Below are 60139 nucleotides of genomic sequence, written 5' to 3' on the forward strand. Positions count from 1 at the left end.
AACTTTTCTATTTTGTCAGTATTACAACAAATTCTCACCCCAAGCACTCCCAACATGATTAATTACAGAAATTAAAGAATCCAAAACGGTTTACAATCATCACATTCCAGTTTCACAAATCATACAGTCCAACACATGCAACTAAATCTTCCCAAATCAAAACGCAATACCAACAACACAACAATACAAAACTCATCATACATACATCACATGCAAGTAATTTAAAATGTATCCTTGCTCCCCTTAACTTGGAGTTGAACAACACAGCTCACTAGAATGCCCTAACACTACCTCGAGTTGTGAGAACTCAACAAAACCGTACAGAACACCACATTGGTGATAGGAACAGCTCTTAGAGCTAGAATTGAGTGGAAAAAATGAAAAAGATGAAAGCACAAGACACATGCAACCAGCAAAGATTTCATGTGCTAGGTTCAAGAACAAAGAAGAGGTTGCATGCAGGGACTTACCAGCTTAAGACCCGAAATGAATCGGTCTGTTTCGAAGCCCTCTACGTTGCGGACGTTTGGACGCCACCTGATCGGAGATCCATTGGCTTAGTGAAGAGGAATGAAAGAGAGAAGGCAGAGATGTGGTAGAGAGAAAGCAGAGAAAAAGAAGAGCTGAGTTTTTAGAGAGAGAATGAGGTTTGGTTAATGAACCAATATGTCTGAAAATAGGTTTTTAAATGCAAAATTTCTGGTTTCATTAACTTAATTATCCTATTAACTTTCTAATTCATTTTCAGGTTCTTACATAACATCTAAATGTTGTAAAATGTCTAAAGTAAGACATTGATATAAGATTTAAAACCGAGTTATATTAACAAAATTTTATTTTTATATCTTAAAAATATTAATAATTAAATAAAATATTAACTAAAGTGTAAGTATTATAAGACTTTTTTCGGTTAGAGTAAAAATTACATAAATACCATTAAAGTGATGTGATGGAGTGAATTTACCATAAAATAAATTAAAACCCAATATATAATAGTTCTGCAATAGATGAAAAATGTATTTTGACTAAAATAGAAGATATATAAGATATTTTTGTTTGGAATACATGAAGAAGCTGCTTCGGATGTATTATTGTTACTAAAGAAACTAAATTACATTCATCCACAGTTTTGGTTTAATTGAAAAACAGGGATCACATTCCAATCATCAATTAAGTAATAATCATTGAATATTCCGCTGCACTATCAGTTTAAACAAGTACATAATTTAATTTCCAAATACATGTACATTATTTACTTTTATTTTTATTTTACTTTCCTATACTTATTAAGTTAAAAAATTATAAATTTTGGTACATATTAAAATTGAAGCTGGTCTATTAAATTGTGATTTTGAATTGTATTTGAATTTAGTTTAATTTATATTTCAGTTAAAAAAATTAATTAAAAAAATTATAATTAAATGAGTTAATCTATTTAACCCATTAATCTGTGTGACGAACAATATCAAGTTTGAATATTTTTGAATTTGTTAATGTCATCTTGTAATTGTTCACTAAAAATGACTTGAGTCAAATTGGATTAAATGACTTATTTTGAAAACTTTAATTATTATTTTTTATTTTATTTTGAAGAGTCATTATAATGGTTTCTTTTAATATTAATGATGTTAATTAACTTGTTATTATGTTGTCAGGTTTTGGTGATGATGTAGAATAATTAAGGGCCAACTGGAAATGGACTTGGTAGGTTTGAATGTGTGGTCCATTTCTACAATAATTTCAATGTTAATTTCTTTCATTCAAACATGTACTTTGAAGGACAAAAATTGTTTTAAATTTTCAGTATTATATTTGTTTAAAATTATAATTTAATCTGAATAGTTAGTGTGGACTTTCAATATTGACTTTTGCTGTGGGAATTAGGGAAATAAATAAGACTTTACTTTTTATTGAAAAACAACAGCAGTTATAGGAACAGGATGTGAGATGTTAATAAAAAAACCTAGGAAATATGTAAAAATAAAACAGGGACACCAAAGAAAATGTCTTTAAAGTGTGTGTTGGTTAAAGCAAGAATAAACATGCATGTTTATTTGTCGTCAAAATGAGGATAATATGAATAAAGCAAGAGGAGAAATTGAGAAAAACAAGCAATTAAAAAATGGTCAACTATGGTGTGCATTAATTCCCCAGCTTTTTCATATTTTCTTCAGTTTTTCCCTCTGATATTACTCAACCTCTTCTTACTTCTACGCTTCTAGATACAACATGTTTCATAATTTTCAAGTCACATCACATATTATATAGATAATGCCTTTTTCCTATTTTTTTTTTTTTTTGTTAAATATGTCTTTAGTCCCTAAACTATTGGTCATTTCTGATTTTCGTCACTGTTTCAAAGTAAGGTACAATTTGGTCCTCATTCTTTTCGAAACGTTCATTTTAGTCCTCGGAATTTTGGTTTTAATCCTCATTTTGTTGCTAAATGAGGACCAAATTTTTAAACGGTGTTAGTTTTCGAGGACTAAAATGAACGTTTTCAAAAAGAATGAGGACCAAATTGTACCTTACTTTGAAAGAGGGACGAAAATCAGAAACGGCCAATAGTTTAGGAACTAAAAACATATTTAACCTTTTTTTTTTAATTTCCCGTTTGAATGAATGTTAGAAAATGGGAAATACACGAAAGAAGACAACAGTTAGTAGAGTGAAAAAAAATATATAGTTTATATGGATATTCAAATATGGTAACAAATTTTTTAATATCAGTTACTTGTAAAATATTATATTACTTGTAAAATATTAAAACAAAAAGTTAATATATATTTTATTAAGTTAGATTTAATCAAAATTAAAATAAATTTATATTTTATTAGTTAAAATTAAAATTAAATTTATATTTAATTTAATATATATTATATTTATATATTTTTTTAATTTTATTTAAATTTTATTTTAAAAATTTATAAAATATATTCTTTTAAATATTTGTTGGTATTATGAGTTTTAAAATATTTGTCGATATTTTTCAAACAAAAGTGTGATTTTTCTTTTCAAGTTAAGTAATCGATAAATACTATTTATTTATTTATATTTGATTTGGCTATCTATATTTGATTCAACTCGTTTTATTGTAATTCAAAAATTGTGTTTAAGTGATAAATTATTTAAATGTTGATTCATATAGTTATTCTATAAATACATTAAAATACTAAGATTACATGTTAACATGAGTTTGTTTATAGGAAACCTACAATTATCAAGAACTAAATGAAATACCAATAGTAAGATTTTTGAAGTTAAAGTAAAATGTAATTTGAAGGCATCCATAAAAAATGTTGTTTATAGTTTGAGTTAAATATGTTTCTGTCTAAATTTTGGACTAATTATATTAAAAAGTTTAAATAAGAACAAACTTAATAGGTTTTTTTTTACATAATGAAAACTTATAAAGTTATTAAGAAATGAATTTATATATAAAAATCGACTTAATAAATAATAAACACTTTTTCTTTGTATGTAAAATTAGTAAAATAAACACTTATTCTTTTCTTTCAGAGACTGATGTACCCTTTTAAACAATAAGTTTAAAACGAAGAGCATCTTTTGAGAGTTCCAAAGCCCCAGTAACTTTGCTGTTTGGAATATCTTTAGATAATACAGGACAAGACTTTCTTTAAAATTTAACGTTAATCCAAAAATGAAATACGCGACAACAGAAAGTATATTGTTGGTTTAATTAAGCTATATATTATGGTAATTTGGGGTCGATGAAATTACAATGAAATGAGACTAAGGAAGAAGTGCATCACGTGTGGCTTTGTCCTCCCTTTGCCAAACATATGCTCGGTTGTGGAGGGACACTTCATTTAAATAATAACAATTAACATTTCAAAATAATATATTCATAGGTTATTATATATAAAATAATATCATTAGATTTAATACTCTCACATTATTTAACAATCAAGATCAAATATAATTTAAATACCTTTTTTCTTTTTATTTATGTTTAAAAATAAAATTATAATAGAGTTTTATGTTTTAAAATAAACAATATCTCATATATATTATTGATTTCGTATATATACATAGATTTATCTTAACAATATTATTTGATAGATCTAAAATTAGAACGGTAACATGCATTTTTAAAAACACATTTGTATATTTTTGAATAACCACAACAATGGTTGTCGCATAATAATAGATGATAGTTTAATTTTACATTCATTTAATACGTAATAAAATGATAATAAAAAAAATAATTTTTTGTATTTTTTTCGAAAAAAAGTAAAAAAATAAGAAATATATAATATTAAATAAATATAAAAAATTTATGTGCCAACGTATTATTTCTCGCATAATAATGTCTTGTTGAAAAGTATATTTTTCAACCTAGATCTTCACATGTCTTGTTTCTATTGTAAATATATTTTGTTAGGATAACTGAAAAAATTCAACATTAATAAAATATGACTTTTTTAATAAAGTTTAATGTATATAGGTTTTAATCACACGTCACTCAAAGTTTTCTTTTATTTAATGGTGAAATTTTCAATTCGCATTTAAATTCGTAACAACTTTTTTTACATATATAATTTAAATTCTGTAAATAAAATTAAAAAAATCAATGGGATGGTCTCGACCAATTTATTTATCTAATATACTTTTGAGATTCGTGTATACAAATAATAAAACATACGTGAAAAATAATTACGTTTGTCAAGATCTTTTGTATAATATTAAGTACGCAACAAAAAACATATAGAATCATCAGAAGATCAATGGAATACATTATTTCATCAAATATAATTAGTACCTTCTAAAATTATATGGTAGGTCTTGTTTGATAAAGTCCAAGATATTTGTTTGGATCTCTCCAACATGATCATATATAATTGTATTCAACAATTTATAAGAGAATTTGAAGTCTAAATAACTATCTATATCATATATTTTAGTTTTGTCGAGGTTCAAGTAACTTAATTCTTACTGTCAACACTTATTTGTGATGGATTAAAAACAAATGTAATAGTATAACTTAAAAGTTAAAAATAATTTTTAGAAAATAATAATAAAATGATATATATTTACATTCATTTGATACATATATAAAAATTAAATAATTATAAAAACTAATTTTTTATATTTGTAAAAAAATTACATTTAAAAAAAATCAAATAAATGTAATTTTTTTTGTCATAACATATCATTTATATATTACTAATAATAATAACCTGACTTTACGGTTTAAAATTGATATATTTATCTACATAATTTTTTTATATTTATTTGATACTATATTTTCTTACTTTTAATCTAAGAAATAATATTTTAATACATGAAATTTTACATTCATTTAATATTATCTTTTATTTTTTTTAAAAAAAAATACAAAAGTTTACTTCTTTATAACTATTTTATCTTTGTACTGTGTGTCAAATGTCAAATGAATATAAGAATGTATCATTTGATCATTATTTTTTTAATCTTTTTTTCTTGAAAAAATATAAAATTTTACTTTTTTTTTATTACAAATTTATCTTTATATTATATATAAATGAATATAAAAATGTGTAAATTGTACCATTACATTTTACTTTTTGACATAGCATACTCAAAATGCCATCAGAACATGCCGAAAGTGGAAAACCTATAATCTCCATTAACATTAGTAGATGCTGTAATCAATTGTTCCTAAAGCACGCGCTAATTGCATGAAGCATATATTAAACTCGTAAGTGAAAAATAAACACTGAACTTAATTAGTATTTAGCAATATAAATATTATTTTGTAAAATTGATGTAGCCTTGGGATTACCACCCTGAAAATAATTAAAGATTGAAACAGGGAAATATGCATGCACACTAAAGTCGAAAAATACTTTGAAAAGTTTTAGATTTTCCTAAACCCTAATTAACAACGAGACGTCCCTTTGATCAGTCATAGTGCTCCATGCTTGAGACAATGTATCTTCCATCAAATTGGCTTGTTTAAAATTCTTTGATTCTGACGTATATTTAATAATCCAGATTAGCTATTTAATTGCAGTTAGTTAAGATTCATTACCCTAGCGTATTATAAACTGCATGTTCTTTATTTAGTCTTTGAAGAACGTGGTTCCCTTCAACTTCATTCGTCCTTACATTAATTCACTGAATTTTTTTAATTAAAGTTATTTATGCATAACGATTTCCCCAATCAGGAAAAGATAACGGATTTGTCTTAAATATTATTTAAATCATGCATGTTACCAAGCATTAATAATCTGTTTCATATAACTAATACTACTTCTTTATCTGAAAAAAAATATTATTTTTAATATTCTGCACATAATTGGTCGCCTGTGTATATATTATATTCATGTCAGAAGATAAACTCTTTAATGTCTTTTGACTATGTCATTTTTTATAAAACATATTATTAAATTAATTTACTTCACTTAAATCTATATACGAAATAGTCTACATAGATAAAAATTGTTGTTGTATATATTTCTCATATATTTTAAAATATAATTATTTAATTGTCCAATAATAATAATGATTTAATTTAATAAATTTAACATGAATGATCATAACTATATAAAATTATATTATAATCATTAAATCAACAGAATTTTTTTTTATAGAACGTTATTGGTAGTATAATATTTAATAAAATTATACCAATGTAATTTGATGCATCACACACACACACACACACACACACATATATATATATATATATATATATATATATATATATATATATATATATATATATATACACACTTTATACATTAAATCTCAACAAATAGTATTAGCTCTAAAATAGAGAACCTAGATCATATAAATTAAAAAGATAATGAAAAATTGAAACAAAAGAAAAATACACGTCAATTCTCCAAAATTCTTGAGAGTTGTTTCAAGATATAATTATGTCTTTTCTTCATATCAACATCTTAAATCCATATATCCTCTCTCTATCAAACCAAAGGACATAACACCATGGATGAAAATTAAATCAAGAAGAAGTGAAAAAATTTCCCAACATCCCAAATAACTAGTCAAGTATTTCACTCGCTCTAAGTGGAGATAACTCGTAGAAAGATGAAAATGTCCTCAAATTCTCACAATAGATATAAATAAATAACTCATTTTGACATGTCAGTAATGCTACTGCTTAACATACGTATCTGCTCAACATCATTAAATAAAATGTAAAACAACATCTCTATCAAATCATCGCTAAGCACCAATTTAGTACCGCTACATAATAAAACTTAACCCTTAGGTTAAAGGATTGTGAAAAGCTGGGTTATATTTGATGGGGGAATAGTTTAGTGTTGGTAGAAGTCGATAAACACACATGATGTTAGGGTAAAGTTATTGAGAAAAATTAGAAGGTAGTGTTGCTTTTGTATACGGTGTCTCCGAAAGGTGAGAATGTTTAACCTTAAAATGGTTGATATAATTGTGACTTAGGCCCTTTTAATAAGTTTTTTGAGTACGTCCCAAGTGTTCCCTGGACCGAGGAATAGTTAAGTTTGACTCAGAATTAGCTGTGATCCTTCTCAATCCAGAGAGAATTTGGTAGGGTCCTACATATACTTTACTCTTTCATTATTATGCCCCCTACATCATCACGATCATGTTTCTCACAAATCACACGCATCACTATGCCTTTGCATTGCTCATCATCATCTGATTTTCCTCCCTATACACACAATAATTAGATCAAACATCTAATTATACATGTCCTCAACCATCCATATATATATATATATATATATATATATATATATATATATATATATATACATGCCTCATTAAATTTCATATCTACTACTGTCCATCCAATAAGAAAGAACAATTCTCTCTTAATTTAATAACAATATTAAATAATTATTTATGCCCACTTTGGCTTTTAAATAACATTGAATAACGTACACTCTTACAAAAGTATGCTATGTTAGTTAAGTATAATGAGAATTTGTCAACTCTTATAAAGTAAAATAATTTATTATTTACTTTGACTGTCAACATATATAAAATCTTTATTTTGGAAAGAAAATTATACGAGGATTATGTAACAATTATAATTTAAATTTATAATAAAATTGGATTATAAGATTTTCACTTAATCGTTATTCATGCTCTATTGTTCTTTGTTAATTTTGATAAATGAACAATACTACATCTCTTTATACGTAGAACTTTTCATAACTTTACCTATGATATATCCTATCAATTGTCTCGTTTTTCAATATATTTTTTTAATAAAGTATCCTATCAAGATGATAGACGAAATGTACAAGATAAGGAAGAACTGATACACTTGCCGTACCAACCAATTGATGAGTGAAGCAAGAAAGCCATACTTGAAGAGTGTGCTCTTGCAAACCAACCCTAGCGCAGAGAAACCGAAGGATGGAGGCAAACTGAGATGCGCACAATAAAGTAGAAGGCACAGAGAAAAGTAATTGCAAGTTCGAGAGAAGAATCTAGAATGCAAGATATTATTGATTGTATGATTATGTGTTACAGTCAGTACAAATAAGTAAAATAAAAAAGGAAAAAGTAAGATGGACTATGCCGCAAGCCTGAAGACCCAATTACTAACATTATCATAATTCTTAATTGTTTTAAAATGTTCACATCTTTAATTATAATATATTCAATAAACAATCATTTTAGTTTTTACTTCTTAAAATTATATTAGGGTTGCTTTTGTGAATAAAACACGATTTTTATCAACTGAATTCTTTTAGTTATTATGAAAAAAATATCAACATTAAAAGTTCACTTAAAAAATGGTACGCGCTTTGTTTTTTAATCATGACCATTCTAACATTTTTAGCTGTCTACATTTACAATATATATATATTTTTTCTAATATAAGATTTCTCATTTGATACGCTATCTAAATTGAATTTTATTATTACAACTCATTCCAACTATTTTAATATTTAATAATTGTAGTGGGATAATTTCATCTCAAAACTCATCGTTCGATTGAATTTTTGTTATGCAGATTTTATATATAAAAGTTTTATTAGTTTAAAATTACTTTAACTCTGTTAATGTAATTTATAATTTTAAAAGATATTATTATTATGAACCTCTCTCCATTACATAAATCAAGAAAAAAAAATACAATTTAAAGATAAAATCATTTAAATATTTTGTGGTTATTCAGTTTTTAAATAAATTTCTTGATTTTAAAGTGTCCATTGAAAATGATGTTAAAATATGAGGTTATTTTGAAAAGTATGAAAATGTTAAAAAGATAGTTATAATTGATAAAAGGTGGGGTATAAATGATTTGGAAGAGGTTATATTATAGGGTTTGAGGAAGAAATGAGATCACATGGGTTGTTCCCAGTAAGCAGATCAGACGGACAGGATGAAATGGAAGGAAATGAGAAGTGGTATAATATGTCTCCATGCCTTGTCCACCTTATGCTGCTTCTCTGTAATGGTTTTTGCGGGGAAACATTTCGTCCCCACATTTGTTTCTCATCTCACCGACCACCTCCTACTTCACCCTCTCATGCTTCAACTCCTTTTTATATATATATACACACACTTGACAACCTCTTTTCTTCATACACTACCCTTTTCTTTCGTTAATTACTTTGCCTTTTTCAATGGAGAAAGAAGATCTTGGCCTTGAAATCACCGAGCTCCGGTTGGGCCTTCCCGGCGCCGCTGCGGAGAACAACACCGACAAGGACAAGAATAAGAACAAGAAGAGGGTCTTCTCCGACATTGAAGGTGAAAACAGCTCCTCTGAAGAAGATGGCAAAAAAGAAACCAAGAATCAAGTGGTCGGGTGGCCTCCGGTTTGCTCCTACCGCAAGAAGAACACCGTCAATGAACCTAAACTCTACGTTAAAGTCAGCATGGACGGCGCTCCTTTCTTGCGTAAAATCGATTTAGCCATGCACAAGGGATACTCCGACTTGGCCTTCGCCTTGGACAAGTTCTTCGGTTGCTACGGAATCGGTAAGTCAGTCACCTTTTTCTTTCTCATACCCAGAAATATTGCTTTTCGTAAGTTGTCTAGACATGGTTAAGGTTTATGAAAGAAACATGCAATTTAAGATTCTCTTATGTGTGTATGTATAACCACCAATGTTAAAGCAATATAGGGTTAAGACAGAATGTCAGAAGAAGATTAGAAGGGTTTTGAACTCAAAGAAGTGAAGGTTTAAGAACTTCATTAGAAAATCTACAAAATAGAGATGCCAATCGATCCATGTTAATATTAATTTGAAGCCACGTGAATGGATATAGGGAAATTAATATAAGTTTTATCCTTCGATGTTATTTTCCAAAACTTCTTAGAGTTTGTTAATTTTAAAATCGAATTCTATTAAATATTTTAGAAGGGAGACAAAGAGGGACAAATTGGAAGTGATCACTATGTACAATAGTTAGACATTCTCCTAAATTAATATGTATTCTGAAAGACGCTATAGATGACAGAGAATCAAGCCTGTTAGCTCGATTTATTAATCTGTATGCTTGAAAATTCTTAATCAAATAACGTCATCATCAGTTCCAAATATTTATATATTCGCTACTGCGTTGTAATTTAAAATTTAAAAAATATATATATATTATATGTATGGAGAAGATTTTGATTATAAATATTGTTGACAGGCGAAGCGTTGAAGGATGCGGAAAATGCTGAACACGTTCCCATATACGAGGACAAAGATGGCGACTGGATGCTGGTTGGAGATGTTCCTTGGGAGTAAGTCCTTTTTGGCCCCCCTTCTATATAATTTATTATGTCCTTTTATTCCTTACACAAAATTACTTTAACATATCAATAACTTCAAATTCATGATCTGATTTTGTTCCTCAACTTTTCCCACACAAAAATGAACTTAATAAAACTGTTAGATTGATGTAAAGATTTGAAATTTCCGTTCTAAAAATATGAATCTGCGTTTGTTTTAATTTGGGTGGGAGCATGAATTCATGTTTCAAGAGACAGAACGTGTTAAAAACGAGTCAAGTAAACCACAAGTACTTGTGCGTGTCTTCCACTGTGTCCGTGTTAGCTCGGCAAAAGCCATACCAAACACTCAATGCCTGCATTGCATAGACCACCAACTTTGATTTCGTTAATTTCGCTACTTTATTAATTATCTCTATTAACGATGACTGTTACCTGCTAATTACGATTATGTAATGCATTACTTTCTAATCTAATCATGGGTCAAATAAACAATTAGTCCCACCAAATTTAAAGGGTAGTCGAATTGGTCAGTGATTTGAACGCAGAACAAGTTTGGGAGAATAATTTTGTAGTCCCCCAACACAACACTTGATTAGACATGTGCCGATTATGTTGTCGATTGACCTAATTAATTAATTAATTAGTTCTACTTAATCTGTATGCTAAGTATCATTATCCGAAACAATTACAAAAAATGATCTTGGATCATATATTGCCGACATGCGTGAATCCCTCATTATGATAATGTTGGGCACATCAACATGGGAAGGGTGGGGGATACACACTAATTAATGTTGTAGCCTCACCAAAAAAAGGCAAACCTTTAGTGGTGGATACATTTCCCCATGATCATAAAATGTTCCAGAAAAAAGTAAAAATAAAAAAATTATAATCTTTTTTTTTTTTTAATTTCTGGGTTTTAAAATTTGTGCAAGTATGCATATATATAAAGGTGTTGATATAGAAAGTGGGAGTTTTGCAGGATGTTTAGGGAGTCATGCAAGAGATTGAGGATTATGAAGAGATCAGATGCAAAGGGGTTCGATCTGCAGCCAAAAGGGTCTTTAAAGGGATTCATAGAAGGCGTGAGAAAATGAAAAGCATAGATAAAGAAGCAAAGAAGATAGGCTTCTAATTGATATGTCGTACACGTTTTGAAGACAAAACAAGTTTCATATGTTGTCGTTTTATTATATTTGAGGAAGCAACATTTTATAGTATGGTGCATGAACCAGACTCGTGTCTATGATAAGGCCTAAGAATGCTGTTTAATGAAATAGGGATTCAAAAACTCATCGTTTTAGTATATGTCTTGTCATATTTGTTAATATTTTGCAAATTACACCAAACTTATTTTCCATTCATTTTTCTTCTAATTTCCTTTTAATTTCTCATCCTTATCTTTTTTTTAATTATTTCTATATCGCATGACCAACCGGTCTATTGTTGATCGTCCGAACAATGACAATTAACGTTTTTAAGAGAATAGTGATGAATTGTTTTTAATTTCAAGCTACTACAAATTGGACGACTTTTCAATAAGTTTATCAGTCATATTTCTATTAGACACTAACATTGTAAATCAAACATATTTACAAATAAAACACATTTATAGATTTTTTCGGTCTTTTGAGATATGACTAGGTCAATTCTAATTAAATGTTCACTTCGAAACCTATAAATAGAGATAAAAATAAGATATAATAATTATATTTATTGTAAATTTAAGACAATCAATCGTATATATAACTGACTTTAATTGTCGGAGTGTTTGATAGCATCCATTCACTGAGTCTGAAGTTTAGAAAGAAAGAAACAAAGATAATTTTATAACAAAAACTTAAAACAACAATAGAAAAGTAGAAAAAAAATGTGAAAGAATATTTTAACTGTAATTCTCGACTCCACACCTTAATAATTTTAAATTTTCATATCTATAAGTTATATTAGCTGATTAATTTGGTTAAATAATCTTATATAATTAAGTGAGTGAGTTGTGAAGGTAGTGTGATTGATGAGAATACGAGAGTTTGGTAGAAGGGATTAATTCACGTGAACACAGCATGACACGAGCGCAAAAATCGAACACTACCTTAATCCTAGCATAGGTACAGAATCTTACTTGAATCTGAACATCCAAAATACACTTTTAGTTTAATCAATGTTCCTTTCTTTAATCTCCCAATACCAATCTTAATTATTTTATTCTATTTTTCACTCGGTAAAAAAATATCACTATGAATAATTTTAAATAGATGTATTTTATTTAACAATACTTCTTTTAAGATATACAAATTTTAATTAATATTTTACCACTATATATGCTACTTTTTCCAATACTTCTTAAAATAATATCAAGAGATGAACAGAGAGATACGTGACATAAATAGTTGTTTAAATCAATGGTTAATTATTATTATTATTAATTATTAATGATTAATGAGTTGTCTAGTGGAGCACAAAAATTAATATTCCCTGGCTTGTACAGTCAAATACAGTTACAAACTAAATACAGCATTTCACAAGTCAATTCAGACTGGTTGTTGGATTTTTTTCTTTTTTTTTTTCAAAACTTGTTGTCATTATTATTATTATGAATATTTTTTTAAAATTTATAAAAATAATTTTCGTTCAAATTTATTTTTTATACTAATCATTCCAAATACTTTTTCATCTATCCCTTTTTACATTTTTTTTTCAGTATATATAAACCTTAACTGTATCTAATTTGTTTTTGTTTTTTAAATTTAATATTAGGAAGACCAAAACTCGTGGTATTGTTTATCATCTTGTAAAAGCCACACTTTGATTTCACTAATGATTCGAAAATAATTTATTTATCAATTACGTCGGTAAATAATATTTGAGCCAGTATTAATTATTTTGTTTCTATTTATCACGATACTGAAATATCATTTTTCTTTATATTATAAATTTATCGTATTCATAAAAAATTCAAGAATTACTTTCATTTTAGCAATTTTTTTTTATCAATAACAATTAAAACAAGTTAGATCGTTCAATTTTATATTTATTTAGCTTTTATAAATATCACATCTTAAATTTTTAATTTGATTTAAATTTTAAGAGCATGTTGTCTATCCATACGAAAATATATCATTTTAAAAAAACCAAAAATCAATATTATTTTAATTTCAATAAATATTTTTTTATATATTTTAAATTGAGTTAGTGGAGAATATATTGACAATACATATTTTTATACTATGTTAGACTATGAATTGTCAATTTGTCATTCAATTTAAATTTATTCTCTTTAACTAATTTAGTGTTTAGGACAATTAGTAATTGATTATTATTATAAATTATTAATTACATTCTAGTCATTTTGTAATATGGGATAATTCTGGTTTAGCTCTGCAAAATTAAAAATAAAAAAATCCCTCGAAATTGAGAAGGATATGATTTTAATGTCCAACGTCTGAAATGAATATTTAAGGATTAGATTTAGATTATAGGTTTAGTATATAGATACTAAAACCATTTTTTTCAAATTTTGAGAGATTAAAAAAATTGAGATGAAACTAGTAATCCAAATTTCATGATTTGAAGACATAATTAAATATATTATAAAATATTTATTTGTTATTTGACATTAATATATAACTCATTTTAAAATTTATTTTCCTATTTAAATTCTATGTTTAACGTATTATTATTTGATATAATATAATTTAATTGTGTGTGTGTATATATATATATATATATATATATATATATATATATAAGATAAATTTATCGTCTTTAAGAAAATTATAGACTTAATTAAGTTTTAAGTTGCTCATTGCGAGGAATCTGGAAAACCCTTCACTCAAAAATTTATATTTTTTCTATTGTTTACATGTGTAATTTTTGTTATTTATCTCGTCATCTTAATTTATTCTTTTCACATATTAAGAAATATAAAATTTTGTATTTAAGATGAAATAATATTAAATATTATTTTACATCAATAAAAGTATATTACATTTCTTAATATATAAAGATAAAAAGGTAAGATAACAAATAATTACATAATTTAAATAAGAAAAAAAAACAAAGGAGAGTGACCCACTTGAAAAGTTATATAAAATGTGAGTATCAAATAAATATAAAAACTTAATTAAAATATAAAATTTTACGAGAGATTTAAAACTTAACTAAGCTATAATTACATTAAAAATTAAATTAATGATGATTTATGATGTGAACTTTTACATCGTTGTCTATTCAAAGTCATTCATACCGATTCATCGTCATTAATAATAAATTTAATATAATTTAAAAAGAACCTATGAACATAATTTGCTATTCTAGGCGATCGAACTCGGGACACCTCTCGATTAAGAGTGAAGGAGTAGTCATTTCGAAGCACTGAGATTCGTCCAAAAAAGTTAATCACTTCCCACAAATATTTTTGCATAAACACAAATTTATAATCGTGTTTCAGACAACATACTAAAAGACAAAAATTCAATGTAAATTATGTTACACTAAATGAACAGATTCCTACAAAGGGTACAACAAGAATGTAAAAGATTGCGTGCATGATATAAAGAGAGATTAATTTTATTAGGGTTAAATATGTTTTTAGTCCCTAAATTATTGACCGTTTCTGGTTTTCGTCTCTCTTCCAAACTAAGGTATGATTTGGTCCTCAATCTTTAAAAAACGTTCATTTTAGTCGAAAAAACGAACGTTTTGAGGACTAAAACGAGGACTAAAAACAAAATTTTGAGGACTAAAACGAACGTTTTTCTAAAGAATGAGGATCAAATCGTACCTTACTTTGGAAGAGGGACGAAAACCAGAAACGGCCAATAGTTTAGGAACTAAAAACATATTTAACCCATTTTATTATAATAATTTAACCTGGAAATAGTTAATTTATAGATTAATATAATTAATTATTTAGAGAAATTTATCGGAGTTAAATATTTTTATAATAGATTTGGTGAAGGTACGTGAGAGAGAGAGAGAGAAAAGGACGTGGAGCCGCATGCATCGCTATCAATGTTCCTTTGGGATCTTAATTGTCTGCCTGCAACTAATTTAGTTTACCAATATTATGCAATTAAAGGAACTGTTTCTTTCTTATTTCTATTCAATTCATTGCATCCCAAGGCTCCACTTTATCAAAGAATTTTTGGGTCCCCGAGTTTCAACTATGCATGCATCCATCACCATTCATTTCGATTGAATTCTATCGATGCATCTTCTCCCTCACTAACATACCATCTTTTATTTTTCATTAACACAAATTATCATATAAAATTAACACACTCTACTCCAATTATTATCATATACATATATATACAAGTGTAAAAAATAATATAACAAATAATAAACTTTGTTAAAATAAGGCGTAAAACTTCCAATACACTTCCTTACGTAAAATATATACATTTCGAGTGTGAATATATGTTAAGAAATGAATTTTAAATTTAATTCAACTTACAAAACTAGCTTGTAAGACGAGATTTACACTCACTTATATACTATAAATTGATCTTATCTTTAAGTGGTGGGACTTTTAACAAGATCAAACTCTATTTCGCATATACGAACGAAGTTTATATGTATTTATATACTATAAAATTGTTTTATCTCTAATTGAAGTGAAGTTTACACCCACTTATATACTATAAATTGATCTTATCTTTAAGTGGTGGGACTTTCAACGAGATCAAACTCTGTTTCGCATATACGAACGAAGTTTATATGTATTTATATACGAATGAGAAAGATAAGAGAAGAGAATAGAATGGGAGAAAAGAAAGATTCGAAAGAGTGGGGTATTGGAAGAAGATAGAAAAGATAGGGGAATAGGTAGCTAGGGTTGAGGAAGGGAAGAAGTAATGGGGTAGTGTCTTTTATAGGTAATTGGGAAGACAAGAGGGTGTTGATGTTAGGGTATGGCCATAGGATGTCTATAGTAAATTGGGGTAACCATAAAGGCTATGGAGCCAAGGCATGTGAAGGAGGGAAGCACAAATAGTTGTACTATTACTATTACACTATCACAACAACAAGAAAAGGGTCCACAAAGGCATCAATTGCCACCCCTTTAGGAAATAACACCATATCACACTCTCACTTCTGCTTCACCCCGAATGAATATCATGATAGGATTCTACCTTTCCTTTACAAGGACACCATTTTTTCTTTTCTTTTTTTCTTTCATTTCAACACCTTAATTATTCCATTTTACACTCTAATCTTCTTTTAAATATTTCTTTATCTATCTTTTAAAATCACACCATGATATGAGAAACAATCTAAATTTTATTTCAAGTTACACCGTAACAAATTTTAATAGTTTTTGTCTCGAAAACCTCACATGCAAGCTTCCAAATAAGGTCACTGTGAACAGACCCTCTTCTTTAATTTCACATCCAAGCTTTTTTTATGTTTTGAATTTTAGAAAGATTTTATTTATTTGTTTGTTTAAATATTATTTTAATTTTTGTACAAATATTAATTACCTTGTCATTTATAAATTTACCTTCTGCACTATTTTTTCTTTTAACCTCTTTCGTTTACATCACAATAAATAAATCCATGTAAACTGATTTTCCAATTTATAATATATTTCCTATAAATAAGGAAAAATATTTAATTCTTATATTTCCAATGCAAAAATTAAGTAGCTTATTTATTATATTCTTTTTTAGCTTTTCTCCATTTAAGGCTCAAGTAGTTTTTTATTTATAATAAGAATGGAAATAAAGGTATTTAAGAATAAAACAAATTAAGTTATCTTAAAGTTAAAAAGTAACTACTGGCAAAACGAAACCATCTTTTATGAAAAACGACAACTTTACAAGAACAAAATGCGTAATTAAAGATTATAAACGTCAGGATTATAAAATGATTAAAAAAATAATTAATATTGTCTTAAATTTTGAAAATAAAAATTAATTTATTTTTTTAAAAATTGTTGTAACACTTGAAATAATTTATTTTGTTCCTAAAACGGGTATAGAATGAGTTTCGCGGAAAACATTAGAATAAGAAACAAATATTCTACTCTCTCTATTTCAATGGTTGTTTTAGAATCCTAGAGAAAACATTAAAAAATTTCTAAATTATACCCTTAATATATTAATTTTTTTATTAGCAAATGAAAAAAAAATGAACATAAATTGATTTATACATTTTTCTGGATTTCAACGGATAGATTAATTTAGAAGTAAGATAGATGATAAATTTCTCAACTTTGCATTGATTTATCCACCTTAATGACGGATTTCATTTTCTATACTACTATACAAACATTGATTTCTATATATGCTATATCTAACTATAGACCCTACACATTTATACATTCTTTGATTTAGACTTGTTCCTTGTGGTGATTAATCAAATCTTACGTTTCTATGTATCTTTGATTTAGGAAAATAGCCTTTTCGTTTTAGTTTTAGAAATTTTAAATTGAAGAATTAATACTCAAATTTTGGAAATATATAAATTTAGTCATTTTCTCTCCTATAGTAACTATGTCCAATTCAAAAGTATAAAAGATAACTAATGTAATATATTTTCACAAGTTAAAGAACTAATTTATTAATTTAAAATACAAATTAAAATCAAGTTTAACAAAAAGTATAAATTCTATTTTTTTCCTTCTATATATAATCTCCATAACAGTGTTTAACAACAATTCCTTCTCGTCTTGTTGATTTATTTTTATTTTATCTCGATCATGTTTATCCACACATACGTAAATAAATAAATAAAATATATATATTACCTGTTTATGAATAGCTTAAACTGTGGTCCCCACGATGTTTAACCAGAAGTGCTTATGTGTCTATAAATATGTTGTATGGATTTAGATTTGGTCCTTATGGTGTTTAATCATATAAAGTATAATTACGATAGCTGAACCACATTAATTGAAACCAAAGATTAGAAGGAGAATCACACGTGTTAAGATTATAAAGAGCTTATTAAAGGTTATAAATAGAAAAGTTGAATCCCATTAAAAATTTAAATAAGAGTGTCTTTCAAAGAGATCATTTCATTTATATTTTTTTTATGACTTATAAATTTCTTTTGATTAAAATAAATATATCTGATAAACAAACCTATCTCGTTATCCGATAGCATTTTTCCTAAATGTGATTTGAGATATAAATCATAGTTTTAGAAGAAAAAATAAATTACTGCGACCAGTGAAAAAGGTGAATTGGTGAAATATATGATGTAACATGTAGAAGAATATGTTTCACTTTATTAGTGCGAATAGTGAGATTCTGGAAAAGCTAAAGTCGAAAAAAACAAAAGTTTAATTAAAATATAAATATTGGTATTAAAATTAGTTTTAATAGAAAAAGGAAAAAAATTAAAATTTCCTTTTATAATACGATAGTTAAACCTAGTAAAAAGGGTTATTAAGAAGGAGTTGAAGAGGGAGGCCCTGGGAGTGGTTGGGAGAACCGACAAAGAAACAATGTCACGTGCTTTGGTGGGGTCACCAACCTTAAACACGACTTGTTTACGTGCACATGGACTTCGCTTAGAGTTGACCGTTTCTTCTAAAACTCAAACATCCGGTCCCACCTGTTTCCACCTTATTTTATTTTCCCTCCATAATTAAGTGTTCCATATTTTACGTCATTAATTACGTCCGACGACGCTGTTAATTCTGATGACGTGGCAGCTACTCAAGAATGAAAGAAATGGAACATCAAATCAGAATCACACGCTTTCCTTTCCTCATACACTCTCGCATTGATACGTGGAACAATCGAAGCCGCTCTTCGAGCAACACGTGTCGTCGTTTGGATGGTCCAACAACCTCGCTGGTCACACGCACCATAATATAAGGTCGCACACGTTGCCGAAGAATCAACAACTAGGCCTAACAAAGTCTCAAATATCAAACACTTTGGTCTCTCTCTTCCAAATCATTGAGACAAAACGAAAGAGTTGGTCATAGCAGCGAACAGGGAAAACCGGAAAAGCCGCTCAGGACTAAGGAACCCGAGTTTGAACGTTGAAATTGCGTCGCGCGTGTGAGTGTTTTCGAGAGCAATGTGGTCACAATCACAAAGCAGCATCCACTCGTCGGAATCGGACGCCGTTGATTGTAACTTGAAGGAGACGGAGCTCACGCTGGGACTTCCCGGTACCAAACGTTCCTTCTCCGACACCGTTGATCTTCATCTTGCCACTTCGCTAAATAAATCCAAACTCCCAACACCAAAGTAAGAACAAGCTTCCATATATAGTACAATTTTCTTTCCTTTATCTTAAAAACCACTGTAATAAGAAAAACACGAACTTCGTAACCAAACAATTCATTCGTCACTGATTTTTCTGTGGTTCTAGAATTAGTAACGAAAACTATTTTTTTGACTGAATGGAAGAATTTTTGTGGGTGAACAAAGAAGTAAAGATGAATTTTTGGTGGGTGGTTGCAGGGAACAAGTGGTGGGGTGGCCGCCGGTGAGGGCAAGCAGGAAGAATGCCATGAAGAGTTGCAAGTTCGTGAAGGTGGCTGTGGACGGAGCTCCTTATCTACGAAAAGTGGATCTTGAATTGTACGACAGTTACGAACATTTGATGACAGAATTAGAGACCATGTTTTGTGGCTTAGACATTCGTACGTATTAATCTGCATAAGTTGGTATACATGGTTTCATTTGTTTTAATTAGGTTGAGGGTAATTAGGTCTTTTTGTGGCCAACCATTGTTGCAGGCAATCATTTGATGAATGAGAGGAAACTGATGGAGTCTGGAAATGGGATTGAATACATGCCCACCTACGAGGACAAAGATGGTGATTGGATGTTGGTCGGGGATGTACCATGGAAGTATGTTCTACTCATCATCGTTCACACTCTTTCAAACCTTCATTTTAGTATTCACCACTATACATATGCATGTACATGTATGTTTCATTTTCTTAAATTAAATTCTGGTTCTTTTTGTAGGATGTTTGTTGAATCATGCAAGAGGATAAGGCTTATGATTAGCTCAGAGGCTATTGGCCTAGGTTCGTTGTTTTCTATAATATATCTATTGTGCAGTAAAAGCATACGATGATTCTGGTTTTCTGATGTACTTATAATAATGGTGCAGGTCCGAGATCTAGTTCAAAATGTTCGGGTTCCACCTAGAAGAATATATATTAGTGTAATAATAACGATAATTAAGCACTTGGAAAGTATGATGAAATATGTATCCATGGTGCTTTTGTATATGTCTCCTTTAATTTAGCATCTCTTAGTTTAAAAAAACGTAGAACTGATCTATATATTAGTGAGAAAATAAATAAGGGAGGTTGGCATGTAATCAAGATTATGATCATGGATCGTTATAAGAGTAAGCTTGTGTAATGTATTGTAATGGCTTTGGCTTTGTAACTCATCATGTATCCCGATTTTGCAGTTTAGATCCATTATTCAATTATCATTTAGTTTCCACTCCATAATTTACATTATATTAATTTCTCTACTCACTCCTCAAGTTTAATGCACTTAACTTAAGTTTATTCTTGAATATTATATACTGCAATTTAAACCTTATAAGATGTTTGATTCTATTTCGAAACCTTAAGATGTAAGATAAAACTTGCCAGAAGAATTGTTTTCAAAAGAAGTTTTGAACGAATGAAACACACACACGCAAATCTCTAATAAGAAAGTTAAGATAAAAGGTTAACTAGTGAAAAATATCAATGGCACTTTTTTAATTTTTGTTTCCAAATATTAGTTAAATCCAAATAATTTTAGAATTTTCAAATTAACAGAAAATTATTTGTTAAAGAGTAATGACTAGTATCTTTTCTCTTAACGAAAAGATAGAAAAATGAAGAAAAAATTCAAAATTTCAAAATTTACTAAAGAAAGAATTCTTAACTGTTTTCTAAATTTGTTGAAGAAAAAAATCATTCATCAGTCTTCAAAATTTATTAAAAATTTTTTTTTTACAAATTTCGAAATCTGTTGAAATTTTTTTTTGAAAAATCATTTAAAAAATTTTAAAATTCGTTTGAAAGAAATTTTTTTAACGAATTTTGAAATCAATTGAAGCTTTAGAAAACCTTTCAATGAATTTCAATGAATTTTAAAATCAAAAATCTTTTTTAATAGATTTCTTAAGAATAAAAAAATAGGATGTAAGTTTTTTTTAATTGTAGGAAATACTTTTGGAATTTTAAAAGAATTTAGACATGCAAAGAAAAATAGTTGGAGGTCTAGGAAGATACAACCCAAACCCTAACTTATTTCGACTTCACCTAATGATGTAACCCAAAATTTTATTAGCCCAAAGTGGGATGAGCCAATTTACGTGCCAGATAATTTTATTGATAAAACAATAGGCAATAAATTGGCTTGATTCTTCCCATAATTTCATCCTTCATCTCATATATTTGAAAATTTTAATTTTATGTTCTATTTTAGATTTTTCATTCAGAATTTTCGAATGTACATTGTGGAGACCCTTTCGAAATTCATAATTTGGAATACAAATTTTGTATTTCTGATTCTACATTTCAAAATATAAAATAAAAATACATTCTGAATTATATAAAGTTTGCATTCTAGATTATGAAATCCAAAATGCATTTTTTAATTAGAAGAAGATGAAAAGTGAGGAAGAGGAGTACATCAATGGAGGAAGAAGGGTGTGCTGTGGAGTAAGAAGAAAATGAGAGAGAAGTGGGTCGGTGGAGAAGGAGGAAGATGGAGAAAAGAAGATAAAGGCAAATGGTCATTTCACATTTCTACGTAGGTGTGTTGAAATGTATGGAGGTGCAGGAAGAAATTACCATAAATTCACGTTGACGAATAAGGGGTCTCATAAATTTAACATAGATTTAAGAATAGAGTATAACTTAATCCAAGTTTTTTCTTTTTACTCTCAAAAAGTAGAAAAATAATAATTAACTTCTATAAAAGTTCGTTTTGGTTTTTTCTTCAATAAAAATATATTTCTATAATTCAAAACTTCTTCCAAATTAGTTTTACCTAATTGTTTTCTAAATTTTAAAAAAAACAAACAAGGGAAGCAAATATCCGTGATGCTTATTCCAAAAAATGAAGTGCCAAGAAGAAAAATCATGTTAATTAAGGTCTGTTTAGCTAAACTCAAAAAATCACTTCTAAGATAGAAAAACAGGAAAGAAAAAAAATGAATTTTTTCATAAGGTAAAATTAATTTATGTGTATATTAATTTATTGATAGTCTATCCTACCAACTTACCAAAAAAATATTTTCAAATGTACATAAATTAATTTTAACTTATAAAAAATGTTGATATTTTCTATCTCAAGAACAAATTTACGGCCAATGAAAGGGAGAATGAATGCCCTTTCTTTTAATCCAAGATGGTTCCATATAGAAGCCATAAACTAAACTAATGAAGCACAAGTTCATCATTGTCTTACATTCAGTTGATGTGCATTCTAACAGTTAAAGTTTAAGATGGATCTGTTTTGACAGAATATGCTTAAGCTGGAATTGACTTCATCAGATTTGGTTGCAGGCACTTGCGCAATGAATGGGTTTGAAGGGTGGTTACTGGTTGGGAAGCAGCAAGAGGGTTGACAATAAATTGGAGCACGGATAAGGTATGCTTCCACCTCTGTGATTATGATATAATTGTGTGATAATTATTTTTTTTATTAATCATGTCATAATTGGTATAGATCTTGATAGTTTGAGGGATTAGCATGTAGCTCTCAGCAAAACAAACTCTTAAGTATCTTAAATTATAGAATATTGTTAAGAATCTAAGCGTGAATCCAAATTTCATACTCAGTAGAAATGAGAAAGTTGAACAACATATGTAAATGAAGACCAATTAATCCATTGTCTTAAGGTTTTGGATAAAGAGTTATGTTAATTCCTTATGTGATTAGACTCAGATTTCATTAGTGTTATATCTTTCCATTGAACTTTCTCCTTTATAAACCCAATAATAACGACATCTTCCCACCATCGAAAACAGATTAGTACCCTTATAAGTAACCTATGAGTGATTGATATTTTCAGTGTGTTTGTTGGAATGTGATCTTCCCCACCTTTTTATAGTTGGTTTCATCACTTTTCCAGCCAGTGAAGCCAACCAATTCCTTTCTACTAACTACCATAATAAATGAGTGGAAAGAAAGGAAAAGGGAGAGGCTTTTTGTATTGGATGGCTGGCTATAGAGGCCATAAGCATGTTCAAGAAACTTTCTGAGCTTGAGCTTTAGATAAACTACATGATCTACCACTGTTGGAAGAAACATCATCAACTCAACTAAACTCAAATCCAAAAATATGACGCAGTCTGCACCAGCACAGCAGAAGATATACTATGATCACGCTCAGACGGGTCGTGAGGAGAAGGAAAGCTTCTATGCTTTGTGGGTACCTCTTTAGTTTTCAATTCTCTTCTATTCTTCCACAATTCCCTGTTTTTTTTATCCCTGATCAGTTCATTCTCTGATCCAGTTTGTACACACTCTGTTGCTGCTTTTGCTGTTATGAGAGTTGTAGGTGCTGCTCAGAACGCACCTGCTGTTGCTGTCCCTAGATGGTCTAATTTCCAAGAGACGATTGTCAAGTTTATGTTTCATCCTTACTTTGTTGTATGAAATGATGATTCTGGAAGCCAATAAGGAGTGATCTTCTGTATAATTGTGCACTTCAATTGTTTTTTGTTTTTATGATATCTCCTTCAAGAATAAAATGATTCGTTATGACTGTTACATAAATCATGTGCAGCAGCGCATAGTGTACTATTGAAGTCACTGGTGTGATCACAACCATGATTTTCTGAGCAAAAATAAAAATGTATGTAACTCTATCTGATCAAATGACAGCAACCAGAAAGCATTAGCCGTTGTGTATTACTGAAAATATTCTCTATACATTTCAAGGGAAAGAGTGCAGATTCATTAACTTAGATACACTAATGGAGTAACTAATTAATGCTGAATAGACATAGAAATTCCCAAAGAATTGAAAAACCAGCAGAGCTCTATCATATAGTTACTTTAGGAAGCGAGGATGGGGTTTCTCCCTTCATCTATTTCAATGGTTAGGAGACGTTGAGGATCTGATCCATTTGGTCCCTCCGAGTAAAGTGTAGGAAGGTATGCATAGTATGCTGGCAGATAGCGTGAAACAAAATCTCTCACCTAGAGAGAACATACCATGAAAATTCCTAGCTTTAGTGATTACGAAATTGATGTTGCATCATCATTTAACACAGAAATATCATTCATCATACTTAAAAAACATAAATCAATTTGAGCAACAACAGACCTCCTCATCTGTCATTCCAGGGTTGCCGGCCTCCCTCATGGCAATCTCAGCCTGCATATTAAACAGCTTAATACATGGATGCTACATCCAGATTCTGATCTTAAAGTTTGTAATTTGTTTAATGTTAAAGCAACCTACCTGCAAACGCCATTGGAACACACAATTTGGGTCCTTAATCTTGATGACTATCCATGACTTAATGTATTTGTCCCATGCATCATAGTAAGCTTCAAGGTTTTTATTTACAATTTCTAACTGAAAAATAAGCTCAACTTATTAGCAATGCTTCCCATTAAAAGAAAGGAACTTCACTGATTCTAACCTGATTCTAACCCATTATCATAAACTCCATGCTCATTATCTTAAAAATGTAAAAAAGGAACTTCACTGATTCTAACCTGGGGATCAACATCCTTTACAGCTTCAACTGGAAGAGGCTTGAAACCAAGCATCCAACCTTCGAACAACACAACCTACAACATTCATCCATGTTCACAGTATAAGGATCAACACTTTTGAAAAGATAGTAACATGAGATGAACATGGCACAAATAGTACCACATTTCCAAGTATCATGTTATATTATCTTCCTCAGAACTACAGAATCTTAATGTTGAAGAAAATTTCTTTTTACTTGAGGAGAAGGGCAAATTTTGGCAGTAAAAAACTTAACATACTTATTTCAACAAGCTACTTCATTTTTTTTTCTCTTTTACTTGTGCTGGATCATGTTTTACCAAGAAAGAATGACCCATCAGAATCAGTTTAAGTTACCACTGAATATTTTCTTACCTTCAGGGGACCTTCGACTTCTGGCCATGTTGAAGGATCAGCACGGTCACCTCTGCCACTGAATGCAGACTGCATCAACAGGCAATTCACTTCACCATTACTGATTGCAAATTGAAAAAAAATGTGTAAATATTCTGTATATGCAAGCTACGACCCTTACTTTATCATATCTTGGTAGCTTCATTTTCACACCTGGACACTTCAAGTTAAAAGATATTACACGAAAAATACAATATAAAGAGAAAACAAAAGTGAGTGCCGAGAAACACCTTCTCTTGTCATTTTAGTTAAAGCTGTCAGAGTTTCAACAGAAAGAGCAAGATCATGGCTTCCTGCATTTCCGCGATACTAGATGGAAACCAAGCAAGCAAAAATATTTTAGTTCTCAATAATTCATCGTTCACTACTTTACTTATCTTTTCATAATTACCTCAAGAAGTGCATTTCCTGGATTAGCTTCTCTTAGTTTAGTCTACAGTGCAAACACAATTTATCAGCCCAACAAGAACAAGAACAAAATGGGATTTACCACTGAAAAAGAAAACAGAAAAACAGCTTCTATATACCTGACCTTCAGCAGTCAAATAAAAATCATCTATAGATACTGTGGCAGACTTCCTGAAAATTGTAGCATGTATCTACAATTTGTTAATTAATCTCCTTTCCCTATAGTAATCAGAACAAAGGATAAATTCAACAACTCAGTTGCTTCAAAGTTCAGAGCCTACCTGCCAATCACTTCAAAAAGATAGTCAAGAGCAAAGACAAGGGTTGTCTTCCCACAGCCTTGAGGGGCACTGAAACCAATCTGTGTAGACCAGAATCAATAAAGTTATTGTTATATTGAAAGACTAAGGCAGAAAAGCAATATCTTGGAAGGAAAGGAAATAGAAGAGCAATCTTCATAACAACAAACTTACAAATTACAAAGAGGTTATTGCTATTTATAGAGCTGACAAATAACTAGAAACTAAAGCCAACAAAAATTCCCAAAAATTATTAAACTTAACCATAAGCCTCCATAACTAGCTGCATAACACCGATACATATAGAAAACAAAATATGACAGACAGTGACAGAAGGAAACCACGTTTATAGCATACCACCAAAGGAGGAATTTCTTCTCCATCTTTGAATTTGGACTGATGCTCCGCGATCTGTTGTTCACACCAGAGAAAGACTGGTACATAGTAGTGATAAATCCTAGCCTTTTGAGGCTCTGTAAGGTACAATTCATTAAGCTGAAACAATCTGCATAGGTACCGGCCATACAGTAACCAGTTATCAATGGACTCAGCCACCTGCTCTTGTGTGAGGCCTATTTTGTCAAGCAGAGGTCCCGAGCAAATAAACTGATAGAGGTCTTCCACAGAGGAAACTTGAGCAGGTTTTGTTGGAAATACAGAATATAGAGGACGCTTCCTGTACTCAATGCCAGAAGCAAAGGAACTGTTTTGCAACCATGAACTTCCACTGCCTGCAGCAAAAATGTTACAGTTGAAAATCAAAGACTCAAATGACATGGCACAAATAGTTTCCAACAGTAATGCAGCTGTTGAAGATGAAAATACAGCTATCCTAACTTCCATGCTCCTATTTTGACTAAAAGATAAAAAAAAAATGAGAGTTTACTACTGAGTTAGTTGAAGCTTCAACAGCAAGGTCTAATAATCAATCAGCTGAGATGAATTTGAATTGCATAAATAATCAATCAGGCTCAAGATTTGTCCCAAAATTTTCAATTCCAATGCCCTTTAGTAAACATAGTATGGTGTATGATACCATGATACCATGATACCACCCATTCATATAATTTATCTAAATATAAAATTTTGTTTAACTGGGTTGAAAATTTGTATCTGAAGAAAGCAAGTGAGCTATGATAGTTCTATAAAGTGAAGAAAAGTACCTGACTTTGAGGAGTGAGAGGAGAATTGAGAAAGAACAGAGAATTGACGAGAATTGGAAAAGAAATGAAATTTAGAATTGTTGGAAATGATATTATGATTTTGATAAGCATAGGAAATGTTGTTGTTTGAATTAGAACAACAGAAGAAAGAAGGTGAAATTGTGGGTTGCCATGGCTGAGAGAACAGATTCAGAGTCGCCATTTTTGATGTGTCTTTCTCTCTCTACTTTGCAACTAAGAACACCAACGGGGCTTAGACGCCACGTAATCTTCACCTCTTTGGCCTACAGATTGGAAGAGGAGCACCATAAAATAATTCTATGAACAAAAAATCTGCAATTTTATCTATTCAGATTTACGAACAAGTCCTCTTTCTTTAAATTCAAATATATATATATATATATATATATATATATATATATATATATATATATTTATCTATTTATATTTTTTCATACATTTATGCAACAGTGCATCCTTTTCAATATCTTTTGAATATTTATGTTAAACTAAAGTAATACATGGAAGTCTATACTATTTATACTAAAAAGTTATTTTACCATAATTCTATTAATATCCGACCAGATTTTTTTAATCTTTCGAATACAGTTTTAAGTATACGTGTAATTAGTATTTATAAATATTTATTTCATGTATGAAATACTTGGTAATTATTAATAATTTCTGAAACCACTAAGTTCTAACAGGTTACTTTCCAACTAACTACTGTTGGATCATTTAAACAGATTAAACCTTATTACCGTAAATATTAAGTTCTTTACCGAATAACTAAATAAGATTAAATGTAATAAATTAAATTTTATGTATTTTTTTATGTTAATACATATGATTTTTTTATTTATTTGATTTTTATTCTTAATATTTATTATTTAATTTGTGATCTTAAAGTATTAAAAAATGTTTCTTAACATATAATTGAACTTCAATATATAATAAAACTTGTATGTATAATAGAAAATAGTTCATTAATAATTTTAAGACTTTTAAATTTAATGCATTATTAATTGTTAATAATCTAAAGCATTAATTATTAATGAGTTATTATAACGAAGAAAGATTGAGAATGTGATTGCTTAGAAGATATCAACCGATACATTCTATACTAAAAAATTTACCCTCTCTTTCTTTTTCTTTCTCTTTAAATATATAACTTTTTTTTTAAAGCCAATTTTACATGAAACATTAACATTGTTTAATACATTTTTCTAATTTTGTAATAGTTTAATTGCATTTTTTAATATGTGATAATTTTAATGAATTAAACACATTTTAAACTGTTTTATATGTTTTATTTTGATATATTAAGTTTTCTTATTTTAATATACAATTTTTTATTTATTTTAATAAAATAATCTTGTCCACATTTTAACTGTGTTTTTTAAGTGCATTATTTTAAAAACGATTATTTCAGTATTAGCAAGAGAGTCAAAATTTACAATTTATTATTTTAGACTAAAATAATTAAATATATTAATTAAAAGTAACTGATATAAGAGTTATAAAAACAATTTAATACCTAGGACAAATAAATTAGCAATTACCGATGGATAAAGTATACACAAAGTTAACTTTTAATCAAATTGTTACTTCGATTTTTTATTAATTTTAAGATACGACTTTATGTATTGATAAATTTAATATTATTTTTAATCAAAACAAAAGTTAAATTGAAATAAGTGCTTTTTTTGTTTTGAATATATTTATTTTCAGGTAAAGAGAATTATCTATGTTAATTTATTTGAACTAATCTCAGATTTAAGAGTAATTTGAATATTGAAAGTAGGTAGTTATATGTTTAGAGAATTGATGATTATTGGTGAATAGTTATAAAATGTTGAACTGATAATTGAGGGAGTTGTCAAAGGTTTGAATTGAGATTTGAAACCAAAGTAAAAGATTTGATAATAAGTTATTTGAATAATAAAATGTATTGAATCGTACATGAATTAGAATTTCTTTTTTAAATAATGTCTTTTATATTATTAGATAAACAAATCTAGTTAGTCAATTTAAATCTGCTTAACAAATTAACTCCCTAGAGTAACCCAATTTTTTTATTATTTCACTTAGTGAATTTAAAAAGTGTAATTATATATGATTAATGTGATGAATATATATAATTTAAATGTCATGCATGTATCAAATGTAATCTCGCAATTTTATATTAACCATTAATTGAATTTGTATATTAAATTATACAAAATATTTATAAAAGTACCATGAATTCATTACTAGTTAAATCATATGAATTAAAACCTAAGTAAAGAGCAATTAGACCAAAATTTATTGCATACAAAAGTTTTGAATATCATCATTAAATATTTGTTAATTAGTAAATATTATTGTGTCCTTAATGAATGACTTAAGACTAATAAATTGATATTTAATGACCATAAATGTATTGTCTTTACATTCAAATACATTAATGAAGTGACAGATAGATAGTTAGTGTTTTGTTTCTTACCAGAGATAAACATAAATACTTAAATGTTATATAAATATTCTAAAATACTTTCATGGTTAATAAAATATGTTAAAAAAATTATATTGAAATGTTTATATAGAGTGTTATAGTTATGTTTGGTGAGAACATTTTATTATTAAAGTGCAACTGAGAATTAATTCAATATAAAATTATATTTTAAATGACTAATTTTACATAAAGTTATAAAATTTAAGAATCAATTTTGAATTTATTTTAAGTAAACTTCAAGAGAACAAAGTAACCATTTGTTTTGAAAAAAAAAATTAAGAAAACGTGACGGCGTCGTTTTAGCAGACCAGTGTTGAGTAATTGTCCGCGTGTGCCTTTCATGGCCCAGACAGTGGGAAAAAGCACGCAATCCAAATCGCCATTGTTTTTTTCTTTTAAGATTCGTGTCTTTCTTTTCTTCTTTTTCTTTTTTTTTCTTTCTGCAAACAAACAAACAAACTCTTCCCTTATCTTTCTTTCCCTCAATTTCTGGGAATTACTGTCCCCTTCTGCATTAAACAGTTTCACACTTCAATCAGAGCACGTTAAAAAAAAAAATCATTTTTTGCATAATTCTGCAACATCCAAACCTATTTTACATACATTTGAAAAATACCCAAAATATGAAAGAGACAATTTTTGCACAGAGGAAAGGAGAATAATTACTTGGGTGGGTGAAATTGTTTGTTCCATTCTTTCTTTCTATTCTAAAAACAGCATCCAATTCGATCTTCCTTGACCAACACCAGCAGCTGTAGCAGTAGCAATTGTAGTGGAAACTGACCCACTCCTTTGCTCAAAATATATTAATTCTGACAGCCCAAAAGTCAAACAAAGAAAACCACCAAACAGTAACTGAACTAGATAGATACGTAAAAAAAAGAGCCTCATGCTTTGTCTCCCTTTTCATCAAGCGTGACAAGCTTCATTTTTCTTTTCTGTAAATCAAAAAAGTTCCCTTTCTTTCTGTTTTCTTTTTTTTTTCTTTAATTATATTTTATATATATTTATACATATATGATGACGTATTTTTGTTTAATAATTCGGAAAGGTATAAGACTAACGTTTGAAAGTTGGTGTCTTCTGGTTGGGTAGGTTCACGGGTAGGCTATTTTTTTTTTTCTGGTGAGGTCAAGATCACAGAATTGGGGAGAGATGAGTTCGCTCTTGAAGCTTTCAAGGAGGGCCTTGGAAACTGAGATGCCCGTTATGGTTCAGGTACTAAGTACTCAGTACTCACTCTCGTGTCATTTCTTTCTTCATTGGAATTTGATCCCTTCCAATGGGTATGTTTGTCTTTTGGAGTGATGATGTTTGGTTTGGTTTGATTTGAGAATAAAATGTTTTTGATAACCAAGGTTGTTGGTGTCTGTGTGTTTGCAGATGCAGGAACTGATCCGAGGATCTAAAAATGCTGTGTCTTTGGCCCAGGTCTTTTTCTTCTCTCCCATTAATGCTTGTTTATAGAAATTAATCTAACCCCTTGGTGATTTTTGCGAGGAACTCGGAGAAGGGGATGGGGGTTTTCAATGTTTGATTATACATTAGTTTAACTTGCTTGGGAGTTTGGTATGATTTGGAGAAAGATTGAGAAGTGAGAACAGTTTTATTTTCTACTATTTACGAATTGGGACTTGTTTTGGTGCGCGTTAGATGGGTTTGTTCCTTTTAGTAAACTGTAAATGATGATTATGGGCACGGCCTTAAAATGTTTGGGGGACTGTTTTATAAATCTGCTTCCTTCTTGATCTACAAAATGGCCGAGCCACAACATTTTTTAGTTGAAACAGGAAACGAGATGAACAGAATTATAGTTTTGGTTTTCTTGCTCTATTTGAATGTGAATTATGACCTCAATATCCAAAGGTGGATTTCAAGCTGAATTTAGGGCCTGATTTATGTGATGTAGCTTACTTTTATAGGATTGTGAGCTAAACTGGAGGCCATGTGGTTTTGATTATGCATCTGATTTTGGTTCAACGCATTTAATAATCAACTGAAGTTTGTCCATCAGCTTTTAAATTATATTGCTCTGACTAGTGACCACTAGAATTCTTTTGATTTTAATGTATTGTTGTTTGCTCCTTAGCTGCAATTTGTAATGGATTTTGTTAAAATTATGTACTGTAGGGAGTGGTTCATTGGCAACCTCCCGAGCAAGCTTTGAAAAAGGTGAAAGAACTTGTATCTGATCCTATAGTCAGTCGATATGGTAATGATGAAGGTATTCCTGAACTCAGAGCAGCTTTGATTAAAAAGGTAAATGGTATAATTTTTTCGTGCAATCTGTATTCTGTACTACTGGGAATTTGGAAAATCAAGTTATTTGTTTGAAGTTCTTCAATTGATCAGAGCTCGAGGCTTGCATCCATGTTGAAACCCATAGAATGTCATTTGTAGCAGTTGAATTGGACAATCCGAAGCATTTTACACAATGGATTGTGATAGTTGTTTTGTTTTGTTTAAGGATGATTAACTTTATTATTTGTACTAAGTAATATGCACTGTTTTCCTTTACCTGTAGTTGAAGTTGATTATATGTAGATCACAGACTACTGTACTGTCCGCACGACAACTTGTGATGTCATTTGGGATAATAGAAATTTTATAGTGTAAATGTTATGGTTGCCTGAAAACTGTATCAACACAGAAAAAATATCTCAAAAAGAAAATGGAATTGCTGTGAAAACCTCCTCCAACCAGTGTTATTTCAAAACTTGAAATGGAATTGTAGTCACTAGGATTACGTACAAGCAACAGAAAACTAAATAAAATAGGAACTTAGTTGCTTTCACTACAAGTCGAGTTGTATCTTACTGTTCTGATAAATTATTTTGCTATATGAAATTTGGATCTTGGTGACCAATGAATTAACTAATTCGTTTTTATCACGTTGATGTAGTTGCGTGATGAAAATAATTTGCACAAATCTTCGGTAATGGTTACATCAGGGGCGAATCAGGTGAGGTTATCAATACTGTAAATTTTGTTTTATGTTCATTATTTTGTTATATCCTAGAAAAGCTAACAGTTTCTGAAAAGATGAAGCATTAGCATTCCAGCTTCAATTTCAGTTCTTTATAACAATTTAAATTTAGCCTTTCTTATGCAAAATTTCATCTATAACCATTATGGTGTTGTTACTTCTCCTTCCTGAAGCTCAAAAAGCATTTTAAAGGATATGTCTGATAGGACTAGCATGTTTTTTGTTATTGTGGAGACAATAACTGTTGACTGGATTAGCATAACAGTTTATATTTTCTATGACTTGTTGCCCGTTAATTTTATGCTACTTCGATCTCTTTGAGTTTGAGCTTTCAACAGTGCCAATCTAAAAAATCCGTGGTAACTCATTCTATTCCAACAAATACAGGCATTTGTAAATCTAGTTCTTACTCTGTGTGATCCGGATGACTCCGTGGTTCTGTTTGCTCCATACTACTTCAATGCGTACATGTCCTTCCAGATGACTGGTGTTACCAATATAATAGTTGGTCCTGGTAGCCCAGACACACTTCATCCTGATGCAGGTAAGAAGCTGCATGATCTTGTTGCTTTCTATGTTGTTTTTAAGGCTATTTATGAGAAATGTCTTGATTTTCAGATTGGTTGGAAAAAATATTATCTGAAACTAAACCAGCTCCAAAGCTTGTAACTGTTGTAAATCCAGGCAATCCAACTGGAACCTACATTCCAGAGCCCCTTTTAAAGGTTTTTCTGTCCTCCCCACCTTCTCTTCTAATATATCAACAGCTACTATGATTTTAGATGTGCTACATTTTTAATCTTTTTGTGTTGCCAATATGGCTGATTTGACATCAACAGAATTCCCAAAGAATATGTTGATTGACCATTATGCTATTCTTTTAAAAAAACTATAAAATTTCTGAGTCAGTATTTTCTCTTATTTGATCAGAGGATTTCAGATCTGTGCAAGAAGGCTGGCTCTTGGCTTATTGTTGATAATACATACGAGTAAGCCTTTTAAACTTGCTGTGCTAGTAGACTTTATCACATTATTTTCTTTAATTATGAAAAGAAAGAAAACAAAAACTTTTTGTTGTTCTGCTAACCTTTTAATTAGTTGGTTATAGGCATTTGATCAAGATAATTCCTAATTTTTTTACTAGTTTTTCTGTCATTTACCATTTAAAATCACTTTTTAATCTGTTTCACTTATATTGTAGTCAGCCTCTCTTGTACAAAATCCTTATGAGATCCTACCTGCAGTCTTCTTCTCTAACTATGACCACCTACGACAATTCTACTACAATTCTCTGAATCTTATCGACTGAGTTACAGGTTCATGTTTCAAAAATAGAGTATATAAACAGATTAATTTTGCGTGCAGGTATTTTATGTACGATGGTCTGAAACATTCTTGTATTGAGGGAGATCATATTGTTAATGTTTTCTCATTCTCAAAAGCATATGGAATGATGGGATGGCGGGTTGGATATGTAAGTAGTCCTTTTATAGTTTTGGTATTGATCAGTACTTTATGTTGTAGTATAGTATTCCATCGATTTTTGTTTTGTGCTGCCTAGTAGTTACACTTTCAGTTGCAAACTTCATAAAAGTAGTGTTGATAGATCAGCACTGCCTAGTCTGTCCTAATAGCTGATTATTGCAGATAGCGTACCCCTCTGAAGTAGAAAACTTTGCTGAACAACTTCTCAAAGTTCAAGACAACATTCCCATCTGTGCTTCAATATTATCACAGTATCTTGCCCTGTATTCACTGGAACTGGGTCCTCAGTGGGTTGTAGACCGGGTAAAAAGTCTTGACAAGAACAAAGAAATTGTTTTAGAAGCTCTCTCTCCCCTTGGAGAGGGTTCTGTTAAAGGAGGAGAGGGTGCCATATACCTCTGGGCGAAGCTCCCACATGCAAATGCCTACGATGATTTTGATGTTGTTCGCTGGCTCGCTAACAAGCATGGTGTTGCAGTAATCCCAGGAAAAGCATGTGGTTGTCCTGGCAATCTTAGAATTTCGTTTGGAGGCTTGACAGAGAATGATTGCAGAGCTGCTGCAGAAAGACTCAAGAAAGGCTTAGAAGAATTGGTTAGAGATGGACTGCGTCAGTAACTGAGATTAATCATAGAACATCCCCTTCCCAAGCAAACCAAGCCTCCATAGTGGAAAAACAAAAACACCAGTAGATATCAATAGAAAGAAATTTCACTTGCCAATGTAGCAAGTTTGCAACTGATGAATTTTGAATAAATGGAGGATTTACTTTCTACCCGGTCAAGTTGTGGGATTGCAAGTTTTAATTATTTTCATTCTGTTATATTTCAAAACATTGGCTTCAAATGCATGCATGCACTTTTTTCATAGAAATTTGTCTGATTGATCTAACTATCATTAAATCTGACCCAACAAGCAAGAATGACCCTTCTTGTTTTTTAAAGCTTTATGGAAATTTATTTTATCCATCCTTCACAAATAAGAGATTTACAGCAGAATGGTTGTGGTGGATTTGTGGTCTTAGAACTTATAACTTATAACTCCTCAATTGTCTTCCATTTTATCAGTCACCTATTTGTACACTTGAATGTGCTGTCTGTAATGGCTCTATCTTGAATCTTGATATATTATTTTCTTTTGTTGTTCTAACATATATACTACCCAGTTTATGAACACATTCATCGTAATATTAAGTTATACTATTCTTTAGATCTGACACACGATGTAGAAGCAAACAGTAGTAATTAAAATTTGACCGTAGAAACACTTCCGTTGTCCTCTGTCTCTCTTGTTTTATCGTGATTAATTACCACATTTTGCCATCCTCATTCGTTAACTTAATGCAACAACAAACAATTTGCACCATTAGTCATTGGTTGTTAGAACTGGTTGGTTGTTGTCGCTTCAATTTGGGAACTGTCAGTCCATACTTCAAGCAACCTCAACATTATATTCGCATCAAGCGTAACAACAGATAGATATAGCACTGATTATTTGATCCCATATCAAACATTACAATTCGTTTGGTGTGAAAACTAGCCTTTCACTTTCACTTTCAGCTAAGGTTCGCTACAATAGATCATACAAGAACGGGTATTATCGATTAAATAAGTTAAAAGTAAAGAAAATGAAAAGGAGTTGGTGGAAGGTGGCGGCGCTGGAATCGACAGTGATAGTGATAGTGGTTCAAAAATTGAGATGGAAATGCCAAGCTTGTTGGGTGGTGGTGGGTCCATTCCGTTACCAGCAGCCAACGCCAACCACTCCAAATCCGATCCTACCCTACCCTTCCCACACGGACACAGAGTAATGCTAACCTCACGATGAAAGAACGAACCCAGATGAAATGAAGAAGAAAACATCATTGTTGGTGTGAAATGAAAAAAAATTAAAAATGAGTGGGAGGAGTTGGTTGAGTGGCATGCATGAGCACCTTAAATTGGCGAGAGAATACGCGGCGGAAGGACTCTACGACACCTCTATCATCTTCTTCGACGGCGCCGTTGCCCGAATCGGCGACCACCTCAACTCCGTCGACGACCCTTTAGTGAGAGCGAAATGGATGAACGTGAAGAAAGCGCTGTGCGATGAAACCCAAGTGGTGAAACAACTAGACGCGGAGAGAAGGGCGTTTAAGGAAACTCGATCACGATCACGATCACGATCACACTCCTCCTCCTCCTTTGTTTTTCAACCGTCGGATGAGTATCACATTCCCACTACCACTCCTCGCGCTTCCACCGTCGACGAACATGACCCCGACGTCTGGAGACCGCCAAGTCGAGATGCCAGAAGGCCCGCCATGCCCACTGCTCGAAAGGACGGAGCTTGGAGCCGAGGCTCTACCAGGCCCGCTGCTGGTGCCGTAAAGCCCAGCAGGGTTGGCTCTGGGCCCCGACCACCGACGGATGGAAAGAACGGCGGCGGCGGTGCTTCTGGAAAGGGTAGCAGGACAGGTGATGGTTCACGTTCAGTTGTAAGTAAGTTGTTAGTGTTGTGAATAGGAAGAATTTGGAGTTAATTAAATTGGAGATGAAATGAAATGAGATTCGATTGATTTGTGGATGGATTGCAGAATGAAGATGGGAAGAAGTCAAAAAAGTATGAGTATGAAGGTCCTGATCCTGAGCTGGCGGAAATGTTGGAAAGGGATGTGTTAGAAAGGTCTCCTGGTGTGAGATGGGACGATGTTGCAGGCCTCACTCAAGCAAAAAGCCTTCTAGAAGAAGCCCTTGTACTTCCCTTGTGGATTCCTGAATATTTCCAGGTTAGTTTACCTTTTTCCCTATCTACTCTATTATATATCAATTGTTTATATTTTAGTCTTTTATATTTATCAAAATTAAAAATGCTGCTTGAGTTTCCTTAGTCGGTCTAAGCAGAGGAAGAGGAGTTCAATGGAACGTTGTTTTGTGTTGTTGCAGGGAATAAGGAGACCTTGGAAAGGTGTACTCATGTTTGGCCCTCCAGGAACTGGGAAAACTCTTCTTGCTAAAGCAGTTGCCACTGAATGTGGTACCACTTTCTTTAACGTTTCTTCAGCTACTTTGGCATCTAAATGGCGTGGAGAGAGCGAGCGCATGGTACGGTGTTTGTTTGATCTTGCAAGAGCACATGCACCCAGTACCATTTTCATTGATGAAATCGATTCTCTATGCAATGCTAGGGGGTAAGCAATTCAACAATCTTCTTCTTGATGATCCATGTATTTGTGCTTCAGATTCACCCTTAGAAAAGGTTTAACTTTGATTGAGTTGAGCTGAGTTGTTTTCATCAGGTCTTCCGGGGAGCATGAATCATCCAGAAGGGTGAAGTCTGAACTTCTAGTTCAGGTTGATGGTGTAAACAATAGTTCCAAAAATGAAGATGGAACCCGTAAGATAGTAATGGTTTTGGCAGCCACTAACTTTCCATGGGACATAGATGAGGCACTGAGGTTTCTATTTGCTTTACTTTATCCTTTTCTTTCCCCATAATTTGTAAATGATCATTGGCTATACATGCTTTTATTTTGATGGCAATGCAAATCAGGAGAAGGTTGGAAAAGCGTATATACATTCCTCTTCCAAATTTGGAGAGTCGTAAAGAGCTGATCCGTATCAATCTGAGGACTGTAGAGGCAAGTTAGAAGGCATATTATATTATATTACTCTGATGCTGTGTTGTTTATTATGTTTTAGTTATGGAATGAAATGAGAATAGATGGATTTGTTCGTTCTGAGTAAGGAAAATGAAAGTAGTGTTGTTGTGTGGCACCATGCAGGTGGCCACTGATGTGAACATAGAGGAAGTGGCCAAAAGGACAGAAGGGTACAGTGGAGATGACTTGACAAATGTGTGCCGTGATGCTTCCCTGAATGGTATGAGGCGTAAGATAGCAGGAAAAACGCGTGATGAGATCAAGAAGATGTCCAAGGATGAGATTTCCAAGGACCCTGTTGCAATGTGTGATTTTACAGAAGCTTTGAAGAAAGTTCAACCAAGTGTTTCTCAGGCTGACATTGAACGCCATCAAAAGTGGTTTTCTGAATTTGGATCAGCCTGAACACTTTTTTTTAACTACAAATCTTGCATTCTCTGGATGGATGATTTCGATTTTCAGGTTTAGAAGGGGTGCAACAAAATGTGCCATGAATTATCATTTTCTGATATGCCTCTAAAGAACTTCAACTTTGAGAACATTGTGTACTATACAAATATACTTTTACATGAAATACTTGAAAGCACCAGAATCAATCCTTGAAATTGATCTAGATTAGAATTGCAAGCATCAAAGTAATATCTATTATTCATACAAGTTGGTAGTTGTCTAAACTCCCTTTGCCAACAACAATCACTTATTCATATGTCAAGGTCACTCTCACAATCTCTTCTATCACTACTGAAATCATTTTAAGAAAAACTATCAAAAAGATATAACAATAACGAAATATAAGTTCAACTTCACTTAAGGAATTAAATCATTTTAAGACGATGAATATATGAGTCTTTATTCTTATATAATGTTCAAATTTCTTATTTTTACTAAGAAAGACATAACATCAACTAGTCAAGAGTTTCACCCCACATAAGGGAATAACACCATTGTTTCGGTTTGTGGGATTAAAGTCAACTCTTTTTCTTGATCCGTTCTTTTAACTTTAAGTCAGTTTTTTCTTTACTTCGCATAGGTCAACTGTCATACTTACGTTTAATGTAATCGTTTTTAGCATTATCCCTCATTTAAGGACAATCATTCTATTCTCTCAGCATTCCAAGTCGGTCTTGACATACTATACAATCACTTTAGACAATAACTTCATAGTTTTAATTCTTATATGAAAGTCATCTTTCTCATTTTTATTCAGTTAAAACTTAGATTTACTAATATTTTCTAACACTTTCAAATATGTAATATACAATTCAATTTTTTTTATGTAATATATGGTTCAATAATTTATTTTAGAAATGTATAAAAAGATATTATGTACACATAAGAGAGGCAAATATTATAAATAAGTTTTTTTGTGTATAGATTTAGTGAGGATAGAATGATAGACAGAAGAAGTGCAACTGTGACGTCCTTGAAATTTGATTAGTGAGTTGTGAGTGAAATTATATCTCTTGTCAATGTTGATCTAACTTTTCATCAAAGTAGAAGCATCACAATAATCTTCAGTCTTCAATAACGCAGAAACGTATTGTTCCGAACTGACATATCACGGTTTTGGGGTAAACAAACACAATAGTAGAGAAGCCAAACCCACGAAGCCCAACATTGATGTTTCAAATTTCATTTCAAGTACATTTTGGACCATTACACCTTTTCTTACTATGTTTTGTCATCCATATATAACTTATTCACTAAAATGCAATGCAATATCACCAACCTATAGTGCTATAGTTGAGTGGAACCCTTACTCATAAAGCTACCAAACTTAGGTAATTTTTCACAAAATTATGGAAATCTATAATTCTTTTATAGAAATACCGAAATAAAATGATCGATCAATTGTGTTTAAAAAAACAATTTTATTATAAAAAAACGTATTTGTGAAAAATATTTTAATTCATTTTTAAAATTAAAATGAAATGACTGCTTAGCCTATATAAATGTAATCCCAACTTTAGAAATAGCACAATAATGCCTTCACTTATACGAAGGGAAAAGTTTGGCCTGCAAATAGTTAGTTTAAAAATAATCTAAATTACAAACAAAATAATTAAAATAATATACTAATAGTTTAACGAATAACTGAACGTGAAGGAATCTTTTTAGAAAAAGAAAAAAGAAAACTCATCTTTAATTTAACTTAAATGCCTAATCATTGATCTGAAAATTGAACCGAATCAATCAATTGACCGAAAACTTTGCATTGATTTAACTTTTGAACAATATAAATCATTCATTTGACTTAAAAAAAAAGGTAAAATCACGCAAAAAAAGGAGTTCATATCCGGACCAATACAAATGTTTGATGTAACCCCATTTTTTATGAAAAATTAACATATTATTTTCAATTAAAAGAATAATTTGTAGTATTATTGGACGTTGTTGAAACTTAAAACCGAACATTACAGTATAATTAATTGAACGTGCATGAATATCTGAATTTTAAGAACATATACAAAAAGTTTAATCGTTATTGTTATCAATATTATAATTAATCAATACAAATTCAATTTTGAAACTATCTTTTTCAAGGATAAACTTATATTAGATATAATGATTAGGTTCTCAGTCTAAAATCTTAACCACTTGTTAGATTTATTGAGAAAGAAAATTTATTGAAGAAACAGAAAATTAAGGAGACTTCGGTTAATCAAATAAAAGATTGATATTTATTTTTCATTCAAAATATTAAGACAATTAATTAATGATAATGGTATATAGTGTTTCAATACTTTAATATAAGATTTAAATTCACACTTAGAATTTTCAACACTAATAGATATTATCATTCATTTTCTTCCATTTTAATTGGATTTTAATTTGGTTAATACATATTATATTTTATGATAATGGTGAAGAAGAAGAAAAGATTTATGAATTTTTAAAGTTTGAGTTTAAAAGCAACAGATGTAAAATGAGTAGGCATATGAGGGTCCAGTTTGAAGGAAACACGTGCAATAATTATACTGAGTCTTGTCTCCACCATTGTTTGTTGTGTTGTTAGCATTGGTGTTGTGTTGTGATGAATGAGTGAGAAATTAGAAAGAAAAGCCTAGAATTATGTAAGAGTTGCTTCTCCATTAGTGTACCTTGATGCTATGTGTTATCATATGAAAGATGCCTTTGTCTCTGCCGTCATCTGTTTAGCCACGACACTAATTTATGATATTCGGTTTTCTTGTACCTTTTTAGAACAACAACATTCATCTCATAATGCTTCACATATACACTACTCATTCACTACCTTCCAAACATAACTTGTATTGATGGGAAATTCAAGTGTAAGTTCAAGTCTCACATTAGATATAAATAAGAAAGTAGAACAATATATAAATGTGAAAAACTCGTTAACCCATTGTCTTAAGGTTTTGGATAAAGAGTGATATCGATCCTTTATATAATTGGTTCAGATGTTATTAGTGTTTGTGTAGTCTACATGAAACTTTCTCCTCAATAGACCCAAGAGTGATATAGGTAAGCGAGTTCATGTCTTTTTCTTCCTATCATAATTTTTTTTTTCTAATTAAGTTTTATATTCTTCATAAATTCCAATACTTTTTATTTAGTTTTTATCAATATATTCATTTTTTTAAGTAGCTGTGGAGATCCATGCATATAAAATTTCTTCCTTCTTTCTTGTTATTTTTCACTTATCACAACTTTATTTTCAATTTTAACTAAATTAAATAGTTATTGATATAATTTTCTTGATAATTATTGAAAAAAAATCCCAACAATATATGGTTGAATACAGTATTGATCATTATAAATTTTACAATTTCATCATAGTAATAATAGCAATTTGCGATTGCATTTGTCATTATCAAGATGAATGAAAATAATGTTTGACCTAGATTCAAGAGGAAAGTCACTTATACCATAACCACCACGTGATTAATCAGTTTTTGGTTAATATTCTTAAGATAAATATAAGTAAAAAACAAAAACAAATATTTTATACGATATAGTGCTTATTTATTTTTTTAACATAACATGATAGCATAGGCTTATGAATCCTAATAAGCATATACTTTTGTAGATAGTGCATAGGCTTACGAATGCATATATGAGGAAGATGCCACCCAGTTATGTTGAAACATAAAGAATCTTGCTTTTATGGTGCTACTTTCTTCATCAAAATCATTTCCTGCAAGTAGAAAGCTAAACAAAACCGAATATCTCCAAACATAAACATCCTAGTACTCCACACGTTTTTGTTCTAAATAATAGTAGAATAATTAATACACATTCACTGTATTATTAGGTTATACTCTTTGAACAATAGCCCTTAGACATTTTCACAAACATGACTCCATATGGACAAGCACTGCATGCAAGATCTGGAAAGAGTTTTTCACACCATTCACGATAATCAAACATAGTACAGCTGAAATTTTTCTAATAGTGTGTTTTTTTATCCGTAGGTAGAAATTAAATACACATGAGAAAGTTTACAATAATTAAGATATTTTGAAATAGATTCCTTTTAACTTATTATTAAAAATAAAATTATACGAAGGTTCTATAAATTATGAGAAGTTATAAGAAAGTATGAAAAATAACAATGATTAATTTTTGTTTCGGTTTATGAGATCGAGGTTAATTATTTTTTAATTTTTATTTGTTCAACTTCTTACACAGATTATGTTCGTCCTTTGTTCCGTTATAGAAAGATTACCTACAGAAAGTATTATAATGTCAAAGTCATCAAAGATTTATAGTCTAACAATAAATACATATTAAATATAATTAACCTATCATATTTATAGATTTCAGAATGCATTTTGAATTAATATCAATTTAATTACGAAAACTAGTATTAATCATGTTTTGTCTTAAAATAAACAAAAAATTCTAATTATTGTTTAGAATCAACTATTCGAGTCATTTTATCCGTTCGACCGGTTCATTAAATGTTTATAATGGATTGAACTTAGTACAATGGTACAGTAGAATTTTATAAACAAAAGAATTAACATGATGAAAACAAGATTCCATGAATGAAATTTTCCTGATCGTTAAAATGAGGGAGCATGGGTTTGATTTCCTTGTTTAACGTGTCCTATTTGTTCCTAGATCTTAGGTATTTCCTAGTTTTTCTTTTCATGGGAAAAAGACAAGAAAAAGATAGAAACAAAACAAAAGAAAAAAACTTTCATACAACAAGAATAAAGAAGTAACCTTACGGAACCAAACTACATTCGATTGGTTATATCAAAATTAATTTAGGTAAGAATTAATGTCATATAATTGACTCATCCTACATCTTAATTAGTCATCATAATCTTTAAAAAAAAGTACATTCTTTGACATTATGATATTATAAAATTTGATTATGCATTATGATTGTTTTTCCGAATCTCTTAAAAGTCACTAACAATATGTTAATGATTGTTTGAGATGAATTTGGATTCTGTAATCCATAAGCACACACCATAATATATAACAAACTTTGATTTGAGATATTGCAAGAGATTCAACCAATGTTGCAAAAGCCACCCTTTTCTTTCCATTCAAAAGTCTAAGGTAGAATCTTATGAAAAGAAAAAGCCACGATTTTAAATAAATTCAAATTGTTTATCGTGCTTCAATTAGGCTTGTCATAATCTTTAACGTAAGAAAGTACCAACAATCCTTGTCTTTTGAATATGCACGCCAAACTAGATGTGATTTTTGTCACGACTTATTTTATATATTTAATTCATATTTTGTTTTGAAAATTATTAAGATTTCAAATTCTTTTAATCACATAGTTAAGATCAATAATTACATATGAAGTATTTTTTGTTATAAAATTTAAAATTCTATCACAATTTTATTTTTAAAAGATATTCATATAATTGAAAAAATATATATATTTAAAGTGCTATTGAAATCAACTTCTAATTAAGAAATATAAAATTATTGAGCGTACGAAAAAAAAAATCATATTAACTAATTAAGTTATATTTACTTATGTGTGAATTTTTCTATAATTATTTTGATTTAAATATGTGTACCTTAAATTCTTCAGAATATTCTATTTAATTGAATTTTCTCTATAATTGTGTTTATATTTCTATTTTTGAATGATTTTATTTTGAATATCAATGTTAATAAGACTTAATTAATTTAAATATCTTATAAATTTAAATATTAATTTTATTGAAAAATGTCTGTAAAAGAAAAGAAAACAACAATAATTATCTAACTCTATTGACAGTAAAAATCAAATTATAGAATCCTTAAATAAATAAAAAGCAATTCTACACTCAATAGAATTTTTTAATGAAAAATTAACAGAAAATAAATATTAATAAACTCAATTATGCTTCTTTAACGAATGAATATAAATAACGTCCATAAAAGTTTCTTTTAATATTCTAATTTCTCTCACTCAATTATCTATTCCTACTTTTACTTATTTATTTTGAGAAATAAACAAATCTATATTTTCCGTCCATATGTAAAATGATTTTTTTTTATTCACATATTCAAATTTGTTAGCAGATTATTTTTCCCATAATCGATAAGAATCAGTTTTCAGAGGCAACTAATACTTGGTTGTTGATAAAAATTTATATTGTTCATTTTAAATTAAAGATTTTCACGTTTAGTTTTAATACAACTTTCTTAAAAATTTATTATCTAATATTTCAATTAATTTAGTGAAAATAATATATAGTATTTTTACTCCTAGTTAAATTAAGAGGAAAGACTATTAATTTTTTTAACGTATTTTTCTTGTAAAACTCCTTAATCAATTAAAAATATTTATTTATTAAAAAATAGCGTTTTTATAATTTTTCTCTTAATTCCTTTTTATAAGTCATGCGAAAAAAAAATCTATAGGTCGCATTAATGAACCATCAGACAAGGAATTCTCGTACTAACTTTGAATCTGCAAAAAACTAAATTAAATTGCCTTCAATTTTGATTAAATTCCCTGAAAGGAACATACCATTTTGATCCTTAACATTAATAATATATCAACTAAATCAAGAAAGTTATAAAGAAATATCTAGACATTTTTAGTTGTACTACATACTGTAATTGTAATTATATGTAGTTTTAATCAAAATTGTTATAAATTTAAGTATTTTAATTAATATTTTATTTAATAATATTGTTTTATATATTTTTTAACTTAATCATTTATTTTAATTCTTTTAATTAATTGAATGGTGTAGCTGATATTTTATCCTCTCATTTTATTTATTTGTCTCTGTATATCAAACAAAAGTTAGAATTCTTACTTAATAATGCAAAATTGTATTATCTTAATTGTAAAGATGTTAAATAATAATACCGATAATAACTAAAAAGCATAGTTATAGATATTATTGATACAAATCTCAACCCATTTTTTCTATTAAATACATTTTTAATAACAAACAATAAAAATAATTTATTATTTATAACTATAATATTATTTTATATTAACTGTAAAATTTTATTTTAATAAATAAAAATAATTATATAAAAGACGGTCAAAATAATAATTTATTGATCAGATTAATAAAAAATTAATCAAAAAAGTTTCTGACCAAAAAGAAAAATAACACAAACTTAACTATAAAATATAGAAATTTTGAATATTTGATAAATAAAAAATTTAATATATCAGCGGAAAAATATATAAGTTTATTACGAACTTTAAATTTTTATATTATAGGTAAATGAAAAAAAGATAAATAAAATAAGGTGTCGGTTCAGTAGCGACCCAAACGATTCCGACCTCACCATGTTTGAGCCACGTGAAGTGCATGTGCAAGTAAAGAGTTGAGAGAGTATTATCATAAAATTAAATTATTATAATGAATGAATGAGTATGTTATGTGTGATGTTGTGAGCACATACACGAGCCCATGTCCCGTGAATGCATGTCATGTCATCACCAATTACAAGAACAACAGGCCCATCACATGATGTCATACATACATGATTATTTTCTAATATCTAAGATTTTATTCTTATACTATTATTTCGTGTCTTATTTTAGGAAAATTCTAAATAAAAAGGAAAATATATTCCTAATTTATTTCTTCAATATAAAAAAGATAAAAATAGTGTTTGTGAAAGTACTGGGGACAGGTAAAGGCTAATGTAACCACAAAATACCAAAATACTTTACTGCTTTCTTCTTGAAAATAATGATTCATATATACAAAATAATGAATAATAATGAATGAAGGAACAAAAACTCCCATCCACTCATTTTTACATTTTTGTATTTATCATTACTGAATTTTTTATTTAATAATTAAATTTTCCATGTGTATTTATTTATTAAAAAAAATGGAAATAAAAAATTATAATTGAAAAAATTGGTAGGAGCTCACATTAATTGATATGATATTTCCACTTTGTGTATGTTGCTCAATTATGGCTATGATTGTCTTCTTCTCTTTAAAGTTTTTATATGTGTTTCTGAGTTGTCATGCGTCAGTCAATTCCTTCTAATTAGTTTTCTCATAGCTTCAATTGCCATAATTTATAAGATAATTTTCATAGAGGATGAATTGAAATACTTTATAATTTAACTTGAGAATGAACCACAATCTTTTATAATAATTTGAGGAACGAAAATATATTTAATTTTTTTCACATTTTCTTTAATTTTTTGGTTTAAAAGAATTTTCCTATACTTTATTTAGATTGGAGGATGAAAAATAAGAAAGAAAAAGATATACTAATTTAAATTTTAAAAAATAAGTAAAAGCTGAAGTATATTCACTTATTATTCATTTTATTATTTTATTTATTAAATTTAGGATTAAATATGTTTTTAGTCCTTAAACTATTGGTCGTTTCTGGTTTTCGTCCCTCTTTCAAAGTAAGCTACAATTTGGTCCTCATTCTTTTCGAAAACGTTCGTTTTAGTCCTCGAAAACTAACATCGTTTAAAAATTTGGTCCTCATTTAGCAACAAAATGAGGACTAAAACCAAAGTTCCGAGGACTAAAACGAACGTTTCGAAAAGAATGAGGACCAAATTGTACCTTACTTTGAAAGAGGGACGAAAACCAGAAACTGCCAATAGTTTAGGGACTAAAAACATATTTAACCCTTAAATTTATCATAATAAAAATATAAATATTATTAAAATATTAAGAACAAATTTTAATGTAACATAATCGTAATATAGATGTAGGTAAATATTAATGAAAATATCTATTATATAATTAATTAGATAAAAAGAATATATATTATATGAATATACAAGAATATTTATAATTTTTCACTTATAACTAAAAATGACTTACTTTATAAGTGAGTTTCTGGTATAAAAACTGTGTAAAGAGATAAAACATGTTAGCTTTAAATTGCATAAAATTCTAAAATTTATTTTTTTATAGTTTAAATATATTTATAGTTGATAATAAATTAGCTGGTTCAATTCCTATTTATTTTATTTCAGTTTTTCCTTTTCAAAAAGTTAAAACTTTGATTTTGTTTTGTCTAACATGAGATTGTTAATATTTTATATGTTTAGGAAAGACCATGATCATCTAGATATTCACTACATTGGTGTTTGTTCCGTGCTACTAATATCATAAACCTTTAAAATGATTTCTAATCCAAAAAATATTTGCATTTTCTGCCTTAAAATGAACTTCAAATACTAAAAAGTTAATAGAAAATATTTTACATAGACCAAAAGTAAAATTTGGTTGTTTTATAATTTTTCAAAGATAAAATATTCACAATATTCACAATATAGAGATTGAATAATAATTTTTCAAAGATAAAATATTCACAATATAGAGATTGAAATCATCATATGTTCATTTTATAAGAATTCAAAATATATCTAAGTCTCTATTCTAATAAATAATATATTTTAAAATGTAAATACGTTTTAACACAAAGAATAAAAAGAGTTATACATATTTACTTATAGAAAATAAATAATATATTATTATTAATACAGTATTAAGATATTTTAACGATTACCTCTATGAAATTTAGAGGCATGTGCTTTAATTGTATATATTTCATGATTTTAAATATAATATACACACTAATATAATATTGAAATATAATATACATACTAATTTATATATATATATATATATATATATATATATATATATATATATATATATTACTAACACCGTCAAATTCTTACTCACTTTTTATAGATAATATAAAGGTTAAACCCATTAGGAGGTCCTTATTTTCGTGGGGTTGTTCCAACCTTTTCATTTTTGTCAATTTGATCCTTTTTATTGAATAATTGACTCTTATTGAATAATTGACTCAATTGAGTTCCTGTCATTAAATCAACTTAACCCCGTTAAGTTTTTGATGACTGTGAGGGTGACGTGGATGTAATTTCAAACGTGGCTTGCAGAGAGTGTTATACTTGGTTTTTAATAATCATGTGACATTTTCCTAAAAGAACATTTTAAAAATTGAGGTTTTTCTAAAACATTTTATGATTCTCGCAATTGCTCGAGGAGGAGAAACGAAGGCGTTGGAGCTCTCACGGTGTGGTCTCGCGACCCTCGCGGCAGCTCTAACCAACCTGAAACACCCTCTGGCAATTTCAATCAACCCCATATCATCAAGGTCCGTGCAATTACCAAGAGACAAAGACTGAAGCCCATGGCAGAGAAAATCTGAAGCGGTCTGTGCAAGGGTTTCATCAATTAGGGTTTCATATTGGCAAGGGTAAAATGCTCTCTTACTTTCGCGGCGGCTGCTCGCGTTTTGTCATGGCTTCAGTGAATTGGATTGGTGTTGATGGTTTCCTAGGTGACGCGATTCTGGTTTGATTGGTTGCCATGGTTGCCGGATCAAGGTTTGAGTGGCGCGAGATGGAGAAGAGGGGTAGATGAAATTTGCGCTTAGGGTTCTTCGTAGGGTTTGATTTGGGGTTCTTGGGCTGTTGCGCGAATTTGCTTTTCTTTGGTCCCGATTTCTGATGCAGGTTGTGTGAAGGAGATGACGGCCATGGGAGGAGCTTCGCGCCTTTTGGTTCATGATGAAGATGGTGATTTTTTGTTGTTGATGCGGAGGCGCAATTCTGGGTTGGTTTTTGTTTGCAGGTGAATCTGGACTTGATGATGAACGCAGAACGAAGATGCTTCCATGGTTAACCCTAATTTTAAAATCTTTCAGAAAAACCTTAATTTTTTAAATGTTTCATTTAGAAAATGCCACATACAAAGGTTTCATTAATAAAAAGCCAACTATAAGGGTCTGTGCACACTACGTCTCCAAAATTATCCATGTCACCCTCACATGTAAGCAAAAACTTAACCCCGTTAAGTTGATTTAACGGCATGGACCCAATTGATTCAATTTTTCAATATTAAGGACTTAATTGGCAAAACTTAAAAGACGGGGATGTAACTGGGACAACCCCACGAAATTGGGGACCTCCGAATGGGTTTAACCTAATATAAATTTATATATATGGAATTATCTATAAAAAGCGAGTAAGAATTTGACGGTGTTAGTAATAAATGTATAATGAATATCACTACTCTGATATCATATTAGAAAGTGGTTTTAAAGCTTAACTCAACCTCTCAAAATCGATTTCTATGGTGAGTTTTATACCTCACTTATATATTATAATTTAATCTTATTTTTAGTCGTGAGACTTCCAATAAAAATTTCATAGAGGTAAAACTGTATGGTCTTTTGCTAACCAAACAATCATACTATACGTGTATTTATATATATATATATATATATATATATATATATATATATATATATACATTAAAGAATTTTAATAGAAAAAAAAAACTAAAAATATGAAGCATATGAAAAAAATAGATTGATATAATATTATGAAAATAATTGAAGTTAGTACCTCATCTCTCCCTCTCTGTATAAAGACACATTGTTCTGAAGATGGGTAATTTGGTCACATGCAACCCACCCAAATTGGGGTATTTTGATTATTAATCATTTGTCGTATAGTGAATGTGATATATCAGAACCAAGTTGAAGATTTTGATTTAAATGTTTTTCTACTTAAGGACAAGACAAGGGCACATGTTAAAGGTAGGGGCCCCTATCTTTCTTCCAACCCTCATTACACTTCTCAATCCACACCTTCAGATTCATTTTACTAATATTTTTCTAGCCAGAGGACAACGTAGTCCTTTCCCATTTTTTCTTTTGTTTTTCTCCATTTAATACACCCTATTTACTTTTTTTAGTATATTTTTCAGTATTTCTACCTTTTTTTACCAACTTTGTTTTTGTTTTTCTCTTCTCAGTTTGTGCACATATTTCCGTATTTCTTTCTTTTTTAACCCTCTTTCATTTTTTTTAATTTTAAATAAATTAATTGTTATAATAGTAGAAGATAAGTTTTTTCTATATTTTCTCCCTAACTTGTATTGCATTATTTGTATTTAAAACTATTGCGTGAAAAAAAAGCATTAATTAAAACCTAAGGGAGCTTTTATCTCTAAATAGGTTATCAATATTTTGATTTTAATGAGATACAAAAAACATTTTTTAAAAATAATGTAACGAAAAATTTAAACTTTAAATCACAATACTTCGAAATCAATAATATAAAGAAAAATATTATTTTGACACACATAAATTTTTTACATTCATTTGATACTATCTTTACTTACTTTTTATCTTTTTCTTGAAAAAATACAAAAATTTACCCTTTTATAACTATTTTACCTTTGTACTCTGTGTCAAATAAATGTAAAAATGTATCATGATATCATTACTCTAATATAACATAGGATTACTTTTTTATCTTTTAATATATATACGGTTAGAACTATATATATGTCTGATAATTAAGATGGTAATGTTTGATGTATATTATGTGGATAATTAAAGTATGAATCTTTTGGTAAACTGAAGCTCCAACATCAATCAACACCTGAAAGGGAGAATTGAATAAAAACAAGTTGTTTTCTCTCTTTATCTTTAGGTTTAGGGTAAGGACAAGGTTTTTGTCCCCATCTGCCCATCATGCTCTCTATATATACTCACCACGCACAATCATGTTCTCATCTCATCTCTCTCTATATATCTTTCTCTATATATATGTTGCAAAGTACCAACTATTCTTGAACTTGTCATAATTACTCTCTTTTTTCTTTCCAATTAGCCACATACTACTACTGCCGAAGTAGCAGTGTTGAATTGAAAGTGGTCACTATCTACACTATGCCTTCGCTCTCAGAAATCTATCGAGCCCACCCCGTTCACGTTCAACACAAGCACCCTGACTTAAACTCTCTACAAGAACTCCCTGAATCTTACACTTGGACGCAACACCAAGATCAAACTAATAATAATTCTACCCTCAACCACAATGTTCCCGTCATTGATCTCAACGACCCAAATGCTTCAAACCTAATCGGCCATGCATGCAGAACTTGGGGAGTCTATCAAGTGCTCAACCATGGCGTACCCATCACTCTTCTCCACGACATTCAACACCTCGGAGAGACCCTCTTCTCTCTTCCCTCTCACCACAAGCACAGAGCAGCTCGTTCCCCTGATGGTGTCGATGGCTATGGCCTCGCTCGCATCTCTTCCTTCTTCCCCAAACTCATGTGGTCCGAAGGCTTCACAATTGTCGGATCCCCTCTCGAGCGTTTTCGCCAACTATGGCCCCAAGATTACCACAGATACTGGTTAGTATGTATATATATATATATATATAGATGCAAACATCTTCATGCACGTCTTTCTCCTTACTTTCTTTCTTTACAAATTTAAGTTTTTTGCATCAAAAAGACTGTTTCTTTTGTTGTTTTCCTTGCGATGATATATACCAGTGTGCTAATTATAATCACTCGTTTTCTTATCCTAATGAGGGGGTGTGGACCCATCTGTAAGATTAGTAGAGTGATGAGAATCTAATGCAACAACGTTGAAACAGTTTACTAATGTTTCTTGATATGTCGGAAATCTCTAGGCTGACTCCTGTTGATTTTTGTTTTTATCTTTTTGTTCAGTGACATTGTCATGCAGTATGATGAAACGATGAAAAAGCTAGCGGAAAAGCTGATGTGGCTGATGTTGGAATCTCTGTGTATCACAAAGGAAGACCTAAAATGGGCCGGTGCAAAAGGTCAATTCAAAAAGACTGGCGCTGCCTTGCAACTGAATTCGTACCCGACATGTCCGGATCCGGATCGGGCAATGGGTCTGGCCGCCCACACGGACTCGACCCTTCTGACAATTCTTTACCAGAACAACATAAGCGGACTGCAAGTTCACCGGAAAGGCAGCGGGTGGGTGACGGTGCCGCCAGTGAACGGCGGGCTTGTGGTAAACGTGGGAGACCTCATGCAGATATTGTCAAACGGGTCGTACCGGAGCGTGCTCCACCGGGTCTTGGTGAACCGGGTGAAGCAAAGGCTTTCCGTTGCTTATTTATGTGGCCCCCCAGCGAACGTGGAGATTTGTCCACACGAGAAGTTGGTAGGTCCAAACGAGCCTCGTCTTTATAAGTCAGTGACTTGGAATGAGTACCTTGGCACGAAAGCAAAGCATTTCAACAAGGCACTGTCTAAGGTTCGGCTATGTGGTGGTATGAGTGAGGAAATGAGCTAGATTTATTGGATCCTTCCTTCTTGCATGGTCTATTTTGTACCAAACATGAAAGATGTATTTTTTTTCATTTGCTTAACTGGAAAAAATGGTGGTTAATGAATTAGATGTGGTGGGGATGGCTGCAATAAATACCTTTTGTTTGGCTGTAAACGGGAGAGAGAATATAGGGAGAGAGCCATTCGAAAGGATAAGAGATAGATAGTCTCACTGTGTTTCGTTTGTCTTTGTGTTGAAAGGGACATTACTAATTTCTCATTTTTCATCATTCAATTCCACCAAAACATTTTCCTTTCCATCCTCTTCATTTCTCACTATATGTTTTTTTTTAGCCTCTAAACATTTATCATACCTTTTATTTTGTCCCTTTATGGCAAGGATATTCAAATCTCTGAGAATCATCAAGTACCCAATTTTCAATGTCTCATATTTGGATGAAATCATTTAATATATTAATTCGTTTCAAGTTGAAGCCGTATATGTACAAAGTGTGAGAGACATGCATTTATCAAAACCTTACAAAATCACTAGAGAATGGATTCTCCCACCCCAAGTTGGGTTGCCTCACTCATCCACTCACTCCGACTGACAAACACTGATTTTTTATTCTCGGAATCATGCATTTCAATACTTGAGTTTAAAAATTTGGATAAATATTTGTTAGTTATTCGGCTTTAGGGTTGAATATCTCTACCAACACTCCTTCTTACTTTCATTTGAATCAGTTTAGGTAATCCTAAATATTCTTAGTCAAAGTCCGTATCTGATCACGCTCTAAACCGTCCGGATGTACTTATCAAAAACACTTTGATGTTTAAGTTAGTGATTAACCTGATTGGGAGTCCCAACAAAATCTTAAATTCACAATAAATGCAATCATTTATCTTTTTACCTTCAAGCTCTATTTATAAGTTTCAAGATGAGTTTGTAACTAGTGAAATCCTAATTACGATTCAATCATAGCTTATTTTCGACTAAGTAAATTGTTACCTGTAATCTTAATTAAAGACAATGTTTAGGAGTTCTTATCAATGGGGTCGTTCAACTTCTCTGTCTTCTATTTCAATGATCATATGATTAACTAATATTGAACGGATAGTACTCAATAATGTTCACCGTTTCCTACCGACCATTCTATAAAAAACTAGTATAAAGTTAAAAGGATTTGGACGATGAAGTGTTTAAAGATTACTTTTCTTGGTTATTAAACATTTCTCTTTGTATTACTAACAAAATTCTCATATCATATCAAAAAATAAATTTAAATATAATTCATTTTTACAAAATTTTGTTTTATTAGATAATAAAACACCTTTCATTTCTACACTGCGAAGTAATCTTATTTCTGATTCTGATATCTATAATGTCTATATAAATATTCTATGAAATAAATTCTATTTTAGAAATCCTATTGATATTGATACTATTACTTTCTTAAAATATTCTCTCTATGGGTCTCTTTACTAATTAACAAATAATATCCACCCATCTAATCTAATGCTTATCAATAAAAAAAAATTAAAACAAAGTTTAGAGTCTAAAACAGTGGTGAATAAAGTTAAAATTTTGAACAAAATCCTAATTTTGATAAAATTTTAGTATGAAAACAGTTGTGGTTTGGAGATTTAATCTGAGGAGAGTCTATAATACAAATTCTCAGGTGAGAAAAGAAGAATCCATAGATAAGTGATGGAAATGTTAGAGAAAGAAAGAAAGAAAGAAAGAAGTTATCAGCAGCTAGGTTTGATACACCTTTTACTGGAACATAACATGAAACAAAGGAGCGCGAATAATTCTCAATGATTTGGTTTATGAAATCATTGTCTGAACGAACACACGCCATGATGTTGTTGCTGTCTCTCTGCAACCACGTGCCGGTGCCTATATTACATATCATGGGGAAGTGCCTATTTTTACCACTTTGCCTTCTTTTAATCCTTCTTCTGTTTGTCCTACGCCTGTGATGTTGGGGTCTTCACCCACGTATATATCTATATGCATGCCCTCTCCTAAATTTTCTTTCTCTCTAATCATTTTCCTCATTGAATATTCCAATCACAACTCCCCAATGCATGTCTCTGTTCATCTCGATCAGTCTTGAACCTTCCACGATTCAGGACACTTATCCTTTTTACACACCAATGGGATCAAACAACTATACATTTTTTCTTTTACAAAAAATATTAACACAAACCCATCAAATTTAAGTATGTCAGTGTCAATCTACGTTAAGTAAAATAAAATAAATTTATTATTTTAAAAATTTAAATTAAAAAATAATGCTTTGACACATATAAATTTGTTTTACATTAATTTCACATTAATTTCACATTATTTTCCTTACATTTTACTTTCTTCTTTCTGACTATTTTATGATTATACTATGTGTTAATGAATATAAAAAATATATTACCGAATCATTACATATTTAAATTAGAGTCAATTCCTTTTATGCATATTCAAATCTTATTGTAAAAGATTCTTCACAAATTAAACACCAAATGAATACTGAATGTTTAGATTAAGCTTTCTATAAATACTTTTAAAATAAAAATTAAAATAAAAATTAGTTTATAAGTATAAATCAAAATTTTAGGATTTTTTTTACTTGTATAAATTTACATAATTTCTTAAAGATATATAAATATGTTTTTGGTTTCATCCATGTATATATTATGTTTGTAAAAGGATTAGAGTACACATAAATACTTTACTATATTTGTTTATAATATTTTTTGCTGATAAAAAAAATTATGTTAACACAAATTAAGTTTTCTAATAAACTATATACTGTATTATACCGAGGGACAATAATTGAGAAATTGGTTTTTTTTTCCAAAGTCATGGACTGAGAAATTCATGTAATAAGAATACTACCATAATTTATTATCTATTCTTTGTATTAGTTTCTTCTTATAACCATTGATTTTCAAATAGTAGTAGTTAGCACTAATTAAACTGATATCATCTATTTTCCTCCTTTATCTCCTCAGAAAAACTGTTGTAAGAGTCATATATTTGTACTTTATTATGATGAAATAGAATCAGGTTCTGAAATTTTCAAAATATACATACTTTGTTATATATGATCGTGTAATGAATTGTTCTCATTCCAGGGATAATGAATGCAGAGATCTGAACTAATCCATGAAATGATTAATGAATACTTCGAACTGACAGTGACACGATGCAGCTTAACATGCAGATTAGATTGCCACCACCACACCACTATCTCTTGTCGATAAGAAAGAAATGGTGCACAATCGATTAATTGGCACACCAAAGATAAGTAATTGTACATTAATTCCTATTGAAAATCCTTGTCTGTTCAAGATTTTTCTGTCATTACCATCTTCTTTAATGGTATTGTTATGTGTAAGATGTACTCCTGCATTACTACAGTACTAAACTTAGGTGTGGTGCTGCATTAAAAACACTGTTTGTTATTCTGAAATTGAAGTTGAGACACAACACGACACACTAACAGTGCTACGAAACAAAAAACATAAAGACACGGAACATGATATGAAGAGGAATGGTTGAAAAATACATTGATATAATAAAATTACGTGTATCTCGATCGGATATGTCCTTGGAAGGTGCCAAATAAAAGCTGAATTTCTTAATTTTATAAGTGTTAGTTGTTGAACTAGATTGGCCATAGTGCATGATTGACACAGTCGAGACACGTACGTGGTTTGATCTAGATCATGATCAGTGAGAGGCTATATACGTAATGAAAAGATCCACGAGGTTGAAGTAACTGTGGTATGATTATGAGTTTGTGACGCAAGGTTCATGATTTAGTCATAGTTTATCTTTATCTCCATCATGGGAAATGATTGAAATTGGCTGAGAGAAAGACAGCTAAATCCCAACTTTGAACAAATAATTGGTGAATCTGTGAAGAGAAGAAGAAGAAGAAGAACCCTTTTGTGGTGAGGTTTTGTTGTTGTGTTTCAATATGGGCGAAATGTTTTGTAAGTCAGAATTATGGCTGATCTGACTGGTTTTGTTGCTACCTTCAGCTGCATTATGCAATGCCAATTATAACTTTTAGATCACAGGACTATATAATACATATGCGGCTCTTTCCAATGAACCCAAATCAGGCTTTTGTTCGACTGTTTCTGTCAAATATCAGAATCAATCTGAGTCACATCAAGCACGTAGCTCATTGAAGGTAGATATGAGTTGAGATTTTCTGAATGAGATGTTTTACTTACACCAATTGAATAAGACCAATGTTCCTTCGTCATCAAACTTTTTGAATGAGATTTTCTGAATAGGATCACTGATCTGTTACCAACCTTTTCTCCGATCCCACCACACGAGAATTCGAAGCAATATATTATGAATATATATATCAGATACATACACATTACAAAATACTGTTTAATTAAATTAATGCTTTTGCTTAGGTCATTGTCTTTTGAAATTGTGAATGACTATTATTATTGATATAATTATTATTATCTTAATCTAATCAATGTGATTGAGAGGTACCTGTGTTAATCATGAAAGCTCAACCTCTGTGGGTTTATATTTGATTTCAAACTTCCAAAAAAAGCATATCCTGATAAGTGTAGGGCTGGCTCCTAAATGGAAGCAAAGGTTTCTTTCTGTTACTACTTTAATCTATTTCTGATTTTCATATCTAATCCATTTTTGCCTGTAAGAGTTTCAATTGTTACATGTTAGTGAAGAAACAATGGATGTTACGACCTTGGATAATTATATTTTTTGAAAATATTTTTTTAACAATATTTTAACACCATTTATTATTATTATTAATTATAAAATAATTTTAGACCAATCACATAATAACACATAAATAATATTAAAATATTATAAAGAAAATGTTTTCAAAATATCATTATTCCTAAATATTATAAATATTATTGCTGAAGATATGAATATGTCTTCCGCCTTCAATAGTAGACGTGAGATGCTTTGTCTTATAATAATGGACATGCAAATTAAATATCCTATAATGATACGTTACTAATTCTCTTACATTTCCATTATCCTTCGTTGTTTTTTCTTTTATAGGTATAAAAATTTATCTTTTATGATTATTTTACTCTTAATATATCAAATAAATATAATATGTGCCAAAGTAAGGTTACTCAATTAAATATCATAAAAACAGCTGCTTCATCCAAAACAAGTTCACATATTATCAACGTATATATTGAATTCAGATTTCAACCTTTTGCTTCATTATATTCCGATCATTGGGGCGTTTCTTTTGAAATTTAAAATTGTTAAATTGTTTTCGATAATTACGATCCAGGAATATTATATATGGAAATATATACTTTTTTTTTCATAAACATGCTTGTTTGATAAGAAGAGCTTCGAAAAACGTACAATTTATTTTCGAAAAATAAGATTAAAAGTAAACAACGAAAATAATAAGTACTTATTAAATAAAATAATATTATTTTCAAGAAAATAAAGAAATACCTATATTATATATTAGGAAGTAATATATATATATATATATGGGGTTTGCTAACGCGCGTACGCCTGTTTTTCAGTTGGTACATTTTAGCAATGTGTACCGGGTTTTAGTAGACAAAAATACCCTTATATATCATGGATTCTAAGTTTTAAGGTTAAGGGTATTTTAATAATTTTCATTCTCAAAACTAAAAAAAAAAAAAAACCCCCAAAACCCTTACTCACCTCTCTCATTCCTATCAACCCTTTCTCTTTCATCTTTCTCACTTCAATCTTTTCTCTGTCATTCCTACTGTAGCCCCAATTGAAAAAATCAAAAACACTTGTCGTTAAACAATCTTACAAAAAAATGAATTTATAATGAGTTTTCATCTTATAATTTTTGTCTTATATAATTTTATCCAATTTTCACAAGCATAAAGGAATTGGTAATTGACGTGAAAAAAATCAGAAATACTCGCTGGTAAACAATTTCTTACAAAAAATGATTTTATAATGAGTTTTTATTTTATAATTTTTTTCTTTATCTAATTTTATCTAATTTTCACAAGCATAATGACATCAAAGGAATTGGTAATTGGCCTGGAAAAAAATCAGAAACACTCGTTGTTAAACAATTTCTTATAAAAAATGACTTTATAATGAGTTTTCATTTTATAATTTTTGTCGTATATAATTTTATCTAATTTTCACAAGCATAATGACATCCAAAAGAATTGGTAATTAGCCTCGAGGGTTTTTTTAGAGAAGTTGATTCAACATATGCAGATGATGAAATTAGAGAGATTAGTAAAAATGGTGAAATTGAAGAGATCTTGGATGAACCTTTGCCTGAAGGTGAATATGTCAATGACTCAACTCTTTACAAAGGTAAATTGTTTAAAGGCAAGTGTTTCTGATTTTTTCAATTGGAGCTACAGTAGGGATGACAGAGAAAATGTTGGAGTGAGAGAGATGAAAGAGAAAGGATTGAGAGGAATGACAGAGGTGAGTAAGGGTTTGGGGGGTTTCTTTTTTTTTTTTTAGTTTTGAGAATGAAAATTATTAAAATACCCTTAACCTTAAAACATAGAATCCATGATATATAAGGATATTTTTGTCTACTAAAACCCGGTACACATTCCTAAAATGTACCAACTGAAAAACAGGCGTACGCGCGTTAGCAAACCCCTATATATATATATATATATATATATATATATATATATATATATATATATATATATATATATAATATAATTTAAAAAATTATGAGTATTTTAATAATTTAAATGAGATAAGAGAATAGATATAAGGGCATGAGGATAAGGATGAAACAGACATCTATATCCATATCCTCATCTTTACATTTAATAAAACAATCAAATATTATTTATATCTATATTCATACTTAGTTAATGTGAGAATTTTCGGTTAAAATATAAATAAGCTTATACAATATTTATGGGGATGAGTTTATTTGTCACTCTTTGTAATATTGATTTTATCTATCCTTAAATAAATGTAAGGAATTAATAAAATGATTTTTAACTTATAAAGAATGAAGATGGAAGAAAAATATTTAATAAAACAATTTTTTTTACTAATTTATTACAATAAAAATAAATTAAAGCATACAAATTAAAAACTCTAAAACTTAAAAATTAAAATCCAGTGAATTGACATATACTAAAAGCATATTTTAAGTTCAATTTTTATTAAAGAAAAATTAAGAGAAGGTTTTAATTAATATTTAAAATTGATGAGAAATATAAGTAACTTATATTCATTGGGATTAAACCATTCTTAATGTTTTTCACAACCTTTCTATCATACATGAAAATGTGTAATTTTGAAATGTAAATGTTATT

General features: G+C 29.8%; 6 protein-coding genes and 1 long non-coding RNA gene across 11 annotated transcripts; 6 read left to right on the forward strand and 1 right to left on the reverse strand.

The window, feature by feature from the left end:
* Nucleotides 1-9415: 9415 nt before the first annotated feature.
* Nucleotides 9416-12063, forward strand: LOC124828578 (auxin-induced protein 22C). The gene is made up of 3 exons (XM_047301913.2): nt 9416-9954; nt 10615-10708; nt 11682-12063. The coding sequence occupies exons 1-3, from the start codon at nt 9597-9599 to the stop codon at nt 11794-11796; spliced, it is 567 nt and encodes a 188-aa protein (XP_047157869.1). The 5' UTR covers nt 9416-9596; the 3' UTR covers nt 11797-12063.
* Nucleotides 12064-19543: 7480 nt separating this feature from the next.
* On the forward strand, nt 19544-21140 carry IAA15 (indole-3-acetic acid inducible 15). The gene is made up of 5 exons (XM_047301912.2): nt 19544-19911; nt 20128-20309; nt 20406-20520; nt 20641-20702; nt 20789-21140. The coding sequence occupies exons 1-5, from the start codon at nt 19739-19741 to the stop codon at nt 20824-20826; spliced, it is 570 nt and encodes a 189-aa protein (XP_047157868.1). The 5' UTR covers nt 19544-19738; the 3' UTR covers nt 20827-21140.
* Nucleotides 21141-23073: 1933 nt separating this feature from the next.
* On the forward strand, nt 23074-24337 carry LOC124828576 (uncharacterized). 3 transcript variants are annotated; one of them, XR_015780327.1, is made up of 4 exons: nt 23110-23124; nt 23199-23283; nt 23768-24063; nt 24152-24337. It is a non-coding gene; the product is annotated as an uncharacterized LOC124828576 (long non-coding RNA). The 3 variants fall into 3 exon arrangements; XR_015780326.1 differs by having other exon boundaries at nt 23074-23283; XR_007028031.2 differs by lacking the exons at nt 23110-23124; nt 23199-23283 and having other exon boundaries at nt 23291-24063.
* A 179-nt stretch (nt 24338-24516) lies between these two features.
* Nucleotides 24517-27997, reverse strand: LOC124828575 (P-loop containing nucleoside triphosphate hydrolases superfamily protein). The gene is made up of 12 exons (XM_047301910.2): nt 27669-27997; nt 26863-27236; nt 26488-26567; nt 26326-26377; nt 26190-26231; nt 26029-26107; nt 25920-25951; nt 25760-25828; nt 25366-25440; nt 25106-25222; nt 24968-25018; nt 24517-24840 (listed from the first exon to the last, which is right to left on the reverse strand). The coding sequence occupies exons 1-12, from the start codon at nt 27868-27870 to the stop codon at nt 24697-24699; spliced, it is 1317 nt and encodes a 438-aa protein (XP_047157866.2). The 5' UTR covers nt 27871-27997; the 3' UTR covers nt 24517-24696.
* A 2702-nt stretch (nt 27998-30699) lies between these two features.
* LOC124828574 (Pyridoxal phosphate (PLP)-dependent transferases superfamily protein) lies at nt 30700-35408 on the forward strand. Of its 3 annotated transcripts, none has more exons than XM_047301909.2 (10): nt 30700-30832; nt 31258-31380; nt 31546-31593; nt 32293-32421; nt 33065-33124; nt 33536-33692; nt 33767-33873; nt 34079-34137; nt 34514-34622; nt 34796-35408. In XM_047301909.2, the coding sequence occupies exons 2-10, from the start codon at nt 31318-31320 to the stop codon at nt 35249-35251; spliced, it is 1188 nt and encodes a 395-aa protein (XP_047157865.1). In that variant the 5' UTR covers nt 30700-30832; nt 31258-31317; the 3' UTR covers nt 35252-35408. The 3 variants fall into 3 exon arrangements, with proteins under 3 accessions (XP_047157865.1, XP_047157864.1, XP_087948777.1); XM_047301908.2 differs by lacking the exon at nt 30700-30832 and adding an exon at nt 30868-31102; XM_088092651.1 differs by lacking the exon at nt 30700-30832 and having other exon boundaries at nt 31128-31380.
* Nucleotides 35409-36078: 670 nt separating this feature from the next.
* Nucleotides 36079-38865, forward strand: ERH3 (P-loop containing nucleoside triphosphate hydrolases superfamily protein). Its single transcript, XM_047301907.2, has 6 exons — nt 36079-37109; nt 37209-37400; nt 37558-37802; nt 37911-38069; nt 38165-38252; nt 38397-38865. The coding sequence occupies exons 1-6, from the start codon at nt 36528-36530 to the stop codon at nt 38676-38678; spliced, it is 1548 nt and encodes a 515-aa protein (XP_047157863.2). The 5' UTR covers nt 36079-36527; the 3' UTR covers nt 38679-38865.
* Nucleotides 38866-51286: 12421 nt separating this feature from the next.
* Nucleotides 51287-53119, forward strand: LOC124828572 (gibberellin 3-beta-dioxygenase 1-like). The gene is made up of 2 exons (XM_047301906.2): nt 51287-51901; nt 52226-53119. Exons 1-2 carry the CDS (start codon nt 51429-51431, stop codon nt 52824-52826), a joined length of 1074 nt encoding a protein of 357 aa, XP_047157862.1. The 5' UTR covers nt 51287-51428; the 3' UTR covers nt 52827-53119.
* The last annotated feature ends 7020 nt before the right edge of the window (nt 53120-60139 follow it).

The sequence above is a fragment of the Vigna umbellata genome, chromosome 6 (genome assembly GCF_029865625.1).
Source record: "Vigna umbellata cultivar VRB3 chromosome 6, Vumbellata_1.0, whole genome shotgun sequence".
In the NCBI taxonomy this organism is placed as follows: Eukaryota; Viridiplantae; Streptophyta; class Magnoliopsida; order Fabales; family Fabaceae; genus Vigna; species Vigna umbellata.

What these genes read in the sequence shown, in the direction of transcription:
- LOC124828578 (XM_047301913.2), top strand. Translation starts at nt 9,597, where the DNA reads ATGGAGAAAGAAGATCTTGGCCTTGAAATCACCGAGCTCCGGTTGGGC. An exon ending in CTTCGGTTGCTACGGAATCG is followed by an intron (nt 9,955 to 10,614) that starts GTAAGTCAGTCA and finishes TATTGTTGACAG; the next exon opens with GCGAAGCGTTGAAGGATGCG. An exon ending in GTTGGAGATGTTCCTTGGGA is followed by an intron (nt 10,709 to 11,681) that starts GTAAGTCCTTTT and finishes GGAGTTTTGCAG; the next exon opens with GATGTTTAGGGAGTCATGCA.
- IAA15 (XM_047301912.2), top strand. Translation starts at nt 19,739, where the DNA reads ATGTGGTCACAATCACAAAGCAGCATCCACTCGTCGGAATCGGACGCC. An exon ending in TCCAAACTCCCAACACCAAA is followed by an intron (nt 19,912 to 20,127) that starts GTAAGAACAAGC and finishes GGGTGGTTGCAG; the next exon opens with GGAACAAGTGGTGGGGTGGC. An exon ending in GTTTTGTGGCTTAGACATTC is followed by an intron (nt 20,310 to 20,405) that starts GTACGTATTAAT and finishes CCATTGTTGCAG; the next exon opens with GCAATCATTTGATGAATGAG.
- LOC124828575 (XM_047301910.2), bottom strand. Translation starts at nt 27,870, where the DNA reads ATGGCGACTCTGAATCTGTTCTCTCAGCCATGGCAACCCACAATTTCA. An exon ending in ATTTGACTGCTGAAGGTCAG is followed by an intron (nt 26,232 to 26,325) that starts GTATATAGAAGC and finishes TTTGCACTGTAG; the next exon opens with ACTAAACTAAGAGAAGCTAA. An exon ending in CTGGAATGACAGATGAGGAG is followed by an intron (nt 24,841 to 24,967) that starts GTCTGTTGTTGC and finishes TGTTCTCTCTAG; the next exon opens with GTGAGAGATTTTGTTTCACG.
- LOC124828574 (XM_047301909.2), top strand. Translation starts at nt 31,318, where the DNA reads ATGAGTTCGCTCTTGAAGCTTTCAAGGAGGGCCTTGGAAACTGAGATG. An exon ending in AGATGCCCGTTATGGTTCAG is followed by an intron (nt 31,381 to 31,545) that starts GTACTAAGTACT and finishes GTGTGTTTGCAG; the next exon opens with ATGCAGGAACTGATCCGAGG. An exon ending in CACACTTCATCCTGATGCAG is followed by an intron (nt 33,693 to 33,766) that starts GTAAGAAGCTGC and finishes CTTGATTTTCAG; the next exon opens with ATTGGTTGGAAAAAATATTA.
- ERH3 (XM_047301907.2), top strand. Translation starts at nt 36,528, where the DNA reads ATGAGTGGGAGGAGTTGGTTGAGTGGCATGCATGAGCACCTTAAATTG. An exon ending in GGATTCCTGAATATTTCCAG is followed by an intron (nt 37,401 to 37,557) that starts GTTAGTTTACCT and finishes GTGTTGTTGCAG; the next exon opens with GGAATAAGGAGACCTTGGAA. An exon ending in TCTCTATGCAATGCTAGGGG is followed by an intron (nt 37,803 to 37,910) that starts GTAAGCAATTCA and finishes TGTTTTCATCAG; the next exon opens with GTCTTCCGGGGAGCATGAAT.
- LOC124828572 (XM_047301906.2), top strand. Translation starts at nt 51,429, where the DNA reads ATGCCTTCGCTCTCAGAAATCTATCGAGCCCACCCCGTTCACGTTCAA. An exon ending in CAAGATTACCACAGATACTG is followed by an intron (nt 51,902 to 52,225) that starts GTTAGTATGTAT and finishes CTTTTTGTTCAG; the next exon opens with TGACATTGTCATGCAGTATG.